Source organism: Neomonachus schauinslandi, chromosome 8 (genome assembly GCF_002201575.2).
Source record: "Neomonachus schauinslandi chromosome 8, ASM220157v2, whole genome shotgun sequence".
Classification (NCBI taxonomy): Eukaryota; Metazoa; Chordata; class Mammalia; order Carnivora; family Phocidae; genus Neomonachus; species Neomonachus schauinslandi.
Window position 1 is genome coordinate 63166204 of NC_058410.1, and position 72089 is coordinate 63238292.

The following is a 72089-nucleotide window of genomic DNA, read 5'->3' on the forward strand; positions in this document are numbered from 1 at the left end:
ATATAGCAAAATTATCAACAATAGCCAAAATATGGAAAGAGCCCAAATGTCCATTGACTGATGAATGGATAAAGAGGTTATGGTATATATAAACATTGGAATATTACTCAGCCATCAGAAAGGGTGAAATCATGCCTTTTGAATGACATGGATGGAGTTAGAGTGTATTATGCTAAGCAAAATAAATCAGTCGGAGAAAGACAAACACCATACGATTTTACTCACATGTGGAATTTAAGAAATGAAACAGATGAACATAGGGGAACAAAAAAAAGAGAGAGGCAAACCATAAAACAGACTCTTACCTGTAGAGAACAAACTGAGGGTTGCTCAGGGGAGGTGGGTGGGGAATGGGTTAAATGGGTGACAGGGATTAAGGAGGGCACGTGATTGAGCACTGGATATTATGTGTAAGTGATGATTCACTAAATTCTACTCCCGAAACTAATATTACTATATGTTAACTAACTGCAATTTAAATAAAAACTTGAAACTACAAAAAAAATCCACACAAATTGATAGGAAATGTTTGATTTCTTAGACTAAGTTGCTATTGTACTTTGCATATAAATTAGAAATATTCTTTCCTATATGTGAAATGCTTATTTTTTTTTAGAGATTTCAAAAAATGAGTTGAGGATAAATAGAGTAGTATGTATTAAACAATTCTTTCTTATGTTTGTCAAAAGAGAAATAATCCACAAGGGTGTAGCAATATCTAGAGAAAGGTTTTGCATGCTGATGGTGGTCATGGAAGTTGTTTAAACAAGGAAGATCTGGGATGCATGTGGACTGAATCAAAAGAGACCTTAGGGAGACCATTTTATTTCATTTTTTATTTTTTAAAGATTTTATGTATTTATTTGAGAAAGAGAGAGATTGTGCACCAGTGGGGGAAGGGGCAAGAGGGAGAGGGAGAAGCAGACTCCCTGCTGAGCAGGGACCCCCCCCAATGTGGGGCTTGATCCCAGGATCCTGAGATCATGACCTGAGCCAAAGGCAGATGCTTAACTGACTGAGCCATGCAGGCACCCAGAGGGGGACCATTTTAGATGCAAGAGAGGGGAGAAGTTCTCTCTCTCTCACACACTCTCTCTCAGTACCATGAAAATGTGCAAAGCAAGGACATGGTTACAATATGCATGAGCTTTGTGCATGAACATTGTACAAATCAAGGACAACCTGTATGTATCTTATTACTCTCCAGTCATGGATTACAAGTTTCAAATGTGAGAGGACTTTTCCTTCCTATGGTGGAGTTGAAATGTACAAGGATATAATTTGAGCCTTCTGGCTTCCAGTAACATCTCTACTGTCGGTGTATTTTTGAGGAATTTTATTTATTGGGGTAGTTGAATTACCATATATTTTTTATTCTAAATATCAATTATAACTTACATTGTTTTGATAACAGCTTTTTGTTCCTTACGGAGGCAGGTGATAATGTATAAAATCCTCACATTGATTATAATTCTTAAAATAGAGGATATACAATAAATGGTATTTAAGATTACTTCTGTCTCTAATACATGATCTGTAAATTTTGCTAAATAGATGCAAATCATGCCATAACTACTACTTTTGCACATATGTAAAAGTGCACAGTTCTTTAATTCAAAGTTTACTGGGATTTCTGGCTTAATTCCCATCCAGATATTCAAAACAGCTTCACTCAGTCTATATAAATACATCTCTGCTCCTAGGAGAGTGCTGAGGACTATTTCAATTGCCCAGGCAGGCTTTCATTGATTCAGTAAAGTAGATGTGTTTCTGCTTTTCTTTGGGGAAGAACTTGGGGAGAAACTAAATCTAAATGGTGTTAGGAGTATTAAAATCCTCTTGGAAAGTGTTAGTATAAAATGTTTAAGTCTTTGAAGTTTCTGATTGATATACCAAACTTCAATGGAAACAGAAACTGGATGAAGAATCTTAATTCAAACTATACTTAACTGAATTTACCTGTGATTTTCCCATTTTGGATTTAAATTTGAATTGTTGCTCTGATGGCCAGTCAGGAGCACTTTGGAAACCTCATTGAACAAAGTATATTCCTCTATGCTCTATGGTTATAGAAACCATCTACAGTGCATAGTTAGAAATCACCTAGTTTCCTGAGGCAACTGTTTCCATCATTCTCCTCTCCTCCCTCCCTGCCCGCACCCCCTATCTGTGTTTATCGGGTACCACATCCTGTTGATCTCACTTCAGAAGCATCCCTTAAATCTTAGTTTAGGCCCTCTTCATATCTCCGATGGGTCATAATAGTTTACATTGACCTGAAGAGATTATTAAAGATTTCTTCCTCTATTGAGCAGAACCAAGCACATTTCTACTACATGACTTTTGTTCTCTAATGATAAGCTCAATTTCCTCTAGGGAGTTCTAGAACATCCTCCACATGCTCAAGAAGAATCTTTCTCAACCTCCTCTGATCATCTCCCCTCACTGGAAAAAATCTCCAGCAGCTCATTTTTGATTATACAATGAAGTCTAAACTCCATTAGTTAGCATAAAGACCATTTATGCTATGCTTTAAAGAACGTTGCTACTGTTCCCCTTCGCTCCAGCCCTTTCCAGACCCAGCACTGCCCAACACACCCTCATCCCACCTATGCTTTAGCCACACCAGCGACTCCCTATTCTTCAAATACACTACACCCATTTGTGCAGTTGAGCATCCACCTGTGGCTTTTCTTCTGTATCTAGTACCCTCCTCCCTGTCACACTGACCTTGTCTGCCTGATGCTTCTCCTCACCCATCAAGGTCCAGTTAAACATCCTCCTCTCTGTAGCTTTCTCATATCCCTCAGGAAAGAGTTGTTGCTCTCATTAGTTCATACATGTTTTCCTTTTGTCACGTTTTGTGACAGTATTTTTGTCCCATGTGTGTCTCTCTCACTTGTGAGCTCCTCAAAGAGTAAGGATGTTGCTTACTTCATTTCTGTATCTCAGGTCTGAGCAGAGCAGCACCTTGGAACATGGTTTATGACTGAAAAAACAAAGGCCTGGAAAACGTCCTGGTCTATGAGGGCTTGGAGTCCAAGACAAGTACTGAAACATATATGCAAAGAGGATTCTGTCAACAGAATAAAGGATAAAGGCTCAAGTAGAAAAGAGTTAAGAATTTGTATGCTATATGTCCACTTGAGTAGTGAATTCATTTATATCTGTTACATCTGTGGCAAATATGTCAAAGGAATGAAAATGAAGGTTAGGGAACAGAAAGTAAAGCCCTAAGGGCATGTCTGTGGCAAGGAACATTCTTTCACTTTCCCTGTGAGGGCAGCTGAAGAAGACAGCTGGAGGGCTCCTCCATTACCAGCTGAGGAAGATATCAAACAAACAGCAGAAGTAGGTGGTTTATCTGTTGATATTATTAAAGGATTTTTCTCTAAACTAGGGGCACTAATATGCTTCTATAATAGTTTTTTTTAAAGATTTATTTATTCATTTGAGAGAAAGCAAGCACGCAGGGGGAGGGGCAGAGGGAGAGGAAGAGAGAGAATCCTGAAGCAGACTCCCTGCTGAACGTGGAGCCCGATGTGTGGCTCCATCCCAGGACCCTGAGATCATAACCTGAGCTGAAATCAAGAGTTGATTGCTTAATTGACTGAGCCACCCAGGTGCCCCTATTAGCAGTTTTTGAGCTGTTGGATTGTCTTCAATTGTCTGTTGGAAGTTACACCAGGCTTTTTGGGTCTGTGCACAACATTTTGAGACAAACCATATCTTTACCAGGATCGCAAGATCTTTGTCTTCTGAGATCTCTGATGTTAGCTGAAATGCTGTTTGAGTGAGTGACTGAATTTGATAGAGTTTAAGGGAGTTAAATGAGATATATGAAAAAGTAAATCTTCCAAAGTCTGTGTAAACTAGGCCAGATGGGGTAAGTATATGTTTTACAGCAGAAGAAATTAAAATGCACATATTTTAAAAATATGAAGGAGTTTGGATAACTCGTAGAAGTTCTACTTTTAGGTTTTTTTTTCTTTTTCTGGTTCTGAGGGTTGAGTTGAGCAGACCTGCATGTACTTCCTTAGCTGTTTTTGCTTGTAACCCAAGACAGAACATACTGAGAACTAGGTTAGAATCCAGAAGCTGTAGAATGTTGCCCTGGTTGCTTGAGCACTAGCATATAACTTAGCCACTGTTGTAGAAACCATTTAACCTTTCTGGCCCTTATGTTCCTTAACTATAAATGAGAACAATAATAGCTGCTCACAATCCCACCCAAGTATCAACTGAGATGTAAGAATGGAAAAGTCATGGATAAATCGGCTGTAGGTGTACTTGACGGAGAATGCGCAATTATAACTGTAGTTCCCATTTTGAAGAAGGAGTCTATTTTCTTCCCCCTCAAACACTACTTTTTAAAAAATCAACAAACAATTTTAAAAATAACTGAAGCCATAACTTCAGGCCATCAATCAAAAATAACCTAAAACAAGCATCATAGAATTGTGGTGGAATGTTTGATATTAGTCTCTAGGGACATATTTGCAAACCCAGTTTGTTGGAAGCTGAATGTCTTGTGTGGAGAGGTTAAATACAAATTCTCCTGAGAGCTGATGAACTACTCTCCCATGAAACAAAACAGCTGACTAAAGCTTTCCATCTGGTTAATTTGTTCTGTGGATACTAACAAAGAAAAAAAAATGCTTTGATGGCTTTCTTGGAGGGATTACATTCCGAATCATTTAATTATAGGAGCTATTACTGAAATAGTGGTAAATATACCATGGTAATATATAACTATATTTTATTAAACATTATATTCTTTAAAAATAAAAGAAGTAGAAGTCTTATAAAATATATAGGTTTGATTTGATACCATCCTTGATTTCTTTTTTTCCTCACTGGGGTATAAGAAAATTGTCAAGACCAAAAAAATATTCCTTTTAAGATGAAACTGAATTATCTAAATCTCTGTCTATTCAGATCCCAATTTTCTGTTTTTAAATTCATCATTAAGTTTGCTTCTACAATTTTGATCACAAAGGAACCACAAGCCTTTCAGTATAAGTTGAATTTTCTACTTCCTGCAAAATTGCTGTTATTTCTGGAAAAGGTGTGTTGGAAGAGAAGATCCAGTTCCTAGGTTGACTTAGGGTCTCCTCAAAGTCTTGTTTGAAGTTCTGATTAAGTGCAGGGTTTGGTAAACATAGGGACAGCACTAAAAGAGACAATTTATCTAAAAGTATTTAGCATAGGGTCAGCACATGGTAGGGGCAGGGTGAATGTTTCTTATATATGAACCCCCCAGGTCAGCCCCATTTCCTACAGATGGAGTCTGTGAGGACACTGCACATCTAATATAAATATTAGAAAGTATTCCCCCGGCCTCCTCTCTATGCTTTTTTGGGAAATTCAACAAATACTCTATGGAACTCCTCAAGGGTAGTAAATATATCAGTTTGTTTTGTTGATCTTCCTTTCATCTGAAGATCACCTTCATCATACTCATTAACTACCATCAGTATGTAAACACTAGTAGCTGTTTTCTGAGGGAAGGGAATCAAGGGAGCTCCCTTGATTCATCTATTTAACATGGTTTCTATCTGCTTCCCCTTGCATCTAATGACAAATACAAGCTTATTTAGCAAGAAGAGTGATCTGCCATTGTAAAAACTAAGTCTACTGAGGAAGGACTGAATCTGGAACGTTGGCCATGCCTCTAACACACACTAATCAGCTGAGTCACGCCCACAGGGGCAGCTGTTTGAGCGCACGAGATCACATGAAAAATATGCTACAGTCTGGGGAATAGACTTCATCAGAGAGGAAATACAGTGTCTTTTGTACCTTTTTTTCTTTCCATTTTTTAGTTCAATATCATGTGTTACAAAGAGATTGTGAATTGTTTGCTGTAAAGCCAAGATGGCTATTTTATTGTCCCAAATGTTTTAAAATAAACTCTAATTTCCCTCCATAATTAGTGACGGGAAAGCTCAATCCTTACTCAATTAATTCATCTTAAGAGGATGACAAACATGTTCAATTTAAGCAGGTTAGGTTAATACCGTGGATTCAGGCACTTTGCCGAGTACTCCAATCATCACAGGATAGTCGATTCATTTGAACCCTATAAAATCTTGAAAACCCAAAAGTACATACTCATAATATAGGAGAATCAACCAAAAAAATACTTTCTATGATTTTCTTTTAAACAAATATGTTTTTAAATATAAGAAATAAACCACCTGTATTCTGATAAAACAGTATTAGAAACTATCCAAGAAAATGAAGAGTATTCTTTATTTGGAAGGTGGCCAATATAAAATGATAGATGTATTCTTTATCTAATAGAGCCTATAAAGTAGTTTTTTAAATCCATGACTTACCTAAATGGCAACTCCAGTTAAACAAATTAGTTAGGAAGAACTTTTAGACATTCAACTAAGAGCAATAAATAAGATTTCACAACCAATCATATAATTCTTTCCTGAGAATAAGCCAAGTCTAACCATACAATATATTGACTTTCATATATCCTGGCATTAATGTGCATTATAGCTTCTGTTGGTTTATGATCTTCAAATTCATAAAACACAATGCTGAAAGAAGAGTTCCTTTTTGAACTTTCTGAAATGAGGACAGCCTGTCAACAAGTTCTATTTCACCTTGGACTTAAAGCTGCAGACATTTCTGAATTTTAAGATATATAAAAGCACATTTGTAAATTGTATTATGAATGTTTAATGAATGCCCTTTGTGTTTCTCTTAGATATTGTTTATATTCTACCTTATACTATAAATGTTCTGGAGGTTTGTTGTATTTCTTACAACCATAATATAAGTTCACTGAGAGCATCCACTGTGTCTTACTCATTTCTGCACTCTATTTGAAGCCTAGTGGTGCCCCGTACTTACTGGGTGACCTTTAAAAATGTCTTGGATAAAACTGATGGTAATAAGCCTGGTGATGGGTATTAAAGAGGGCACATATTGAATGGAGCACTGAGTGTTATACACAAACAATGAATCATGGAACACTACATCAAAAACTAATGATGTAATGTAGGGGGATTAACATAACAATAAAAAAATTAAAAAAACCTGATGGTAATAATTAAAGGATTTCTACGTTATTGAAAGTGATAATGGCTCAAGATCAGGAAAATAAGCTGTAGCACCTCCAGTCTTAGAATCTTCTGCTGTGGGGATGGGGGTGGGGGTGAGGGCGGCGCATCACATGATTCCCCAGTGCCTGGAAGCTCTCTTCAAGTATCTTTTCCTTGATTTCTGGAGTGGAGGCTCCAGATACTCTTTCTTTTTCTCGGAACTAATAGGCCAAATCAAAGGATAACAAGGGTCCTATCTCTTTGCGGTTGTACCAGCAGTTTTGCAGATGATGGTAGACGTGGAGTAGGTATTTGCTGTCTCTTTGGATCTTTTTATTCTGTGTTCAAAAGTAGTGGTTCCTGCAGCTTTTTGACTCCTACTGAGCCTATTGAGGGCTGGGGAGGGGAGGGCTGGACCTTGGAGGGGAGGAGCTCTGCCTGGCCCTTCACAGATGTGGGGAGGGCTCAGTCCCAAGCACTTCTGTGAAGCCCAACAGCCTGTTACTAAGGGCTGGTGCTAATGCACATGCACCCCTTGTCATACGCATGATATTTCTAAGCTATCACCAAATTCTTTAATTAATTATTTTTTTAAAAAGAATATTTATTTGAGAGAGAGTGAGAGTGAGAACAAGAGAGAGAGAGAGAGAGAAGCAGACTCCTTGCTGACCAGAGGGCCTGACGCAAAGCTCGATCCCAGGACCCTGGGATCATGACCTGAGCCAAAGGCGGACGCTTAACTGACTGAGCCTCCCAGGCACACCTATCACCACATTCTTAACTTTCAGTTGATTTTTTGGGACAGATAACAGTACACTTTATAAAACCACTGAGTTACTAGCATCCTAATTTTTGGCATTTTGGCAACACCAAAATACATATATGGTAAAAAAAAAATGGCATTTATATTCCGCCTTGCAAAATAGAATATTGTAAATGATGTCCATAAATGGTGCTTTAGAGCAAATGAGATAATACATATCAAAATATCTTAAAAACAATCATGAGTTATGCAAGTATAAACATTGCTGAGGAGGAAAGTATATAGGAAATAGAGTAATTATAGGTGGAAAATGACAAATTTTAAGAATGTTTACAATTTGTTATCCTAATAGTGTTATAGTATTTGGTATTGGTCAAAACCAATCTTGGCTTCTTAGCAAGTGACATTTCACTTAAATAATACTTAGAGTCAGGGCGTCAGGGTGACTCAGTCATTTAAGCATCCGACTCTTGATTTTGGCTCAGGTCATGATCTCAGGGTCATGAGATTGAGTGCTGTATGGCCAGGCTCAGTTCTGGGCATAGGGCCTGCTTAGGATTCTCTCTCTCTCCCTGCCTCTCTTCCCCCTTCCATGACGCCCCCCATCCACTCACACTATCTCTCAAAAAAGAAAAAGAAAAAGAAAAAGAAACAACAACAACAACAAAACTCCCAAAAGAACAAACTTGGAGTCATTCTTGGAGAAACCACAAGACAGAGTGTAATGAATAGACAGGGAAGATTTATTTTTCACTATTTAGTGAGATTTACTTTTCACTGTCTATATAGCCCTTTGTACCTTTTGAATTTTGTTCCAAATGCATGTGTGGTCTATTTTAAAAATTAAATAAAATCTTAACACAAATCAAAAGACTGAATTTATTTCACCTGACTCTCTTGTTCCTAATCATAGAATATAAGAACTAGAAGAGATAGATGAGTTACTACTCATTTTACAGATATGGAAACTACATTCTGAAGATAGTATCCATTGCTATTTTCCAGAAAGATTAGGAAAAATGGAATATATCTTCCAAATAAAATTTTGTAAGCACTTAATAGAAAATACCCACATTGCTAATCAAAATTAATTTTTTATATATCACACACTACTTTATTACCACATCTGTCATTTGCATGAATTTTAACAAGCTTCTTTTAGATTCGATTACTGCTTTGTAATGAGTGACCTATACAGGACCAGGTTGTTAAATAAACATGAAAGATTTTCTTTAAGATCGGCCAAAATTGGGTGCTAGTTTAGTGACCCACTTAAAGGAATCTTACACTTACCACCATTTTGGTAATTTTTTACAATTTGTTTCTCAGCTCTGCTCTGTATGACCTTGTTTTCTCAAGGAGAAAGAAAGAATTAACTTCCACCCTCCAATAAATTAGTTGCACAACCAGTCTTTCTTCTAATAGTTTACTAAAAAAAAAAAAAAAAAGTCAACCATTAGAACTAGGCGGGGAAGGAGGGAGGAGGGGGACCCCAGAAGAGAGTTTTGGGAAACTCAGGAAAAGGAATCCCCTCTGGGTACAGTCAGATATTTAGAGATAAATCCTCTCAGTGCCACAGTCATTTTGATATTTTTCCTTCCCTGTAAAAGCATGCTTCTGGTCCAATCCCATTTTGACAGAACCACTAACTCTAGGAGCTGGGAGGGATTTTTGAAATTCCTTACTTTGTTCCTCTCATCTAACAAGTGAGAAAAACTGAAGTTCGGGCAGGCACATTGACTGTGTTTTGAAAGCTGACAAAGTGGTTTGTGGAAAAGCTTCCGCAGAGTTCAGATTTCCGGCTGCTAATGGAAGCCATTTCTTATATAGATGGGCAAAAAGCTTGTATGGAGTGACGGCTTTGGTTACTGCTGCGATTTTGTCCCAAGGCGAAAAAAATGAAAGCTCTCCTTATTTGTATCTGGCACTTCAGGTTTGAATTACTGACCAGGTAACCACCTCACATGAGTAAGCAGAGAGGTTCACTCTGTAGCTCAAGCCGAGCTGCCATTAGCTGTGGAAAACAAACCGATTATCCTCAAAAGCAAGTACATGTCCCCTCCAACATTCAAGGCGATTCAATTTCTATTGGGTTTTTATTTATTATAGTTATTATTGGTTTACTCTGGAGTTGGGGAGAAAAATCCAAAACCACATTTGGTTTCATTTTCTGGATCCTCACCTAAAAAAAAATGAGGTAGTGACGTGTGTATGTGTGGTTTGTATATTTGTGTGTATGTGAATCCATGTGGGTATGTGTGCAGTGTGGCTTGTGTTTGGGTTGGGGGATGTAGGGCGGGTGGTGGAAGTTGATGTTAAACTAGTTTTTCTAGTATTTCTGCCTGAAGCTAAATAACCTTCTTCCTGCAAGAATGTGATTTAAAAAGACACAAGGCAGAACTGTATCCTGTACTTTGGTGATAACAATAATCAATAATTTCAAATTACTCTCTTGACAGTTCAGAATTTGTTGGTGATGGAGGGGGTGACCATTTGAGCTGTTGTATGGTGATATTTAAAACCAGCTTTTTTTTTTTTTAAAGATTTTATTTATTTATTTGAGAGAGAGAGAGAGCACAAGAGGGGGTAGCGGGAGAGGGAGAAGCAGACTCCCTGCTGAGCAGGGAGCCTGATGTGGGACTCGATCCCGGGACTCCAGGTTCATAACCTGAGCCGAAGGCAGTCGCTTAACCAACTGAGCCACCCAGGCGCCCAAAACCAGCTTTAATTTAATTTTTATCTGTTCTCAGTCTTAAAGATTTAGGTAAAGTTGGTTCTCAGCATCTATCAAAGGAAAATGACCACAGTCAAAATGCTCACAGCCTCACTGGGCAACTGTGGTTTACACCTACACGATGTGTTGATCCCAGGTTGCTCGTGCTAATTTTGGAGGTAAAGTAAATGGGAACATCTGTTATCATTCCCTTGGAAACCAAATGTTCACAGTATTAGCTGACAAATATTGGTTATGATTCAGCGTTATTTTCATTTTCACCCGAAGCCTCACTCGGTGTGTGAATTTTTAAGGCACGCCAATGTGTCACACACACAGGGGCAGAGACCTCTCCTGCCTGGTTCAGGGCTGTGTCCCTGGCACCTAAAACAGAGCTTGGCTCAAGTATGTGTTGAATGGATGCAGGAAGAAAGAAGTCAGATGTTTGGCCACAGAATCTTAAAGATTTAGGCCAAAGAGCCACTTTCCTCTTGTTTTCTAAATAGAGACCAATCCAGAGTCTTTGGATGACTTGTGTTTGAATCATGCTACTTTCTGTGACCTTCATAATCCAAGCTCATTAACATAGCATTCCAGACCTTTCATAATCTGGCTTTTTCAATTTTAAACGCAACAATATCCAACAGCTCTCTGAACACAGTGTACTTTAGTTCTGTGGGTTTCACAAAGAGCCTTGGAGTGCCAACTTGGGCCATCCACCGTGCTTGGCAGTGAAGGTCAAACAGATCTCCCCTGTGAAAAGCTTCCATCCTGGCGTGGGAGAGACTCACAGAAAATTTCATTACCCATGACCCTTCCACCGGATGAGGAACCTGACTCTTAAGTTCTCACGGCTCTCAGTACTCCTCACATACAGTTGGCCTTAGCGCTAGTTCATCATCTTTCCTGCTCAACAGTAAACTTCAGGCGGGACAGATGCTCTGTTCCCACCGGACTCCTGCTGTCTAGCATCATACCAGCATATGCTGAGTACTCAGTAAATATGGCGGATGGAAGGAATGAGGGCAGAAAGGAGAGACGACATGCAGAGATACTTGGACAAATGCATGGAGTGCTCTGGAAATTTCAGGAAATTTCTAGAAAACTTCAAGTAAAGCTTCTTCTAGAGCTGTGTTGTGAAGGTTGAGTAAAGCTAGCCTCTAGGAAAAGGTGGGGAAAGTTCCTAGGCAGTGAGGAGTCCACACAGCTGTAGAGGTGGTGAGTAGCATGCTGAGGGCTGTGGGCAGCAAGCCAGGGAGCACTTGAAAGACCACACCTGGAGGGCAGCATTTCGACCATAGTTGGACAAGAGAAAAGTCACTTAGAATGCCAGAACTTTACATGTCAGAGCTTTAAATACTCAACTATACATTGCTATGAATATATTTAGCCTACTGTTTTGCTCTTGGTCAACTGAAGAACACGCTTTGTAAAAGCAGGTCTGTGACATACACTGTTAACTAAAAATCTCTGACTTGGCATTTTTGCAAGTCACCTTGATGACTTAAATTTATAAGAAGCCAAGAATGCTTTTTTGAATTAAAAATCATGAGAAAAAAAAATCATATGAGAGCTCTCATTTCCTCAGGTTTCTATACTTGTCATTTAAAGGACTTCTTCTTTTGAAATTATGTGGATAAAACGTTCCCCCCTCTCCACCCGGCTCTCTGATCCTGTTACACTTGCGGAGTCACTTAACTGAAAAGTAACTGGGCAAAGGGGTCTCTCCAGGGTAACCCATTTTCTCCCCACCACTCTAGTGGAAATTGCCAGTGCACGGGCCTCAACTCTGCTCCTCTCGCTGGAGGCAGCCCACTGTAGCCGCTCAGCCCCACGAAGGAGCGCTGCTACTGTGGGAGCCCACGTACTCTTCCCGCCCTGGGCTGGGAGGGGCAGTCTTTGGAAAAAAACCTTTTCCAATTCAGCTTTAATAATAATAAAATTGATAATAAGTCAGTTCACATATGACACCTGTGTCTACTTCGCAATTGTCTTAGAACTCAAAAAGTCGAGATACACGATTAAGTGGAGCTTTCAAATCCACACATATGTTGCAATAAAGGTGGTTTTATTCTTCAGTCTGTTTGTTGTATTGTGTGAATGTGTATGTGGGGAAAGGGGGGGAGAGAGAGAGAGAGACAGTAATACATATACCAGCTTTTATTAACCAGGATGTTGAAAATTAGGATTTTCTGGTTATGCTAGCTTTGTAGTTTAAAACTTAGAAACAAAATGAAGGAATGATTAGCATTATTTCTAAGCTCTTGGTTCAGTCGAAAAACAAACAAAACAATAAATATTCTGATTACTTTGATCAGAATAACTGTTAATTCTTATTTTTAGTGTGTTTGGGAATGTGACTTCACTATTTTCTCTTTAGGTTATAGTTTATAAGGTTTTTGGATTTCAAGTATCAGTTTCCCAGGTGCAATTCTGGTAATGGCATACCTTTATTTCTATTAATCAATTTTTTCAGGTCATTTGGGGTTTAATTGAATAATGTCATAAGTAAAATATCAACATGTGTTTTAATAATGATTTATGGTTGGGGCGCCTGGGTGGCTCAGTTGGTTGTGTCTGCCTAAGGCTCAGGTCATGATCTCAGGGTCCTGGGATGGAGCCCCTGTGGGTTGTGGTGGGGCTCCCTGCCCAGTGGGGAGCGGGGGGGCGAGCCTGCTTCTCCCTTCTCCCCTCTGTGCCTCCCACCCCCCACTTCTGTGCATGCTCACTCTCTCTCATATAAATGAATAAAATCTTTAAAAAAAAGATTTATGGCTTACAAAGCTCTTTCATGTATATTATCTGAAACAGTGATTTTTAAACATTTTAGTTTCAGAATTTATTTAGCATCTAATGAAAGCTATTTACCTCTTCTTAAGAATATATGCATATACATGTGTTCACAGAAGCTTCTCAAACCTGGTGAAGCCAGTGTCCTTGGAACCAGGCTTCACATTAGAGGTTGCCTTCTTGAGCCCAAGGACCAAAATCTAGCCACTGCCTCTGTTTGTATGGCCTGAGACCTAAACATAGCTTTTACATTTTTAAATGATGAAAAAAAACATAAACCCAAAAGAAGAATACAATGTTTTGACATGTGAAATAATAGGAAATTTAAATTTCAGCGTCCATAAGTAAAGTTTTATTGGAACATGGCCACAGTCTTCCATTTATATACAGTCCGTGGCTGCTTTATTTTATTTAAGATTTTATTTTTATTTTAAGTAATCTCTATATTTACTGTCTGGCCCTTTACAAAGAATGTTTACTGATCCCTGATGTAAAGTTTCAAAGTATATTTTGTGTTTTTTAGTTCTATTTTGTTGACTGTTAAATTATGCTTAAGTTGGGGATTTGAAAAGGACTTCTACATGCTGCTTAAAAGAATATGAAATTATTTACGAAATGACTTTTAAAATAGTACTAGAAATCATTAATATGGTGTTTGGAAAAGAATTTAATGACATGGCAAATGGTTCTGATATTGCTTTAATTGTAAAAAAAGAGTATGAAGTGAATAATCAGTGTGATCTCAACCACATAAATACTATTAAAGAGTAGAAAACAAGTTTAGAAGAAAATACACTCAAATGTTAGGCCTCTTGATTGAAGTTATGGATTTTTTAAAACATTTTTACTGTTCAGTACTTTATAGAAATTGTACAACGTATCACTTTGATAGTAAGAGAAATAAAAATATTGAATAAAATTAAGAGTACAGTTGTTTAATTAAAAAAACTCTCAAAGATTAGAATCTTCTGTGATAGTATAACTATAAAAATGTTCAAGAGAACAGATTAATAGAGTGAATGTAATTATAGGATCAGAAATAATTTTTAAAAATTAAATCTTACTTCATTTAGATAGTATGACAGCTTGGTGTCAGATGCTTTTTTTTTTTCCTCCATGCAAATTATACCCACAATCTGCTAAAGAAGTGTTGATCTTTATGTTAAGACACAATTTTCCACAGATTTGAAGCATTGTTAGTTCTATACTGAGAGGCATTTGGTCAAAATTTATGATAGACCATTCCTTGTTCAAAGGAGACTCAGGAAATGGTCATCAACGTAATTCAGATATTCATGCTCTAAAGAAAACTGAACACTTTGACCAGTTTTTCTGTAGGTGCTATACTGGCTGGTCTACTTGATGAATGAATGAGTGAATATATGAATAAATGAATTACCTTTATGTATGACTTTTTGGCTCTGTAGGACAACTATTAATACTCTTTTAAAACATACTAGGAGTAACATGACCATGTTAATTAAATTGTCTTATGAACAGCTGTAAGGAAAAGGAATCATTAAAGGGAACAGGATCAAGCTGGGAGACAGGAACCCCAGAAGCCTATTCCCCACCATCTTCAGGGCTATAATTGTGATTAAATCACAAATAAACCCAGAAAGTGTATTCTTAAATAACATAATGAATCTGATATATCAAAGTGATCTACTGAAAAATAAAACTCCGGATCCATTTGGTGAATATTGCTCTGGCAAAATGAACAAGCAAAGGAGTATCTCAAATCTTTGCTAGTAGCAGCAGAATTGTAACAGAAGAATTTGAGAAAAAATAAAAATAAAATATGACTACTGTTACTATTACTCGAATACAAAATTCTACAAAATAGGTGTTTTTATTCCATCTTTAAGGCAGGGAGGCAAACTCATCTGCCTGAGTTCACAGGGGACTCAACATGGACCAGATTTCAAAGGCTTGACTCTCTTCTCTGTATCACACTATCGCCATTTCATGGACTTATTAGCCTTGTTTATTTATTTTATGAGTTTATGAGTTTAAAACTTTTTTTCTCCTTTCCAGTGTGTTAACAGTCCAACCCAGAAGCAGCATTTGGAGGGTTACATCCAAAATTTCCCTTTTCTCAAACCAGATCTTAAATCTTTCTGTTCCCTGTCTCCACTTCTCATTTTACAGGTCTTTGGAAATGTGCCTATAAAATGTATTCATTCTTTACTGATCCCTGCAACCTGCAAAAGAGTGTGTGAGACACTAGAAAGTCAGCAATAATTGCCACAGTCCTTTAATGGGACAGATAGTCTTATAGGGGATACAGATAAACAAATGAAATTATAATGTGAGGCCAGAAGGCACATCGGTAATGTGAGAATACTCAAAAGTGGTATGAAATGTGGACTTGGGTGGAGGGTGGTCTGTAAGTACTTCTTGGAAGATGCAACACCTGAGTCGATATCTAAAAGATGAGGGTGACTGAGTTCAGTTAGGTCTGTGTACAGAGGGTTCTGCCAAAAAGTGCCTATGGGAGATTGAAAGAAAAGAGGCGTTTGCTCTATTCTTAATTTGCTGAAGGTCATTCGGTATGAGTGAGCAGTAGTTTGTGTGTGTGTGTGTGTGTGCATGCACATCAGTGTCATAGTAAAAATTGGTTTGGAGAAGAATGGAGAGGCTAAGTTATTATCATTGACTAATGATAATAGTAAGTAGCACTTAACACTCTGTGCCAGGCACTGTAGCAAGTAATTTTAATATAACATGTTTATTCCTCATAACAACCCTAAGAAAAAGTTATACCATTATGATCTCCATTTTCTATACAAGGAGGAGACACACAGAGGCTAAGTGACTTCTTCAAGTTCCCAGACCAAGTGAGTGACACACCTGGGACTTGAGCTCCAGCCAACCTAGCACGAGAAGCGTGGTCCTTGGATGAGTATTATCAGCTTCACCTGGAAAGCTTGTTAGACATGTAAAAACTCAGGCATCAACCCATGGGGCGCCTGGATGGCTCAGTTGGTTAAGCGACTGCCTTCGGCTCAGGTCATGATCCTGGAGTCCCGGGATCGAGTCCCGCATCGGGCTCCCTGCTCAGCGGGGGGTTTGCTTCTCCCTCTGACCCTCTTCCCTCTCATGCTCTCTGTCTCTCATTCTCTCTCTCAAATAAATAAATAAAATCTTTAAAAAAAAAAAGAGTGGTCTTAGTGGGAAAGAACCATGAGTTTGGTATCATGGGAGCCCTGGGTAAAGAGTGTCTCAAGGTGGGGAAAGTGGAGAAGAAGGTTAAGTTGATTTGAGACACTGAATAGATGAGAAATGTCTGCTGGGTTTAACAAGACGCTAGTGATTGACAGCCTCCATGAGAGCTGGGGAAACTGGTGAGGATGAAAGCCAGACTGCAATAGATTGAGAAGCCAGGCTCAGGGAAGTAGAGATTAATAGAATGTAGACAAACTTTCGGGAGATTGATCTATGAAGCTGAGGGAGAGGGGAACTGTAGGAGCTCAGTAACGAAGGAGAGGCATTTTAAGACGGGAATTTGAGCATGTTTAAGTGCTGATGGAAGGAGCTAATAAAGAAGGGAAGGTTAAAGATGGTGAGCCCTGAAGGGCAGGGTATGAGTTAATGGGCACTGGTTTAGATCTTCCCTTTTAGGTTCCAATCTACCGAAAGGTAGGTATGGAGATTCGGGAGGATGGTCAGAGAAACAGGAAGGCCTCTCTGTAGTCATCTATTCTACATTCTGGGGTCTTCAGTGGGTTCATTCTATCACCCTTCCATCCTAAGCCTTGTTCTCCACAAAAGGAGCTGTTCTGCTACTTGATTACTCCACTTTTATTTCCATGACCTGCTGTCCAGGACAAATATGGCCATGAATTAACTAAGCACCTGCTTTAAAAATTAACCCTTAAACTAAAATCCTTTCCTTAGCCTTACCTATCTTCAGGTGAGGACAGTTTAGAGAGACAGTTTAGGCGTTCTCGCACCCAAAGCCTTTTAAAGATTTGGGGAATGCACTGGCACCAAGGTATGCTTAAAGTTGAGGTTTCTGGCTTCACAGAAAACAGTGGTTCATCATCAGGATCCCCGAGAATACTCAAGGACACATTTCAGGAATCTATCAAACTCAGATATGTCATTGAAAATCTATTTGCAACAGGCTTTTCTTTTTTTTTTTAGAAGAGGGTCCATTGATTCTGTTAGATCCTTAAGGGTATCTTTAGTCTGTGGAGACAGATAAATGTCCAAGCTGATCATTTCCAGGGTATCAAAACGTAACCAAGAAAAATTATGGAATCAGAGAGGAAAAAGACAATTACAAGAACACGGAAATACATGTTTGTTTAGCCGACATCTGACTCAGACCTCCCCATGTGAACCCAAGGATTTGGTTTTCAATTCTAAAGAAATCATGTTTCCTAGATTGAAAACATAAAAAACAAATCAAAGCTTTTCCAACATGTTCTAGATGAACATTTATTTTCAATATTACAGTAGAAAGTTGCTAGGCTTGCCTAAGGAACCCAAATTAATCCACCTTTATTCAAAGTGTTGTTGGCAAGTATAATAAAAATAAGAGGTAAACTTGTCAGTGAGGTGATGTGACATTAAAACCCAAAATGCTGCTCTTGGTTGGTAGAACAGGCTCAGAACTGGCAACTAATGATAACGTGTGGAAATAAATAGAGCAAGTGTGGAAAACAGACATCGGAGTTTACCTTCCCCATCAAACGGCTTGGATTATGGCTTCAGGCATATATCATAACAAATATGTTAAGAAATACCTTGTATGATACATGTTTGCAGTATTTGTGTTAAATATTAATCTATAGCTTTTGCCAATGAAAATGTTAGAATTTATACATGACGATGTTGTGGATGTGAAACAACAGCTAAAATCACTTGAGGATTTTCTTACATTTTATTTATAAGGATTACACATTTTATTAATGATTCTTTTTAGTTTCCACATTTCTGAAACCCAAACTGACAGCTGAGGATTTGCATTTGGTTTTCAAAGGGCTGACAGACGCCAAAGGGAGTCTGACTGACCGGGTGAGACAGCGTAAACACATGTGGGACGTGTACTGTTTCTGTAGTAATGCTGTTTGCTTCAGGAAGCAGTGCTTTCGATTCCTGTAATAGGTCATATATTTGTGTGGGCCAGACCCACAGGCATTTCAGCTCAATCTCCGAAAACCTCACATTAGGAATGGTCGTTAAGGCTGCGTCTGGAAAGTAGGCAGATTTTTCTCGAAAATAGCAGGAATCTTACTAACTCACTTAAAATCTGTAAATGACTTTGAATTGTGCTCTGGACATATAAACCCAGCCATAAAATAACCACAGTAATAAAGTTAGTCATTCAAATAAATTAAGCCAAATAAATCCCCAGAATCCTGCCACCCCCTTTTTATGGCAACGAAGCTATACCCCCATGTATAAAGACCATTTTCACAACAGAGGCGACAACTCTGAAGAGTTATCTGACCACTGTGTAGCCTCCGCATGCATATTATTGAAATGAGAAATCTGAAAAGCTCAGCTTATAAAATATGACAACTGTTGGCTCAACTGGCTTTTGAAGAGTTTCTAAGAAACTTCAAGACCAAGTAAAAATTTTCTCATAAGCAGTCACTAGAAAGTTTATAAGAATCTCTCATCCTTAAAAAAAAAAAAAATTAAAGCCGAAATACCACATAAAAAAAACACAAAGGAAACATTATGGAAAAGAAAACAAAACTTACTTTTTCTTAAAGCTGTTTTTTCCTGTGATTTAGAGTATGAAAGGAGAATATATGATGATTATTTTTCTCCTCCAACACATTCAAATGTCAACTCCAAAAGCAACAGAAAGGACCACCAGAGCTATCTGAGGGTCCCTCCCAATTGCAGCTTTTTCAGCTTTGTAGAAGGAAATAGGAGGGTGAGTGGGTTTCCTCCAAGTCTTGTGATGTGCACGTAGCTGACTCCTACTGGGCTGAAAAAGCACTCCCTGTCAATTTTTATTTCAAATTGTAACAAATTCTCTGCAGGATATCCTTAAAGGGAAATCCTGCCAAAATTAGTATTTGGAATATCTGGATAAGCTCCAGAAAGTTTAAAATACAAAGTGTATATACAGACAACTCACATACATACTCAAGAAATTTCCACTGCTTAGGCTAAATGAAGGGCATATTTAAATTTTTAAAAATTCCCCAAAGGATGATGTATTTTCTTTTTTTAATTTTTTTTTTTTGTTTGTTTTCTTGTTTTCTAACGACTCTCTGAACCTCTCTTTTAGGATTAGAAATGGTTGCCCTACAGAGCTTTCCTGCTGAACTATCTAGAAAGAGATGAGGCCCCATGTTCTTACCTGCTGAATTTTTGGTTGCTTGAGAGATAAATCCTGGGTTGTGGCCTCTATCACTGCCTTCTTGGGAAATTTGAGAACTTTGAGCCGTGGATTTGACCGAATAACTCCAGGTATTTACCTGCTTCCTGAACCTCACTGTGGACTCACCATTCCCTGCCTTTGCCTATTGCCCTATGAGCTGGTAACGATTGTTATGTCACAGCATGGCTGTGTGACTTCATTTAAACAGAGACTTGTCTGGTCTTTCAAAATCTGTGATTAAAAAATGAAAAGTGGAGTGGGACGCCTGGGTGGCTCAGGCGGTTAAGCATCTGCCTTCGGCTCAGGTCCTGATCCCAGGGACCTGGGATCAAGTCCCGCATCAGGAGGCTGCTTCTCCCTCTGCCCGCCACTCCCCCTGCTTGTGTGCATGTGCGCTCTCTCCCTCTCTCTCTGACAAATAAATAAATCCTTAAAAAAAAATGAAAAGTGGATAGAGATTTCGAGAGTTACATTTAAAGAAATGTTTGAATATTGAACTAATCCACAACAGGAATTCTCCGTGGGTCAATTTGATCCATAAAGCAAATGACGTTTGCTCCTAGAATCTTCTATTTGGGGCTGTTTTTTCGTTTCATAAAGTGGGGATGAGAGAAGAAATGTTCTGCCTTCACCCCATTTATTCCTAGACAAAAACTGTTCTTATTCTAAGTGCTAAAGGAATTATATACAAATATTTTCTGAGATCGAACTCAGGCAGATACAGTAAAAAAAATGTGAGTCAGGGAAATGCAAAGCCAGTCAACTGTGTGCATTGCAATTCCCCTGGATTTGATGATTAAGATATGAAAATGAAAACATGGTGAGCAGCGACAACAAATCGATTCAGTGAAAGGACACAAGCACATTCAACTAGTAATAGATGTTAACCCTCATGATACTACTGCTAGCCAGGCATTATTTTTATCCTTTTCTAGGAGAGGAAGTGGAGTCTTAGAGATATAAAATTGCGTATGTTCCCATCTAAGTAAGGGGCCAGCACCCTCTTTGTTTACTTGTCTGCTTCCGGAGAGGGTAATCTACATTCACTGGTAAAACTTCTGATCCTCCTGCTTCCTCCTCAAACAGCTGCAATAAGTCTTCTTCCCTTTGAACTACTCCACCAAAAAAAGCGTCATTGAGTTCATAAAAGGTCTTAATTAGTACTTTAAAGGGCACTGTCTTTAACCTTACCTGAGACTTCTCATCTCTGGCCATGTTTCTTTCTTTTTGAAATTTGCCCTTGGTTTCACTAAGTTCCATGCTCCTGATTTACTCCTTGTTCTTACCATCCTCAGCCTCCTCTCCCTTTATTCATCTCACCCTTCCCTAGAGCTTCCTCCTCAGTCCAGCAGGCTTCTCTGTACACTCTCCATGGCACTCCTTATGGAAACCACTAGCAAATTTATGACTCCCAGTGGTGTCATAGAGGTTCCAGACCTGTCTCCTGTTCCAGACCTGTCTCCTGTTGTCTGTTGGCCATCTTTTCCCACAGGTTCCCAGGCACCTCAAACTGAAAAGTCCCTACGAAACCACCTCATCTTCTCCTCACTCCAAACCTGCTTAGTCAGCTGGAGTTCCTCTCTCAGGGGATGACACAATCATCCAAGCCATCATCTTAGACCGTCCTCCCTTATTCTCCACCAGCCCCAATCATTGATCCCCTTCCCCAACTTCTCCTGGTTCTACTTTGTTAAATCTCTCTCAAATATGTCATCATCCCTGCATCATCCCTGTGCATCCTCACATTTCTCACTTGGATTACTGTATCAGTCTTAAAACGATTGGTATCTTGGCCTCAGTCTGGTCCCCTCCTCTCATTTCTCTACATTACTGTAAAACAGTATCTTAAAATATCAGTTTATCAAATCATAAAATACATGCTTCTTGCAGAAAACCTGGAGTAAAAATTGAAAAAATAAAATTTAAAATGATTTGCAGTCTAAGAGACAGTCACAACCCAAATCTTAACCCAAATCGCTTCAGAATATTTTGTATGCATGCATAGAACTATACAAGGAAATGTTTATGTAAAGGTACTTATGCAAATGTTTACACAGTATATTTAATTAGAAAACCAAGACCACATTATATATAGTTCTGCATCCTTTTCTACTTAATATACACTGTGAATGATTTTCCAAATCAAACATTTTTAAAGCGGTTGTGAATAAAGGCTGCAATATAATGAAACACATGAAATATATTATGGAATAGTGCTCTTCTCTCTCTCTGATTTTTCTTCAACACCAGAACTTAGAAACCCTGAATGTTTATATTGTATGAATCACAAGGACTTAGATTTCAGTAAGAAAGCAGGAAGGAGAAAAAGTCTATGTAATAGAGTTAAGTTAAAGATACATTTTAGGTGACTAGACAAGCTCAGTAGGAAAGCAATTTAATCGAGTGCTTTTTCTTCTTCACATTGGATGACAAGAAACATAAGAGAAAACCCTTGGGACCTTTGTCTTAGCTTGACTAGTCAGAGTAAGTTGGGCTTTTGTTTGCTTGTTTGTTTGTTGGACTATCATCTGAATAAGCAAGAGTATTTCAGAGCCAAGAAGACCGTCTCCTTTCTGTGTAAGACAGGTCGTCCATGCTCCTCTTTGCCTATGGGCTGGGAAAAAGACTTCTACATATTAAGTCCACATTTTACTTTTCAGATAGGAGAGACATTGATTTCACAAATAATTCATTTTAAAGGATTTTGGTAAGTTGTCAAACTGTCTTTCAGAATGGGTAGTCTTTCTAAAAGACAAATCTAATTACCTTATTTTCCTGGTTAATCTTGAAAAGGCTTCCCTTGTTTTCAGGAAAATGGCTAAACTTTTTCGCTTAGTGTACATATAAGGAATTTCAGGATCTCCCTCTGGTCTCTCCAGCTTCATCTTACCCTACTTCCCAGACCATTTTTCATATTTCTCATACTTAGGGTTTCCCAAATGTCTCATTATTTTGTATTAGTTCATGTTTTAGTACTTCCAGATCTCCTCTTCTCTCCCAGAAACGCCTGCCTGCTCTCCCTTCCCCTATTTCCCTGAGTCTAGTCCTACTTTTCTTTCAGGATTCAGTTCAGGTGGTCATCTCTAGCCTGTTTAGTTCCCTCCCGCTGTGCAAGACAGCTGACTTTCATTTCTTCCCCCACAGCATCCTCTGCTAACTTCTCTCAAAATGCTATATTGAACTATAGTTGTTGATTCTTGCCATCTCCTTGAAAACAAGAGGTATTTTTAAGATTTACATTTGTACTTCTAGTGCATAGCAGTCATACAGGATCCAGATTGTTGAGCCAAGGATTTAAATTCACCATGTCTCCCCTTTTCTTCATCACACGACATAATCCCTTCCTTCCTGCTCTTTAAACACACATCAAGGCTAAGTCTTACTACTAATCACTGAAGGGAAATAGAGGCAAGGCTGGTAAAACAATAAAACACAACACTGGGAACTTATAAAAATTTAATACATGTTCAAAGTAATTATTCCTTCTTGTTTGGTCATGTAAATGGAATAAACACTGTGTTTCTGAAAGCCTGAAAGTCAAGGTTTCTTTTTTTGATGGTTTGGAGTAAGTCTCTCTTGGGTTCTATTTATTTTTTTGTTTAGTACGGTCTTCAAGGTAGAATGACTTGTGTGAATCCTTAGGCCATTTTAATGGCCACTTCAATAGTGGTCCCAGATTTCTGTGGAAAATGTACATCCCAGAGGAGTTTATCTATGTGTGTTTCTTTCATCTCCCGTATACACTGGGGGAAAGGTACTAATCAAAGAAAGCAAACCTTCCACTGACCCCACCCTCTACCCATCTCACATGTTAGTCCTTGATAGAAAAAAGTCCCATTTGGCCCTGGGTTGAGTAGCATTTCTGGGAAAGAATGAACTGTTCCTTCTCAATCTATAGGTTGCACTCTCACTGTTGCACTTTGATCTCATCCTTGGTGCTTTATGGTCTGACTAAAATATATTTTCTAAAATGTTGAAGATGGTTCTATATTCAGGTTAAGCAACTTCTACACTTATTATTCTGATTCAGTATTAGTGTCTTCTCTGAAAATTCACTGTGATTTTGGTAAGATATGCCACGGTTCACTGAATCCTTCTGATGGCCAGAAGTGGGTTTCCCTTGACTCTTCAGAAACACATGGTCTGGAGGCAGAACACACGAACACATTATTCAAATATTTCCATTATATCTGCAACAGTAGGAAGTAGCAGATACGACGGTACAGCTGCACATTTGCTGAAATCCAGCTAACTGAAAATGATTTACTAAAGTGAAATGGTTCACGAATGGCAAACATTCAAGGAATGAGATACTGAGGACTACGGAACTATTTTTGTGTAAGAAAAATACAAGAAAATCTTTGAAAAATGTATAGAATAAGAATTTTAAAATGTAAACACGTTACAAATAACACCTGCACAATGCATTCTAGTAACTGAAATAATGAAAGCTTCAAAGTACCACAAAATTTAATAGAAACAAGCAAATTTATTTTTAATAACATTCTTAAATCTGCCCATCGAGACCATAGTAGATAACCATTTAAGAATTTTTATTTTATTGAAATTAGAATTTTACATACAAAATCAGCTACATAACTTTATTTTCAAAAACAATAAAAACTGTTCTTATTTACTATGGAAAAATATGAACCATTCTGATAAATGAAAAAAATTAATGTGAACAAGATAGAATGGTTTTCTTCTTATTTGCTTGGTTGTCTCTCCTATTTTTATTCCTACAAATTAAGAAAGTCAGAATGATTTTATTTGTTTCAGTGTCTACGGTCTAGTTTGACACAAATGTGGATTACTTTGGTATCTGCTGAAACATAAATGAGAAGGTTCTTAAAGACTGAATAAAACATTAGGCTGGGTGTTCTATATTTTGGAAACTGAATAAACAAAACTAAGTGGAGTTTGTGGTCACAGACGATTTTTCATTTTTCTTCCTTTGCCCATATGAAAATACATTAATAGAAAATTACCAATGGAAAAACACTTTTAAATTTATGTTACATTCCTATCAACTTTAATAATAATGCTCAGTTAGCAATTATATCAATTTCTTTCAGTCAGTATTAATGCTTTGTCTGGAATTAGAGGTAGGCTGATATTTGTATTCAAACATTTTGAACCACAGAGTTTTAAGTGCCATATAAGGAATTATATAAAATAGTACTTTTTTGATACTTGAGATTTAACTATTATATTCAAAATAAATTTCTTTTTGATATATAATAAATTGTTGCTTAAAACTCATGTGCTTGAAATTATTACTCTAAGGAACTATTTGTTACTTTTAACTACCAATAGTCTTTAGAAAACAAGAATACCTATTTTCTTATAAGGATTTTCATTTTTGGAAAAAAATAAAGTTCCAATGACTTCAATGCACTTACGGATCCTCCCATAACAAAGAATTAGGTGCCAGAGTGACTACTGATACAAAAAATATAACATTTAGAAATGCAAACTGGTTAAAGAAAAATACTTGTATTACATTTTTAGTTATTCTAATGTTAAAATGTGACTTATACCTCTTAAGAAGTAATTTTTATTTTTTCTCTTACTTGTTAGCATCTTGTGTTAGAATAGACTACAGCAGTGTATGGGCCCCTCCGGTATTCTTCTGTACCTGTAAAGGCATCCCCCGAAAGACCCAACCACATAAAAGTTCACTCTTGTGGGGGATATGGGAGGCCCTCTATCTGCCAGAAATAAGAGCAAGGGCTTAGGAAAAAAAAAAAAAATGCAAATTTCTGTATTTTAGGTTTGAAGCATTCTCTATTAATTTTAAAATCCACGATTTTTATTTGTGACACCACAGGGTTTTCTTTCCCTTTTTAAAAACACATGACCAGGGCACCTGGGTGGCTCAGTTGGTTAAGCAACTGTCTTCGGCTCAGGTCATGATCCTGGAGTCCTGGGATCGAGTCCCGCATCGGGCTCCCTGCTCAGCGGGGAGTCTGCTTCTCCCTCTGACCCTCCCCCCTCTCATGCTCTCTCTATCTCATTCTCTCTCTCAAATAAATAAATAAAATCTTAAAAAAAAAAAACAAAAAACACATGACCACATTTTAAGGTTCTGCCTAATATGTATATAACTGTAAGAATGTCACTTGAAATCTAACAACACAACAAATGAGTCCTTTTCTAGAGATGAAAGATTTCATAAAATTTATTCTTCATTCAGCATCTGAAAATAAACCTGAAATAGTAATTTTTAGAATTATAATGTGAAAAAGAAGTCTTCCATGGTTGAATCCAATTTACAAAAATTTCACATTTTTCTAAGATTTACACTGAATACAACACTACTGTTTAAACTGAACTGTGTGGGTGTGTGTATGTGTGTGTTATTGGGGGAAACTGAGGATTGTGAAGTGAATATTTTTTGGTAACCACTCACTTTAAACTTTGGGAAAAATGTTTACTATATGACAAAAGTAAATTAAGATCATTACTCTTCTGTCACAGATGATTTCCTGGACATGAGAACAAGGTCTTTAATGGATGAAGAAAGTTCTTGAAGCTCTTTACGAGTAGTATTGGTGATATCTTCTTGTTCTTTGTCTAATTCATCACTCGAGGGATCATCTCCCTGTCCAGTCTTCTTATTTTGACTAACTAAATGCTTTACAACTAAACCTTGATACTTTACCAAAAGAGTATGCTGATCCTGTGAAAAGAGAACAGAAGAAAAGTTAACAAACAGGATTTAATTTTCTGTAGAACAAGCTGGATTTGTTCAACCAATACACAGTGAAGGTCTTCATCTTTACAAATCACTGGCCATGTAAGTAGAAAGCTGAATCCAGCAAGGTCTTTGCTGGCAAGGAGTTTACAGGTGAGGGGTGATAAAACACGAATACAGATCATTTTAATGTAAACTGACTTAGCTAAGTTCTATCACCAGAGATTAAATCAAAGTGATATGGAAGTTCAAAGAAGCCAGATTCCTTTTAGCTGAGAAATTTCCAGGAAGAATTTGTGCAGGGTAAGACTTTTGGAACTGGTCCTTGAAGGACAGGTTAAATTTGCATAAACTGAAACGGAAGACTTCTTTTTACCAATAGATCTTCTAGAATCCCAAAAGATTCTTGATTTATGCTGAGTTTTTAAAAATCAATCTTCAGATTCACTGTTCACATTCTCAGAACAGGAAGTCATATTAATATGTTTTGTGTCTTATTGTTCATGATGATTCACATCTATCCATTCAAAATATGCAGAATCTAAAAGCTTTAAAAGTTTCAAATGCATGGAAAATGTAATACCTCTGGAATTTTACTATTAAGAAAAGCAATGATCTGTGGGACACATCTTCCAGGTGCATGGAGCATGCTGTGGGTTGAGAACTGAAACAGAAGGACTGCTGTGAGGTGCAGAATAAGAGCAGGGTCTTCTGTGACTTTTAGCTGTTCAGCCAGTGCTTGTCGATGCTGGAACAGTATCTGCCTAAACAAAAATAAAATCACAAAAACACATTCTCATATTTTAACAAGCTCTCACCAATTTTAGTTCTTCCCTTCGGTAATCATTTTTAGCTTCTCTAGTTTAATTATCTAGCTCCATAAACATCTTAAGGGACATTTTAAATATGAAATATAGACACACTTAACCCTAAATGCTGTGGATAAACTAATATGCTAGAAAATGACAGAGAAAACTACATAGCAGGGATCCTCAAAGTGTACTTTTTATTTTGAGTTGTTGGGAATCAAACAGAAGTGTACTGATATAGGTAAGATTTCCTATAAAGAAGGTCTCAAAGCTAGTATGAAGTTCCCAGGCTTGATCAACTATGGGATTAGGGAACCTTGCTACCTTATCGATACCAGTCAGAGAGGACCACGTATACACTGAATATGCTCAAAGGTATGCAGCCATTTGGATACAAGTGTTCTCTGTGCAAGATTCAGGTAGTCAAATTCCAACTTCGGATATGAAATATCACACATCTAAGAATTTATTAATAATATAGATTAATTCAATGTTACCTTTCCCTTTTTTTGTCTCCCCTTTTCACCATAATATCGCAAGCTTCTGCTGCAGAATCCAGACAAGAAAGGAAGTCTTCTATGCTCTGAAATGGTATTTAATGCCACCATTTACTTTTATTAACAGGTTGCCTAAAAAATATAGCCACTCAGTAGTTTTATAATTTTACACCCGAAATATAATTTTTAAAAAGGTCATTTTGTTATTAAACTTGAAATTGTGATTTAGGATAAAATGTTCCTGGTCTGTTCTCCCCCTTCACCTCCCAAAGAGATTTAGTTTACACTTATTCTGATAAAAATCTACTCAAAGATCACAAATTCTAGCCCCATTATCTAAACAGAATCAAACTTTACTTACCTTTTCATTCAGAGAGCTATGGAGTTTTGTGAGAGCTACTTTGGTTTCTTCTGATAATTTACTTAAAATTTTTTTTCTTACCTGTAAGGGGAAAAAACTCTTTTGGGATTGTGACTTTGACATGTGGTAGATATAAGATCAAACAAAAGAAAACAAAGTATATTTACTACTATAATAGAGTACTGAATGGAATTGATCTTTGTTTTTGAATTTTAGCTTTCAAACTAGGGACAAAAATATGCTAAAAACATTCTAAAATCGGAGAGCTAGCCAATAGCCAGTCAGCCAATCAGGCTAGATATAGCCCTACCCCTCCCTTCTGGCCCAGCAGCAAAGAGGAAGATGGGGTGGAGAGAAAACCATTCATCTTGTGGGGAAAAGAGAATTTGGGGTAAGAGGCTACTCCCGCTCTCTTCCATCGGGGTAGGAAGAGTGTTCTTCCCTAATGCCAGATGAGGGGGTTCCCACTCATAAGTTCCAGAATGCCTATAAACTAGAGAACTTGCTCCACGGATGGCTGCTTGTTATACTATATGGTGGGTGGAATCTTTTCGGCACCCCTCTCCACATAGATGTGTCTCGTGAAATATGATGGCATTCTTGACCAGAGTCTGATGGCCTTACCAAGTGTGAAATTTCTGGTGGATGCCTAGTGGAATAGTTTGGCTGGCAGGTCCTGCAAGTTACAGTGAGTCTTGGCAGACCAGGGAAACCTACTGACTCCCTGTCACATGCCACACCAGTTCTTCTGTAGCCCCTGAAGGGCACGGGATGGGACCCCATGTGTTTCCCACAGCAGAGGTTAGCACAGAGGCAGGATATATGGAACTGTCCAGGCAGTTGGAGATTCACTGCTTGAGCTGAAGACGGGAAGGCGGACAGTACTTTGCTGGGGTAGGAGGGAGAAATAAATGTATCTCTGTTTGGAGGTTTAGGGGAGGTCCTTGCTACAGGGGTTGTCACATGCTAAAAAAACAGGCCCCAAAACAACCTACACCACCGATGGGGCAAGAGACACATCATGAGGCCACAGCACTGGACCTAGATCATAACCAGTGATATGCAGTCACTCCTATGAAACACTCTTGCCTCCTTCATTTTTCCTAAATCTCCAACGTTAAGTGGATCTACAGGGATAGAGAAGAAGAGGAGGAGGAGGAGTGTTAGGGACAGATCACACCTTTCCTTCTTGAAGTAACTGGGAGCCATTGCTCTACCTTACATTTTGAGACAGGAAGAAATGAACTTTGACTTTAGTTTGAGATTAGCATTTTAACAAATAAACTGCAATTCATCTAAACATTGAAATGAGATGGCGTCACTACATGAAAATGACTACGAAGTTATGGAATCTGGCCAGAAAACAGTCAAGGGATCGGCAACTCAGCAGGAAAAGGGGATGTGACATAACAATAATTAGGAAAAAATAAAAGTGTTGATTCCAAAGTAATTAAGCATTATTACTTTCAACAGACTGGTTATATCACCAATTTAAACTAAAAATCTGATGGATTTTTTTTCCCTAAAACCCTTTCCTATATTTTACTTTCCTTGAGACTACTTCTGATGTGAGAAAATAAAATATGCTTTTATTTCAAAACATAATACATCAAGAAGGCAAGACAATCACTATCATACTTCACTTGTAATGGCTGCAGGATCATCTACTGCCATCATTAAATCCGAAGCTAAGAAGTTGAAAATGAGGTTAGTGATGTCAGTACATATTGTCTTCAGCAAGTGCTTTGTAAGAGCAGCCTGTGTATCATCTGGAAAATAAAGGTGCTTTATTAAAATGAATGTCCAGGAACAATGATGAAAATCAATGAAAAAACAGTCTTAAGTATACCTGTAAAGAACTTCAGCCCCTTTTCAAACAGCCGAATATTATTGTATAGGTTTGAAACCTCTTCTTGCAAGTCCTTGATTGTGCGCTTTCTACCAGTTCCAGAGGCAGAAGAAGTTGAAGACATGAACACTGAACGTACCACCTCGATATAAGTTTTATTAAGAGGTCTGTGCACAAGATAAATATATTTAGTTTATTAAAACACACTGGATTTATGCATATAAGAAATTTTGCTTCTATGGAAGTAAGCCTTAAGAAAATACCTCTATATTTTTTAAACAAGATTAATTTGGGGAATAGTTCACAAGCATTTGTCCTCTAATCCTAGGACTTATAACTTAAATGCATTATTTTTCTCAGTTTTAAAGTACTCAAAATTATTGCACTAATGACAGTAAGGATAGCAGTAATAAAAGCTTCAATTCAAATTCAGTCCGAAGTAATTTTTAAAAGTTCATTTGGAGAATAGGACATAAATCTGTTCCCTATTCATAGGAATAATAAATTCTCAATTTCTAAAGTTCTATAAAAGATTTTAAAACTTTTTATGCTCAACAACTTCAGAAGAGATTATTTTAAGTAATGGCAAATGGTTAGTAGTAACTATCTTCTTACATATGAAAAATATGATTATGTACTGTATTCATGCACAAAAAATATTCAGTGAAATGAAAAAAAATCTCATTACAAAAGCTGTATTTCTAAATTCAAAGCTAGATGCACTGGGCTCCTGGATTGCATTTATAGACGCTTACACAATGGAACTAACTTGAGGGAAAATCATGTTAGTAACGGTCAAGTTATACACAATTTCTTTTACTTCTGTATAAAAATAAATTTAGCTTGGCTCAATTACAAGCTAGTGCTGTCTAAATTTGTTCTCTGAACACAGTTTGTTACTTTCTTTCTCCCTAAAAGTGCACTGTTTATCCTCTGTCAAATCTAGATAGAAAATGGTCTTTTCTTTCTTTTAGATATTACTTTTTTATGCTATGTCAGAGAGCAGCCAGTGACTGGCGCTGGTGTTTTTCTCCCACCTAGGACTGAAACATCAGTGACCGAGGATGCCTCCGCACTCTCGCCTTTTATTTCCCACACTGCCTCGCCCAAAGCACTTACACGTCTGAACAGAACAGCAAACAGCAAACAAAATCTGGAATTTGGTGGCTAGATTAAATTCTAAGCTTTGAAAAGAAACGACTTAAAAGCTATGCTTTCCATGATGTTGGTGAAAATTTTATTTAATAACTCATTGAATTTCTATCATAAAACAGAAAAAATATGTTTTTATACTTACTTTATTAAGTGCTCAGCAAGTTCAGAAATAAATTCCTCAGGGGCATCTTGTACGTGTTTTCTTAAAACATCTTCAATCTCATCCTGGAACATAAAAGTGATCTCTGGCTTCTTCTTTCCTATAGCAGAAATGCACAATAGGAAAAAACAACAAGAACATAAAGCAACCTAAAAGCAAACAAGGTTCATTAACATATTTAATGGTAATTAACTTACCATTAAGATGGTAATTCATTCAGACATTGCCAGTGTCAGATAGCAATAACCAATGAAAACAATTTTAAAAATAGGACACATAGTGGCATTTCTTTTGAGTAATAATTTTCTAACTTTATTTAATGACTGTTCTAATGTCAATCAGAAAATAATAAAGATGATTTTCCCCCTGATCTAACTTGGATGATGCAAATAGTGGAAAATCAAAATAATCAACTGGATGGAAAAAAAATCTTTTAAGAAAAAGGTAACTTCTCTTTGTTGAACAATGTATACTGAGCAGAATTTCCTTCTTTATAAAAATGAATAGTTACTAAAAATCAAATCATCCTTATAATTTACAGAAGATCTTCAGGAAAAGCCTTTATAATCATGTGAACGGCAACTCCAGTAGAATTAAGCTAAAAATTATCTTTTGGGAAAGGCAAAGATGAAAAAAAAAACCTCATAATTTTACACTCATCATTTATTTTTCTTCTTACAAAAATAATTCCATGCCAGGAAAAATTTGTACGCAGCTACTGTAATGGAAATAATCGTTAAGTGTGGAAATGTCATGCCTCCTCACCGACTTGGATAAGCACGGGTTGCAAAGAAAGCTAACAATATTTCCATTATTAATATTGTAAAATATAAAAGTGATTATTTCCAGCTAGATTTGATTATTGTAAAACCTTAGACATAAAAATAAAAAAACAGTAAAATAAATAAATTAAAAAATAGCTCAAAAATCGGTAAGTAAGTTGACATCACGGCTTTAGAACCGATGGGCACGTTAGAACAGATCCAATATCCTTTCTTTTTGAGATCTGCTATCCATTCCTGGACTTTCACATCACATAGTTTCTGCTTTCTCTGTTTGCTTCCTGCATGCATTTTATAAGTTATTAAATTATATTTCCATCTAGTAGTAATCTTTCACACTGAGTTGATGCTGTGTTTTAGCTGGGAACCTAATTACATCCCCCATTTCAGAGATTATAACACAACCCCCTTTCAAAGGCACTGAAATTATATCCTTTTAGGTAGAATGGTTTTACTACCTTTATAGCCCTTCTCCATAATCTGTGCACAAAAGGAGTATCACATGCCTCATTTAACAATTACTTAAAGCTACAGATATTAGAGAAGTATTTTATGAAATGCCCCTTCTCTCCCACCCCTAGTACATCTGGGGAATAGAGAAATTCATTTATCAATGAAAAATTAAAACCCACAGAGGACAGTCTTAATACTACTTAAAATAAGAACAGGGCTAGTAGTTTCTATGAAGATCATTTTAATTAATATTGTTTTATGCATGTTGAGAACAGTAGCTATTTTGACCTGTCTTTATTATTATTCTTTACCTAAAGTAAAGAATACGTTCAAGATAGATCTGAAGCAATGATGCTATCACTAGTACTAGCACATTAATGGCCAAAGCCATGTTACTTGATACCTACACCTCCCAGCTCGAGCCCATACACAACGAGCTCTGTGGAAGAGGTAAAATAAAAATTTCAAATGATCATCATTTCAAGTTTTCTTCTCTTTTTACTGGGGAAAAAGAAAACGGAGGTATCATAGATTCATTTAGTAAATTTATTTAAAACACAATTTATAAAAGAATCATAATTTTATTTAGAAAAACTAACATCTCTTGCTGACTTAACAGTACCAAATGCGAACAAGTCTCCAAAAAAGAAGATGCATATGCTTAATTCTCCCCCTTAGATAGAAGCAACCAACCAATTAGATGTTACCATAAAACTTAAATATGCATAAGCTCAATGTTTCCTACTTGAATATGCAGAAACCCACTTTTAATAAAATATTGTAATTTGTTTTGTAGGGCAGTGGGAAACCATAAAAATGACTATGCAAGTTGAAACTGTGCAAGGTGTTCTTAACAAAACAATGGGAAAACTTATGACTATTCTGTGATTTTTTTTTTTTTTAAAGATTTTATTTATTTGACAGAGTACAAGCAGAGGGAGAAAGAGGGAGAAGCAGGTTCCCTACTGAGCAAGGAGCCCGATATGGGACTCGATCCCAGGACCCTGGGATCATGACCTGGGCCGAAGGCAGCCGCTTAACCGACTGAGCCACCCAGGCGTCCCTATTCTGTGATTTTTTAAAAAATGTCTGTGAAAACATTAAGAGCTCTTACTGTTGGTTATAAATGTAAAGGGAAATGAAAAAGAAAACTAATACTTAAAATTTAGTATACTGTAATTTAGCTCATCAGAAACACTGGGCAACAAAGTATTTTATTTCTTTGTAAAAAATTTATCAAAAATAGTCTGAACAGCCCTTGCCTTCTTCTCAGGCTGTAACTTACAATACAGAGCAAGCATCTTTTCTATGCCTTGGCAAGTTGTCATTCTCCTTTTTTAACTCTGGATCAGCTCACAGCATTTTATCCTTTGCCCTTTCAATGTTGTGAAACATCTCTGGGAATTCCTTTAATATGAAGTTTTCTGCCAACTACACATCCTCTAGGACATTTTCATCCTCTCCGTCACAACCACTTTCCCCATTTGGTCAGTAAGTGCCTCTGCCAAGCTCCTGTGGCTGCATACCTAGTCTCCTGAACAGTGGCAATGCCAACATTCCCACAGTCAGCTAGTTCTTCCTGAACACCATTTATTCTTGATTCATATTTTACTTCCAGTGTTATCACTTTTCATTTCTTGGCTGCATTTTCATCTTTGTTGGCCAGTTCCCTTTTGATTATCCATTTTGCAAAATGTCAGGGATTCATCACTGGGAGACAAGGAGGCAACATAACTACATGGTTTGTTGTCTGGGCATAAAGTGAAGAAGAGACGCACAGGGATCAATCACTGACAGACTTTGAAACAAGTGATGTGATTGTCATAGCTCATGATGCACATATATTATTTATGTGCTGATCAATGGCCTGAGGAGCCAGCAGCACTGCCTGTACTTTATACAAGTACTCATCGTTAATACACCCTGGTAACTAGAATATGAACCGTGTTGATGGGGGGCTGGTGTCATCAACTAAGCCATGGTAACTGAAATTCGTGTGCAAAACTGTGCAAAGCAAGGACTTCTTGCAGAAGCATATACATCTAATGGTCTACATCTTAAGAAAATGTTTGCAAAATGACACATTCTCAAAGGAAAAGTAAATTAAAGCTACACACCAGTGTGAGATGACTCATCATCACTATCCTCTTCTTTTCTTCCTTTCTTCTTGATTTTTTTAATTTTGTACTCCCTGGCATTACCACCACCACCTCCTCTCACACTTCCACTGCCCTCTGGTGGGAAATGACATTAGTTAGTATTAGCTAACTGGAGATTTTTAGAAAATGATGACACTATATTGTCATATTTAACTTTACAGCAGAACAATAAAAGCCAAATAATTAAACTTTTAAAAGCTGCTATTTAAGGTGGGAGCTTTTTTTATTACAACAGAAGTTTTGTAATTCAGTCAATAAAAACTAAATAAAATGTGAAACCTCTTGAATTTGAGCAAGTCACGTAGATAGCTTACCTGCTCTAAAGGCAGGCTCTTCCACAGTCTCTTCTTCCTTCACTAAGGATACCTCTTTTCTATAGCTTTGTCTGACTTTGTCTTGGCCAAACCCGTTCCTTTACTGCTTCTTCTACCTTCCCCAGAAGAAATGTGCCCTCATTTGCTCATCTCTGTTACTACAGCCTCATTAATATCCCCTATTACAGTACTTCACAAGTTTAATTACCCTTGGTTTTGTCCTTTTGGTTGAAAGATTATGTTTATAGGAGACATCCTGAGTCTCCCACCACCCAACGAGACAATGAACTTCTTGAAAACAGGGAGCATGTCTCACTAATGTTTGTAACCTTGGGGTTAAAGCGATGCTTGACACATTAAAAGGAGCTCTATAAATGCTGACCATGAATATTAAGTTGGATGAGTAGAAAAATATAGTTATCAATCACCTATTGGCTAAAGAAAGACGAAAAAAATACAAATTATGAGACAAACTAAAACACTGTAAATAAAAGTAATGTTGTTGAGATATTTCTCTGCTTTACATATTTACATTTAAAGTATCGATTCAACAAAATAGAATACTTATCTAATAATAGGATTGAAACACCGAAAAATATTGAAAATGTATTTCTTCATAAAAGATTAATTTTCCATAAAGTAAAATGACACACAAACTACAGATTTTTTTAAGTTCTAAGTACAATTCCTTTAAATTTCATCATGTCCTATAATTGTAAGTTCTAATAATTTATTTTCCCTTGCTTTTATGATAGAAAAAACAATTCTCTGGGTGATAGACATTGGGGAGGGTATGTGCTATGGTGAGCGCTGTGAATTGTGTAAGACTGTTGAATCACAGACCTGTACCTCTGAAACAAGTAATACATTGTATGTTTAAAAAAAAAAAAAGAAGATAGCAGGAATGAAGGGGGGAAAATTGGAGGGGGAGACGAACCATGAGAGACTATGGACTCTGAGAAACAAACTGAGGGTTCTAGAGGGGAGGGGGGTGGGGGGATGGGTCAGCCTGGTGATGGGTATTAAAGAGGGCATGTATTGAATGGAGCACTGGGTGTTATATGCAAACAATGAATCGTGGAACACTACCTCAAAAACTAATGATATAATGTATGGTGATTAACATAACATGATAAAAAAAGATAACCTTGGAAATAAAAAAAAAAGAAAAATACAATTCTCTCAAAATCATACATTTGGCAATAAATTTCTCAGAGGGAAGACATTTAAATCTGACATTATTCCATGCACTATATCTAAACTATTATGATATGACAGTACTATCCTTGAGATGATGACCAGATGACTCTGAATTTTTAGAAGGCAATAAAACAGACTAGCTATTCTGACATAAGTGCAACCAACGGATTAAGGTGAATTTATAAGCATATCTTCAAATAATATGATAAAATATGCATGGCTGTGAATACTACCATGATTTATTAGAGTATGGTTTTCCCAGAAAAATACAGAGAAATTTCAAAGTATCAAAATTGAAAGATATTTTAGAAAAAGGTTTTTGAAGAGGAAAGAAACAATCTCAAAGAAAACAGAGTGAATTCCCACAACAAAAATGAAGTTTTTATAACACATTTTCAATATAGGTATATTAATGAAACATGTTGAATATCTAGTTTCTTTAACTCTGATGTAGGACTAATAAAATCGTTCCTACTATAAAAAGTATGGAAAACACATGTTAATTTCCAAATGCAAGTTACTAGTATACCAGTGCTACCTAGAATAATTTCCAGTGATTCTTAATTAAAAAAACAAACAAACAAAAAAACAGAAATGAGATCTCCTTGGGAAATTCATTCATTCAATAAATAATTTATAGAACATCTAAAATACACCAACAAGTGCTCTAAGGACTAGGGAAGCAATAAACGAGATGGACAAGGTTTCCAAACAAAAAAACACAAGACAGTGATAAAAGCGATACAAAAAAGACTGGAAGATAATATGATGGAGAGTGACCATGTCTACCATTCCAGGTGGTGAGGGAGGCCTCTCTGAGGAACTGACATTTAAACTTGAGCTCTGAATTAGAAGAAGAAATCTGTTACCTGAAGTTCGAGAGAGAACATTCAGGGAGAGGGAATAGCTAAGGCAAAGGCTCTCAGGTAAACACAAACTTGCCAAATCTGAGAATCAAAAAAAAAAAGGCTACTGGGCTGGAACATAGACGGTGAGGGGGCAAACAATGGGACATGGGCCAGGTCATGAAATTAACTTAGTTCTCACAAAATAAAAAAAGAATAAGTAACCACTAATATTTCCATTTTCATAATAAATTTAATTCATTAAGAAAAGATTTGACTAATATTAACAGTTGAAGATAAATCCCCTTCAAAGGGCCTAATAAATGTAGAGTTCACTGCAACAAATAAAACTCATCTTTGAATCTTCTTGGTTAATAATAATTTATTACCTGTTGCTTTTCTCCTTCGTTCATCTTTTTTATCCTTTTTACTTGTATTAATGCTTTCTAAAATGGAGACCTGTTTCAGATCATCTTCAGTGATTAAATGAACAGGATTATTTTTCATTTCCTGAAATAAAACATGTTTTTGGTAAGCAAAAATATATGGCATTACAGAAAACATAAAATAAAAGTTATTTACATACTCAATTATTATTACTCATCCTAATTATTCTTGTTCGATCTCTTTGCTAAGAAGGACTATAGAGCCAGGTCCAACAGTTGCCACTCTGAAACTATTTCTCCTTGCCAAAGATCAGTCTCTTCCCTTGTTGTTCTTAACTTTTTGATTCTGTGATCAAATAATGAAAAATCCTATCTGGTCCCTGAAAAACTGATCACACATCAGATGCAACCTCTTCAGCTGATTTGGCTTCTTTTAACCACTGCTTACTAGGTGACCTTGCTCTTCTTTTTTTTGAGGCTTCCAAGTCCAGTGCCACTTGGCTAACTGAGATTAACAAAATCTCCATCCCTCACCCTAACAGAACGACCATGTAGGATGAGTTGGCGCACTTAAATCATATAAACTGTTTTTCCTCTGGACTCGTTCCTGATCTCTGCTTTTTAAAAATTTATGTTTTTAAAAAAAACATAAAAAATTATGTTTTCTGAACTATTTCCATGTTCAGAAACTGTTTTTTCAACATGGGACAGGGTTCTAAATCTGTACTGACAAAAGCACATTTTCATGTTAAAAATGGCATTTCCTTTTTGGTTTCCTGAAGAAAAATGTTTAGAATGTTGACAGTTCAAACAACAGAATCAATTTTTTTCCCTCAAATTATTTTTGTAGTTGCAGGGAGGAGCACAAAGAAATAAAAAATTGATGACCATGTTTTTATTTTAGTGTAAATAAATAATGTAGCCATTTAATGACTTGGAGCTAATATGTGCTAGACATTTTGTATACATCCATCCTTTATTTAAATTTATCTTTAGAAAGGAGGCATCATCACCCTTTCTTTGAAGATGTGGAAACTGGAGATCTATTTGTCCAAAGTCAAAGAGAGTAAAAAAGTTGAGACTGGAACTCAGGTGTACTGGTATCAATCCTATGTATTTTTACTCTTCTCTGCCGCCTGGCAGGCAAGACATAGAAAATTATCTCTCTCTTTTTTTAAACTATTAAAGAGCTTAAAAGGAATAGAGAGGAATACAAATTACTTACATACTTAATAAGCTCTCACGGATTTATTAACACTCTAAGATAAATGTGCTTGTTCCACCTATCCGTGAGCAGGCTTTATAAGTAGATGGGGCTGCTAACTAGAAATATGAATTAAATTTAGGTCATTAAAGCAGGCCTGGCAGGACCTCTGCTTCTAGACACTTTGACAGCACTTGTTCTGAGGAGCTAATCAATTTCTGATAGTAACAATTTCTTTCCTCAGTAAGTTATCCCATTTCTGCATCCCAAATAGGTAAAATTAATAAGGCTCTACCTGATTTAGTAAATATATAGTGTAGTGATTGATTGATATACTGTATATTTATGCCTATAATCCACAGATACCATTTTTGTGGATTTTAATGTTGGACTAATACCTTTAGGTGACTTAACTGTGAAGTGTATAATTTCATTTATATGATTTCAATTTATAAAATCAGCTCCCTAAGTTCTAACTTATATGTCCTGATGGGAGTGAAGAAGGGGAAAAACAAATCAAGAAGAAAAAGACAGGAATGATGCATTAAAGGAAAATGATGCATGAAACACAGTGTTCACTTTTGGGTATATGCTGCATACTCCATTTTTCAAAAGATGTCAGATGATTCCAATGTGAAAATCCTGTTAAGATTAGTAAGGGAAAGGAAATCTGGCACACCTTTTCAGCTTTCTGGTGCATCAGTTCACTGAAGTGTTCTGTGCAGTTATTTATGAATTTTTCGCTGACTACAACAGTGTCGCTAAAGACTACAGCTGAAGCTTGCTTGCTGAATGCTCTCATCACCTGTTGAAGCAACATGGCAGCATCTTCAACTGATAAAGAACTGGGTAACAGAGGCTAGAATCAGAAACAAAATGAAAACAAGTATAAATACAGTATCATAGAGACAAACCATTTTTTACACATATATGCCCTCCCTAGGTGATCTCATTAAGTCCAGTGGCCTTCAGAACCATCTCTATGCTGATAACCTCCCAAATTATATTTCTGCTCTCATCATCACTCTGAGCTCTGGAGTCATATGCCCACTGCCTCCCTAACATCTCTGCTCTTATGCCTAATAGGCATCTCAAATTCCACATGTCCAGAACAACACTGATTGCAGCCTCCTACCCCCCCAACACCTAGGTCCCACCCACCCTTCTCCATTGTTCCCCCATCTCAATTAATGGTACTGTTCTCCATGCAGTTGATCAGGACCCAAACCTACATGTCACACTCAATTCCTCTCATAAACCCACAAACAAACCGCCATCAAGTCCTGACAACTTTACCTCCAAAATAGATTTCTTAGCTCTTTGGACTATCTGAAATTACCGTTTTCATTAACTATCTCCACCTAGGAAACTTGTGTGGGCACCACATTCCCAGCAAGTAAAATGGTTCCTGGCACACAGATGGTACTTAAAATTTGTTGAATGAGTAAATGAACACCAAAATCTGGAACCTCTGGAAACTTGTGTATCCAAAACAAGTAATTTTCTACCTTGCCCTGACTAGTAAATAATGGAATGGCCTCTTGTTTCTTTCTCTTCACCTACACTTATCTCTTTGGCATAATAAAGGCAGGTCAATACTGAACACTGAAGTAAAACACTACCAGGGCTAAAGCAGCTCATGTTAATACATGAGCAGAGGTTAATGAATGGATAAGGGATACACAAATACTATATAATGCCTGATGCCAGTAAAGTTGTAAATGCTTGGATAAGATTGTGACAAATCTCATCAATTTCAATGGCAGGCCTGAAAAGAATGTTACATTGTTTGCTTATTTGTTTGGAGATTTATGGAATTCTGGATGTTGACTATCCATATATAAAAGGTCATTCTACCTCAAAAGCTATAAAATCTCTAAGCATAATTAAGATTGTTTTTGCTATAACACTGACCACTAGAATTTGGCTACAAAGCCAAGACTACCTTTATGTATCCTAATACTTAAAATGACCACATACTAGTGAATATCAGTGGTCATTGGTTTAAAGAAAAATTGACAAGAAGAAGATAAAACATACTGCAATATCAACCCATGTTCCAGAGCTGATGGCTTCCTCTACTGATGCTTCCACCTGATCCACAAGTCCTTGACCAACACAAGCTGCTTTCAAAAACAAGAGCTGTGTAGTCTTATATCTTTTCTTTATGTAGCTCACAGCATCTGGGATTCCAAGTCTGGATAAAGCATCAAATTCTAGAAATACATCACAAATAGAAATGGAATAGAATACATTGGAACAGAATTGTCAATCATTCATATCTTTTAGAAGTCTTAGAAAAATGAAGTTCTACCAACACCTATTCTTTGTGAATGCACTTTTTTTGTTTTGTTTTGTTTTAAAGAATAAAGCAGAGAAATGTACCACAGCCTATTTCCTGTTAGGCGGCTCGGCTGGCTACCTTCCCAAATTTTTATTACTAAACATAGCTGTAGAAAAATTAGTTCAAATGCTTCCTCAATCCCAGCTATGTCACACCCTCCTTAATTGAGGGGTCAAAGGGAAACATGAGAACTATAGATCAAAAAAGGAGAAACAGGAGTTAAGGAGAATATAATAATTTATAAGTAAAGAAACAAAATCTGGAATTTATTTTGCTTATTACAGTTAACTAAAGGTATCAGACAAGACAACTCAAGACAAAGTAATTCCCTAGTCTAATTTAAACTAGACTTAGCATATAAACTAGACTTAGCATATAAACAAAAGTGAAAAAAAAAAAAGACTTAAATTTACAGCCATTAAAGTTACTGGAGAGAACTATTGTATGCTCTGCCCCCAAATAATCATATTTAAGAAAATTAATTATAACGAAGTTCTAATCCAAGTCCATGGCTGAAGAAACTGAAAAGTACATTACAGAAAGCCAAGAAAACATAAGCGAAACCCAGTATTCTAGCATAGATTTAAACTGTTTGAACATTAATATCTTATGGGTTTATTACTGAGAAAGCAACTGATCTCTTACATGATTTGACCTGGGTTATGAAACTGATCAAACTAAGTGAGCTCATGTACATACATAATATATGTGATACACATATGCATATATATTTGCTAATTGTTTTAATGATTAAATTCAGTCAATCTACTTTATCCAAATGACAGAACCTCAGAAACAGAAGTTAGAATAGCTGCAGGTTTTCTGAAGAAGTGGATGACTAATAAAAATGCACATTGTAAAGCTGATAGCCAAAATAAAGTATTTGAAGAAAATGTATCTGAATAACTGGGCAACTTCATAAAATATAAGCTATAATAAATAAAATTACTTTTCATGACTTAAAATATACCTGAAGTTGTAATAGTATCATATCACTGGAAGACTGGTAACAATCAATACCAGATTTTGGCCTTTCTACATTACAACTGTTCAATAACTATGAAATTAAACTCAGTTGCAAAACCAACAAAAATCTGTAATTTGGCTACTTTTACACTCAAAGAGAACCATTAAAAGCTGCTGTCAATAGCAGAGCATGTGTGTACTCCCAGCACTAATACAATACTTTCTAAGAATGTGTGCAGTATTAGAAAAAAGTTTTAGTTTCAAAGACAAAAAGAAATAGTTACCTAGATAGCCATTCTGCCTGAAAAAGGAATCCACCCAAGTACTCTGTGTTCTGGAGTAAATGTCAGGGACAAACACTGCCTTATCCTGTCTCCCACCAACCACAGTGCCTCGTAAACGTCCACTATTAACGAGTTCCTCAAGCACAGCTTAAAACCAAACCAAACACATACAAATAAATTAGAGCAGGTATAAATGTCAAAAAGTAAAATACTATTTCACAATTTAGTTATTCTTACCCTTTAAAAAAGCAATTTAAAGTTTAAATTGAATAAATGAAAATGTTATATTTTAGACAAAACTTTCCTGCCATTTATGAGAATATTCAGGTCACAAATTTAGGAAATTCTGGCAACTAGCTAAAAGTGCTGAACCTGTAACTGGTTAACATTAACATTTAATATTTTAGTTAGAGTAATTTGGGGGAAAAAAACCTTGCCATTATTTATTTTATGATATGTTTGAAAGTGGATGACTAAACACTTGGAGAATAGATAATATGCAATCAGTAAGTGTTTCCAAGTTCAAGTTTCTCATATTTAGAAAACTTAAGACACCTGGATCACATTAGAGTCAATTGTGTGAAATAAAGCCATGAAAAATTTTAAAAGTTATTATATTTCTACTGTTTTTTTATGTTATTACATTTCTACTGTTTAAATTGCAGCACATGAAAGAGAAGTATAATGCTGTGGTAAGAGGATGGATCTGGATCTAGACACCTTTATGTCCAAATCTCAACTCTGTCACCTACTTGCTGACAAAAACTGGGCAAGTCATTTTACTTATGCTTCCACTTTCTCAGCCATGAAATAAGGATAATAGTAAGTGTCTCCAAGAATTGTGGTATTCAAGTAAATTGCTCAGAACAGTAGCTGGCATATAATAAGCACTCAGCAAATGTTAACTAAATATCACCACCACCACCAGCATCATCATTAATCACTATCATCATCATCAAAAGACTGATGCCAGTCTGAGAACTGGATAGTACTGCCGTTAACATAAAATATATGCTTTATATTTAAACCATAACATTTAACTAAACATTTTATTGTTTAAATATCAAAATCCCCTGAAAAAGACAAAGCAGATAGGAAGGAGTTATTTCTAAGCAAATCAGAAAGCACAGTCAAAAGATGACTGGCAAAGAAACATTTATGAAAATTAGTCTTTATCAGAAATAAAAATTAGCTTGCAAGATTTCGCTGCTGAGTAAATTAGGATACGTTAGAAAAGTCTAGATTTTTCAACAGACTGCAACACATAATTTTAAATTTTGTGGCTGTACAACATAAATCCATGCTAAATTAAGATAAAAGTTATCAAGTTATCAATTACTTGAAGAACTTTACATGAAATCCCACCAATCTCCAATTAGTAGGTTCCAATATATGTTACATTTTTAATTTTAAATTAAACAAAAAATCCAAATTTAACTGCATATTTTGAAAAATACAGTGAATTAAAATGAACTTTTGGTTTTATACATGAATTTCTTTTCCAGCCTTCATTTTAATTCTATTTGCACAGATATCTGAGCCAAAAGATTAAGTCATTGTTTTTATTTATTTATTTTTAAAAGATTTTATTTATTTATTTGAGAGAGAGAGAGAGCACAAGAGGGGGAAGGGTCAGAGGGAGAAGCAGATAACCTGCCGAGCAGGGAGCCCGATGTGCGACTCAATCCCAGGACTCGGGGATCATGACCTGAGCCGAAGGCAGTCGCTTAACCAACTGAGCCACCCAGGCGCCCTAAGTCATTGTTTTTAAAAATTATTCCAGCAAGACTTTAAAAAACCCCGGGGCACCTGGGTGGCTCAGTCGTTAAGCGTCTGCCTTCGGCTCAGGTCATGATCCCAGGGTCCTGGGATCGAGCCCCGATTCGGGCTCCCTGCTCGGCGGGAGGCCTGCTTCTCCCTCTCCCACTCCCCCTGCTTGTGTTCCCTCTCTCGCTGTGTCTCTCTCTGTCAAATAAATAAATAAAATCTTTAAAAAAAAAAAAAGACTTTAAAAAACCCCTCAAAACCTGGTAAGAGCTTCACAAACACACACATAACATAGGTTATGAACCAAGATTATTTTGGAGATATTACAATGCTGTTTGAATGCTAAAAACATATTTTTACTAGTATTATCCTCTTCGTAAAATTTTATTTCTTAAAATATTTTATTTATTTATTTATTAATTAAGTAAGCTCTATGCTCAATGTGGGGCTTGAACTCATGACCCTGAAATCAAGAGTCGCATGCTCCACTGACTGAGCCAGGCTGGCACCTCTAAAAATTTTTTAGACAAACACTGTTTACTTTCATGTTAGAAAATGTAGCAAGACTCTGTAAGAAACAAAGTGAAAATTATTCTTTAATCCTACAATTTTAAATCTCTCTCTATAAATATATATGCATAGCGGTATTTTACACACACATACAGTTTGTTTTTCATTCTACTCCTTTGGGGGTAGCCAACACTAAATGTTTGGTGGATATAACAGATAGATATATACATGAAAATTGGTATAGGGAAACCTTTCAACTAGAAATATTTTAGTTATGTAAGTTTTAAGGTTAAAAGAAGTCAAAACATGAAAAATTAGTAAGTTTCACATTAATAGTCTATTCAGCAGCTAATTAAGTGACATATAATTTAAAGCAAACTCACAGTAAAGCAGCTGCTCTTGAAATCCATATTTTGAAATGAGAGAATTTACTGCTGTAGGCCTTTATGGAAAGAAATAAAAAGATCTTACTCATTCTAGAATTACACATATTTATGAATTATAAAAATAACTAGGATAACTAGTTTACGAAAAACACCATTTAAAAGAAAAAAAAAATGAAGGCAAAAATAATACCAGATTTTACATCCTTAATCAGAATTACACTACTGAAATTCCAGGGGAATTGATTTGTATCCACAATCCAGGAACAATTCACTTTCTCACCAATTTCCACCTCAGATTTAATGATACCTGATCTGCTTTTATTTTATGTTCGTTTTTCTTCATTCTATTCTTTCTCTCTGGGAGGCTCTTTCTCCACCTAAGAAGAGTCAAGTGAATGTTATCTGATTCTGTTTTTGAAGAAAAGTGAAATCACACATGTAGTGAAAGGAATCTGGAATGATATACTCCCAGATTAGGTAGATGACTGGGAGGGATCCACTTAAAATGCTCCTTTTTGTTTAGCACTATTTTCTGTAATGACTGTGTTTCTTAAAAAAAAAAAAAGCTCTAATGAGGTATAATTTACATACAATTCAAGCATCTTAATAAATTTATAAAGTTGAGGAACCATCACTATAGCTCTCAAGTCTAGAATGTTTCCATTACCTAAAAAATTCCTTCACAGATGTTTGTAGTTAATTCCTGCTTCCATCCCTTGTCCTAGAGAACCACTGATCTGCTTTCTGCCTCTATAAATTTGCCTTTCTAGAAATTTCATATAAATAGAATCAATATATGTCTCTTATGTCTGGCTTTTTTCACTTAGCATCATTTTGAGGTTCATGCATGATGAAGCATGAATCAGTATTTACTCCTTTCTATTGCTGAATAGCATTTCACTGTATGGAGATACCACATTTTTTATTCATTCATCACTTGATGAACATTTGGACTGTTTCCAGTTTGGGGCTATTATAAATAATGCTGCATGAACATTTGTGTACATGTCTTTGTGTGGACATATCTCTTTATCCCTTTTGGGTAGATCCCTGTGAATGCTTTTCTTTTATAATTATCTTTTTTTTTTTAAGGGAAATTATAAAGAAAACACAGACTTTCTTCTTATGACTATATATTTTTTCCCTATTCATTTTAAGCCAATTATGCCTGTTTTCTGGTTTGGGTTTAGTCTATGTTTCTATTTTTATGCATATACCTAAGAGACTTTTAAATTATTCCAAGTACTCAATTCTCTGTTGATTATTTAAGATGTTATGAATTTTCTCTATGACAAACTTGGGAGAGCAGAAACATTTGTCTGAATATGAATTGATATTTAAAACACCTGTGTTTGGGAATTTTGGCTAAATTATTATTTTCAATTAGCAATAATCGCGCCTCGGACAAACCTCATTGGCTACGATACTGCCATTGCGCAAATTATTATTTTTATCAAATTCTAATGTAGATTGTTTTTTTATTAAATTAATTTATCCTAGTGTTTCAGCTAAATTATCTAGAGCCTCCAAACCAATAAGGTCCATTTAAGTGCTTGGTGAAGTTTGCTCTCTGTTTATCTTATAATTATTACAATCTTCTCAAGTTCTATTTTTTGTTTTCTGTTCCCTTCTACCTGAACACATTTTTGAAGGACTTTATCTTAAAATTTCTGCGTGCATAACTTAATTTGGGTTTTCAGTAAATATTTAATTGAACTGCACAAAATTTATAGCTTTTTTTTTGTATAATAAAACTTAGCTGTTGAATTTTTATTTCAATTTGGAATACAATGTAGTTTAGTATACCTATACATCTCACTGTTCTATTTCCTGATCTTCTTTTTGGCTACCTATAACAACAATATAAACCCTTTTAAAATCAGAGATGCAGGTGTTTTCTCTGAAGTTAGACCAGAAAAGTGGGGGCCGGGGGGTTCCTTATATTTAAGAGACAAATATGATGATATGGTACATTAAATGAAACTATCTGGGAGTCACACAGCCTAGCAACATCTTTTGAGGCTCAGAATTTGTTTTGCCCTCATGCTTTTTTTTTTTTTTTTTTTTTACAGTATTGCTATTTTATGCTAAATTAGGTTCTGAGCATATGCATAATACCTCTACACAGAGAAACTGAGGGCTACTGTGAGTCAGAAAAAAATATTATTTGCCGAACCTGATGATAACTACACTCACCACAACAGTCAAAGAAAAAAAACTGTCAATAGAAAAACATACTTTGTTTTTATTTTTTGACCAAGTAATAAAAATACAAAAAATACAAAATATAGTACAAAAAGTACAAAAAAAATACAAATAAAAATACAAAAAAGGTACAAAACTGAATCCCCCTTCATTCTTATCTCTCAGTTACCCAGTTCTCCCAGAAACAACAACTGCTAACCAGTTTCTTGTGTTAGGAGGGCGCAGGCTGTCAGAGCCGATGTGGAGAAAGGAGGGCATCCACATGGGAAAGAGAGCTGCAGCAGCAACGGGAAACCAGTTACATAAAGGGGAATCATTCAGATAAGTAAATTTAACTGACCCTTGAACAACGTGGATTTGAATTGCACGGGTCCACTTTACATGAGTTTTTTTTAATGATTTATTTATTCGTTTGAGAGAAAGAGTGAAAGAGCACATGAGCACAGGCTAGAGGGGCAGAGGGAGAGGGAGAGAAAGTCCAAGCTGACTCGTGCCAAGCGTGGAGCCTGACACGGGGCTCAGTCTCAGGACCCTGAGATCACGACCTGAGCTGAAACCAAGAGTAGGATGCTTAACCAACTGTGCCACTTAGGCCCCCCATACGTAGATATTTAAAAAATATATATAGTACAGCACTGTAAATGTATTTTCTCTTTCTTATGATAATCTTGGTTTTTTTTTTAAAGATTTATTTATTTGAGAGACAGAGAGAGAGCACAAGTGGGGAGGATGAGCAGAGGGAGAGGGAGAAGCAGACTCCCTGCTGAGAGGGAGCCCAGCACGGGACTGGATCCCAGGACCCCAGGATCATGACCTGAACAGACGCTTAACTGACTGAGCCACCCAGGCACCCCATCTTTCTTATGATATTCTTAATATTTTCTTTTCTCTAGCTTACTTCATTTTAAGGAAATGGTATAGAATTCATATAACATGCAAAAGATGCGTGTTACTCGATTATTTGTCACTGGTAAGGCTTCTGGTAAACGGTAGGCTGTTAGTAGTAAAGTTTTGCTGGAGTCAAAAGTTATTTTCAGATTTTCAACTGCGGTGTGGGGGTTGGTGCCCCAACCTCTGTGTTGTTCAAGGGTCAACAGTATATTCAGGATAATGGGAACTAGGTTTCTCAGGGTCAGAGAAGGGAGCTGCAAATATGGAAAAGGAGAAAACTAGGACAAAACTAACTGGGCGCTTGGATGGGAACTGGAAGTATCAAGTGTGAACTCATGGTTTTTGATAAACATAAAAATACAAAAATATGGCTAAAAAGAGGGGTGGATACACATGTGTCTGTGTATCCCCTAACTTGTCTGCTGAGAGGCTTGGGAGCAGTGATGACCAAACAGCAATAAGCAATTTAGTGTCCAGATCTTGGTTTCTAAATAGTATACTCGACTAAAAAGAACCAGGCAGGGTTCCTTGGGGAAATGGCTGATTCCAGGTTTGGGAGAAGAAAAGTATGAACTGAGCTTACAACTTCTTGTACCAGAAAGAAGAGAAGTGCTCCAAGAATGATGGGGTCATATTGAAAGGACACAGAAACCAGCCTGAAGGGTGGGCCAATAGCTAAATCAGAGCCAATTTAAAAATATCTAAATAATGATAATAATAGATTTTAATCCAATGGATAAAATAGAGAGCCATGAGTCCATACTGATTTAAATAAATGAATAAACTGAAAGTTTGATAAAAAACAGGGTAACTTATAAGATCTCAAATTGCCCTCCCCACAAATACTTAATTATAAAGGAAAAACAAGTAGCTTTATGACAAGCCTAACAGATACCTCCTTATTAAGAAGTTATAATGCACACCATCAGTAACTAGAAAATCTAAACTGTATACCCCTGCTAGGATTCAATGACAAGAACACAGAATCACTTTGGTTACATTCCTGTCAAAGATGCATAACCTGAACATCAGCATGAAAAAACAGCAGACAAGCAAAATTGGACATTTTACAAAATAACTGGCCTGTGGTATTCAAAAGTGTCAAGGTCATGAAAGTAAAAAAAGACCAAGTAAGTGTTCCAGATTGAAGGTGACTGAGGAGACATGACAATTAAATGCAATATGTGATTCTGAACTGGGCCCTTTTACAGTAAAGGACATTACTGGAAAACTGGTAAAACATGAATGAGATCTGAGGACTAGATGGCAGGAATACATCAATGTCAATATTTTGACGTTTGTATTATAGTTATGTGATTATATAGGACAATGCCCTTGTTTGTAGGACACAGACTAATGTATCTGTGGTGATGGGATACTATGTTAGGAACTTCCTCTCAAATGGACAGAAAAAAAAGGTTCTCTTGCAATTTTTCTTTAATTGTGAGATGACTTAAAAAAAAAAAAAAAAGGAAAAAAAATGGTTGCACTAACTAGCAAGCTTTCTCCTCTAACCTAGTCTTTTGTACCAGTGCCTTGCATGTATTAGGTGCTCAATAAATGCTTCTGATTTGCTGAATGACAAAAAGAAACTGCTGTGGCTACCATGTAAAACAATGTTCCAGAAGGTAGTAAGAGTAAAAGAAGGGAGACTGGTTAGAAAGCTACTAAAATAGTCTAGTTAAAAATGGACTGAAGTGGGGTGAATGGTCATGCCACACACAGATTACATAAATATTTAGAATACAGAATTCAAAAGCCTTTGTGTTCTGAAAAAGGGGGTAGTGAAAGAAAGGATGTTGTAAAGGATGACTCCCAGGACTCTGGCAAAACCAATTGGATTAATAACATTTACTAGTAAAATGGAAACACAAGTGGAAGAATAAATTCAGGTGGGGTAGGGTGGGGTAGCTCAGGGACAGTGAGTTATTTTAAATATGTTGAATTAGAGGGACTTGTAAAACATTTCAGTAGAGATGCTGTGTGGGCAATAGGATTCTGAAATTTAAAAGAAAGGTAAAGTCACCTAGGAAGACAGTGCCAGACTAAGAAGAAAAGATGGCCTGAAAGAAAACTGTAAAGGCTAGGGAAAGGAGGAAAAGCCGGAAAAGGTGACTTATAAGGTACAGCCAAAGGAGGTAAAAAGAAAGCAGTAAAATGTGATGTTTAAAAAAAAAAAAAAAAAAAAAAGGAACGAGAACATTTCAAGAAGGAAGATGTAACTGGAGTTAAATGCTGCTGCTGCCAAGTCAAGTAAAACAAGGTCAGAAAGTATCCATTAGAGTTCATGATACTGACATCATTACCTTGTAAGCTGGTAGAAGCCAGATGGGTGAGTTGAGAAGTGACAGAAGGTAGGAAAACTAAGACAGTAAATGCAGACATCAACTCTTGAGATGGTTTACTTTAAGGAAAGGGACGAACAAGGTGGCAGATAGAGTGGAATATGGGGTTGAGAGAGGTTTGATTGTTTTAAAATGGGAGAAATCTGGACCCAAAAACCACTGAGATAAAGTTAATGACACAGGAGAGAAGGGATAATTAAGAATGTAGGTTTTCTTAATTCCATATTGGAGTGTCACTCAGGCTCCAAACACTTCAGAAATTCTTACTTTAGAAAAAGTTCAAGTGATTTTGAAATGAATATTGTTATTGATTAGAATTGTAGAATGTCATTTGGTAAAAAGGGTTCTAAAATCATCTAGTCCCATCTGAGGCTCAAAGGAGTTAGGTGACTGGCTTATCTGCTGCAGCTCACATGGTTATTGTGTGATAGAGCTAGGGCCTGAGGACTTCTGACTTTAAATTGCATGCTCCTTCCATGATCCCAGGATGACTTTCTAAACTGATTTGAGTGTTCTGTAGACCTGCATCTGGAGTCATGAGGGTGATTAACATGGGGAGTGGAAAGAGATGTGGGTTGGAGAGAGTCTGGCTACATTCTAGGGCTCTGGAATCCCCATTCTCGTTTCACAGAAGCTACCAACCCTTCTATATGTCTAAAAAATTAGGGTCCTGCATGAGATTTTAATTAAAAAAAAAAGAAAGAAAGAGAAGAAAAAAGCTGATAGAAAAATAAAAAGCAAACCATGATCAAAGATATGTAAAAATATACATATTTTAAAACAGGCTTTAAAAAAAATGAAACAGGCTTACCGGGTAATAGCACTGAACAGTCCACGGATGCGTGCTTTATGTCGAGCTACAAAAGCTTTAGTAAATATGACTCCTCTGTTATCAAGATCAATCTGTCCATTAATAATTCTACCTAGTCGCTGAGTTAGTGCCTGGGGTAAAGATGCAAATTTTTATTAATTTGAAAGAATAAAATTATATGTATATAATTGTATAGTCTTAATAAAGTCATGCTGCTCGCTGATGTTGTATTATCCATATGATTGAGAAATTTCAACAAGCACAAATTCATAGGATATATAAGCTAATATGAAGATTTAGGGTCTAGGAAACTTCATAATCTCAGAGCAGAATCAAGAATTGAGTGAGTATATAGCTGATATGCTAAAAGGCTTTGCTACTTGCTAAGAAGGGCTACTTCTAATGTAAAATAAAAGTGACTGATTAACCAATTTTCTAGATAGAGGCAGCCTGAAACATACAGGCAGCCAAGACATATACATGTCTTGAAGAAGACCCTATCTGGAGCTTCGAGCACTGAGTAAAATAAATGTTATTCCAAGATTCTGAAACCTAGGGAAACATAAGACCTAAAAAGTTCTCTTCTCTGATGCAAATATTAACAAGTTTATTGGTGCCCAGAGATCTCTACTGGCAGACAGCATGATTTCCTGGAAATCCCAAGAGAGTATTTCCCCACAGCTATATTATGACTGGGTTAGGTACATCTGAAATGAGTCTGGACATATTTCACATCCTAAGATGAGTTAAAACTACTCAAGGCAGCCTGGCTGATACTTTTCTGATATAGAAAAACGTATTTCAAAAAACTTCTTAATGAGCTTTTAGAATACTGCCTGTGATATTCAGAAAAACTAGAACTGAAAAATGTTAAGAAAACATACATATTTACAAAATGTATCAATGGCACAGTTTTATAAGAAATCATTTGGGTCTGTTCTGATACTTTTAAAAAATGTTTTAAAAGTACGTTTTTTGACCTTCTGTGATTAAAATACATTTGCTCACTTAAAATAGAACTAAGGCTCCTGAAATGCACATAAAATGGGTCTATATTCAAATGGTATTTTAGATGTAATAATAGGAAATCACTCTCAAAATGGGTGAGTAAATCTGTTTGTATTATAAATTAATCTCATGCAATTATGGTTCGGTAAATTTTTGTAAGCTGAATTTTCTTAAGGTGATATACACCTAAAAAGAGATTTGGCTTTTCTCTTATTTATTCCAATAAATACAAAACAAAATCATCATTTACTGAGTACTTCCACTGTGCCAGACATCTCACTAGCTACACCATATATATAACCTTATTAAAGTCTATGAAAAAGATAATTATTCCCATTTCAAAGATACGTAAATCGAAGCACAAAAGAGTTGAAATAATTTTCCTAACACTGAATAACTAAACAGTGGCATAAATGAATTCAAATCAAAGTCTGTTTAACTCCAAAGCCTGTGCACTTTCCACTGCACAAAAGAAATGTCTATAATTCTAAAATGTCAAACTATTTTAAGAACAAAGAAATAATCATTTCTAAATGATCTAATCAGAGCCATCAATGTACAGGAAGTATCCCCAAAATATACTGCTACAACATCAACAGTCAAATACTTGCAAAAAAATTAATGGTAAGGAAATCTAGTTTTTTTTCTTCCAATTAAAATTCTTTATTTATCTGAAAAGACGTTATACTATTAAGAGAAAGTACCTGTGTCAGAAAGTTTCCAGGAAGATCATAGGTTTTACACAGCTCTGATATGGTGACCTGACCACTTTCTTGCAATTTATCATTTACCTCTTCTGCTAACCGATCCAAATAGTTCCTAAGAGTTTAAAAAAAAAAAAATTAGGAGTAATGATTTTCCTCTTTTATGTTTAATTTCTGTGCAATAATATATGCCAACAAAATAATGAATAGGGTATGTTTAGGTAAACACGATTCATGACTCATATTCTGAAAATTATTTTTTTTCTTATCAATGCAACTAAATATAAGGTCAACCAAATGATAAATGCTCAGATTTTTTTTTAACAATGTAAATTCCTGCAGTCGTTTTTCATTAACAGTTTTGGAAGCAATTTGCTTTCAGAATTAAGATCATACAGGAAAGACTGTAAAAATTATGTTTTGTGCTGCTTTAAAATAATAGGCAAAAAAATTTAAAGTTTTTATTATTTCCAAGTACTCCATCCCATTAAGCACTTACTTTTTAAGTACAATGATCTCAACGATGAAAATCAGCATATGAGAGTTCTAAACAAAATGCCAAACTGGTCACAATTGTTCTAAATTTAAACATTAAAAAAAAAGTGTTCTTAAATACTGTACTTACTCATCTATCAGTTGTCCCAACACTAGCTGCACATGTTTTTCTGATTTTACAATGTCACCAATTCTACTTTCAATATGAGTCAGATCCACATTAATTACCTGGAAAATACATAAAATTCTATTAGTGATAAGTTCATATTGTTTCTTGAGTTTGAAGTTACATATTAGAACTACCTTTTTAAAAACTTACTTTCTCTTAGATGAATTTCAAATTAATTTGAAATATTGTGAAAAGTCTCAAATAAAAAATTAGAAGCTTATTGCTTATTAACTTTCATTTCTGAACAACTACATTTTCACTTGCTAGGAAAGTTTGCATTAAGAAGCTACATTTTCATACAACAGGCACAATTTACACAAGATTTTCTAACTTCTTGTAATATAGTGTACCTTGCTAATGATATGCACACTTATATGTTCTAAAAATATCTTCTACTTTAAAAAATTTCCCTATTCCTTCCATATACTAAAAGCATATACAGTTATTTTTCTCTCCAAATTACATAAACCCTGTAATTACATAAAATGACAACTATGAGTTTATTTGGTAAAGAATAAGTAAATAACTGAGAAAGAAGAATTTATTAAATCAAGTCAATATATCAGAACTTATTAAATTGATTAAATGTATTAGTGAGGACTATAAAACTATTTCTTCACAAACATTATACAAAATAAGATACCAGTATTAGTGAATACTTAAGTCATAGTACCAAAAAATTGAGAAAGGAAAAAATTTTATAAATTTAAAATTTACCTGTTGCAGATCAACAATGTTTACTCGACCTTTAAAGAAAAGACATTTATTGATTTCATATTTACATGTAAGTACACACAAGCCAAAAACTGTAAATATCGACAGATTTACATTTTGGGCAGTCGAAGTCCTCCTTCTACAAAGGACATAAAGCCACAATAATTAATGTTTTCAAATACAAACCATTAGCAGAATAATTCTTTATACTGAAGGCACAGGCAATAATTTACTTTTGAAGTTTCATTAGGTCACATCAGGCCAATAATGAACATCAACTGATTCACAAGTTGGCCGGACCTATTGATTTAAGATTTACCTCCCTTCACAATTTACCTACTGTGACCAAAGAGATACAACTAAATTCAGATGAACTTTTTAAATTTTTGAAATGAGAAGATTTCCACCTATTGGCAAAAGAAAATCTGTCAAGTATTCCAAATTGTACCTAATATTTTCTTAGCATTATGCAGGAAGATGAACCAACACCAAGGGTGTATCTGATAACATCTAATGAAGAGGTATTTTCATAGTTGCTTCTATGTTAATCAAATAGTGTTCAAATTTGCTCAGTAGTTTGTTCACATTTTAAAAAGACAAAGAAAAACAAAAACTTCATGTACCTGTAATAGCATTTCCTACATTATAATAGGTGTAGCACCATATTGTTTCCTAATTTGCAAATACTTAAAGGTAAGTTTTTAAAGAGTGTGGTAGTATAGCCCTATCAACAATCTATAATCCTTTAAAATCTCTGTTCTCCTTTCATAATTACCACCTGATGATAGATAGCTAAGTACCCTCCCGAGTCATGCACTAAATTCATGGACTGTGAACAGAAAGAGTTGATTACATTGCAGCCATCAAAAGGAATGAAATCACGCCATTTGCGACGACATGGATGGAACTGGAGGGTATTATGCTGAGCGAAATAAGTCAATCAGAGAAAGACATGTATCATATGATCTCATTGATATGAGGAATTATTAATCTCAGGAAACAAACTGAGGGTTGCTGAGTGGTAGGGGGTGGGAGGGATGGGGTGGCTGGGTGATAGACATTGGGGAGGGTATGTGCTATGGTGAGCGCTGTGAATTGTGTAAGACTGTTGAATCACAGACCTGTGCCTCTGAAACAAATAATACATTACATGTTAAAAAAAAGAAGAAGATAGTAGGAAGGGAAAAATGAAGGGGGGGAATCGGAGGGGAAGACGAACCACGAGAGACTATGAACTCTGAGAAACAAACTGAGGGTTCCAGAGGGGAGGGGGCGGGGGGATGGGTTAGCCTGGTGATGGGTATTAAAGAGGGCATGTTCTGCATGGAGCACTGGGTGTTATACGCAAACAATGACTCAGGGAACACTATATCAAGAACTAACGATGTAATGTATGGTGATTAACATAACATAATAAAATAAAAAATAAAGAGAGTTCTGTACATTTAATTCTGCTTATGAATTAAATCTTCTGAATTTAAAAAAAAGAAACAGTTGATTAATTCACATATAGAACATATAACTCATAATAATAAAAGATGCTATTTTGTAAGGTGACAATATTCGACTTCTTTTAAATTATATGACCACCTTTACCCGAAGCTATTAAAAATATTAAGGCTGATTTTTATATTAACAGTTGAGAAGGGTGTCCTATACCCTCCAAATAATTTACTATTTATGTTTTAAGTTGTTTTTTCCCTTCCAAATAACCAGAGAAAAAAAATAAGGAATACTTACCACCTCGGACATGTAGCTCATCTCTCATTTCTTTACTAATTTGAGCTGGTGTAATATATTCCTTCCCATCAAGTGTGTGAACTACTTCTAGCTGTTTTTGAGCAATCAATTTATTCACAATCTCAATGCAGTTCCGCTCTGACAACCTGAGAGACACAAGAAGTTTTAAAAATGAACTTGGTACATTTGTGCTTAACAAAATTAACAACGTATGAAAATGGGCTTTTTAAAAAAAGTTTGGGTGAAGAGTCCCTAGGTTCTATATTACAAAATCTGTATCTCTTATTAGTGTAACCATATTGATTCAATAAGTTAAAAAAAAAAAAACCCTCTTGGGAGCAAGCAGGTTTACGTAAGCTTAAATCATGTACCTAATTGGTACAAATCATTCTATTACAGAATTTCAAGTCTGCTCTCCCCTCTGGGCCTTTTTCTACTCTTCAAATCTGAATAGAAAAGTGAGGACATGTAATTTAGGTAGGAAAAAACCCTGCCCTTTTACTTCAATTTCTAGTTTAAGTTCGATAAAAAACCAAACAAACCAGAATTTTCTTTTAAATTAAGTGTGTGATTGCTTCACTACTACTGTTGGTCGATAGGCAGGAGATATGGCCTAGGAAAACCATGACTGCAACTGTTATCCAAGCACTTAAGCATTTGCCCTAGTTTGCTCTCAGTGCTACAAAATACAGTATTAAGGAATAAAGGTCTTCAAGCCCCAGAAGGCACAAAAACATCAAAGGTAATAGATAGTCAACGAATAGAAAAGGATTCTATTAACATTGTATATGTGTTCTGTAACATTAAAAAGCAGAGCTAGGATGCCCAGGACACATCCCCCCAAGGTTTCTGGGTTTGCAAGAAATGCCAGTGTCCAGGAGTCCTTAAAAGTGACAGATGGGACCATGGGTCTGGCCTAGCACAATTCTTCCGGTGCACACAAAGGCAAAATGTTTAAAGAGTCAACATAGCATTTTCTAAGTACTGTATTTTGGCGTTAGCCTCTCCTTTCCAGCTTATTCTAGGTCAGGAAATGTATAATAGTTAATAATGCCATAGGGACTTGACGGGTAAATAAGGACCAGAGGGACCCTCTCATGACAGCTAGATGTCACCAGTCTCGGCCATCAAGAAGGCGGGGCACGCCAGCTCTTGGCTGGGGCATGGCTCGGGGGGTTCCGGGCCGTAGTAGCTTTCGGGCTTCACCGCCGAGAACTGTACTTGGAACTGCAATCCAGGTTATGGGAGGAAGGAGAAGGCAGAAACGGTGACACAGAGGGGGAAGTGCGGGGTCCAGAGCCAGGAATCCCCGGCCTCAGATCACGGCGTGGCTGCCCTGGGGCTATTTTGGACTCCGCAACGGAGAGGGAGGGTCGGCACCTCTGTGTGGCCTCGGCGAACTGCGCCCGCTGGAAGTCAGCCGCCAACCGCCTGATCTCCTCCCAGGCATCCGCCATCACGGCCCTACTCGCCGAGCCGCCGAAGAACTGCAGACACGTCAGCCTAAATGCAGCGGGAGCCGAGGCGGAACGGGCCGCGCGGAGGGACAAGAGACTCCTTCCCCGATGCAGATACCGAACGCTTGCGCCCCGCTCCGGCAGGGGCGTGCCGGAAGAGCCGTAGCCCCGCCCACTTCGCGTGGGCGGGGCGTCCTCCCTGTTGTGAAGCCGCAGGGTTTTGCTGGAAGCCAGGTGGCGAGGTTCCCGCAAAAGGGTGGGATGCAGGAGGAGTCAAGTTAGAAAAGTGCTACTTTCGGTCTTTGTATTGTAACTAATGTTTCAGGGCACTGATAATCAGATTAACGAATTTTCTTTTTCTTCTGCCCTTCATTTGTTTTTTGGGGAGAGAGTGGGGAGGAGATGTGCCTGTGCCTGCAATTAGTAATATCTCTTCTTCCCTAGTTATTAACAAGGAGCAGTCCATTGGGTATCATGCTAATTTTTACGTGGGCACAGGGCACAGAGTACCTTTTGGGAGACAAGTGGGACACAGTACTGAAGGTAGGTACTCTATTTTTTTGCACAAAGATGACTAATTCGGGTACCAAAAAGGCTGGGCATTGCTTTCATGGTGTTCTAGATTTAGACTGTTATTCTTTCCTATTTCTCCTCTGGGGAAGATTGGCTCCATCAAGCAATGAAGAAATAGAAACATACGATAATGCGTATATATGGCTACGGATGAAATGGAGGAGGCAAAAGACACGTTTATTTTGCTTTCCCCTGCATTGATATCAGTAAAAGTTAGGTATTTACTCTGGAGTAAATTTCTTGTCCCCTTTTACTTTTATACCTAACTTTTCACTTTAAAAGAAAAATTTTCATTCCTTTTAACTGCATGCGCTATAGAGTTGGTGAAGGGGAATTGTTCCAGTTCTTTTCCAATCTCAGTCTCTTATTTGGGGTGACTCAAATCCAATGCCACAAAGGTACTTGTCCAGTAAAGTTCCCAACTTTATTTAAAATGCAGAGAACACAGTCACAAAACCTGTTACTAAGTACTGCCACCAAACAGCCACACTGTTTGGCAAAGTGATTGCCAGCCAAGAGGTAGAAGAGCAGAAGTCAAGAAGGTAGCTTGGAAGAGGGTAGATGGTGTGGTTCCAAAGGGTATCAAGCTTCAGAACAACCAGAAACATTCATTCATATAACAAAGACTTATTGATTCTCTATCCGATACCATGGAGTACATTGGTTGGTAAGGCAGGCATGATCTTGCCATAAACAACTTATAAATCTAATAAAGCAGATTTTTTAAAAGATTTTATTTATTTATTTGAGAGAGAGAATGAGTGAGAGAGAGCGAGCACATGGGGGGGGGCAGGGTCAGAGGGAGAAGCAGACTCCCTGCTGAGCAGGGAGCCCGATGTGGGACTCCATCCTGGGACTCCAGGATCATGACCTGAGCCGAAGGCAGTCAATAAAGCAGATTTTTTAAAAAAGTACTTAGTATAAAGTATAAATGCAGTAGGAAAAGTATAGTGTACCGTGTGACCACTTGGCATTCAAACTTCTTCCTTACAAATAAGCCTCTATGAGCCCGGATTCTACTTTTTGGCAGCATCAACTACTGCACACCACATGTGAAGTAGTGGCCTAGATACACCAAGCCTTTTCAGGACTCCATATCTTTCTGGAATGCCTGTCCTATTCCTCACAGCACCACGCTCTTATTTATTTTGTAACTTATTCTTCCGTGACATCCCAGATTAAATAAAACTCTTCAACGAAACCTTTTTAAATTCCTACGATTAGGGGCACCTGGGTGGCTCAGTTGTTAAGCGGCTGCCTTCGGCTCAGGTCATGATCCCAGGGTCCTGGGATCAAGCCCCACATCGGGCTCCCTGCTCAGTGAGAAGCCTGCTTTTCCCTCTCCCCCTCCCCCTGCTTGTGATCCCTCTCTCACTATGTCTCCCTCTGTCAATAAATAAATAAAATCTTTAAAAAAAAATAAATTCCTACCATTATTCTGTATGCAGTGTCCCCACAATTCTTTATTCAGGTGTCTATAATAGCAAGCAAAACCGTATTGCAGTTTTTATTTACTACATCTCTAAATAGTCTGAGCTCCTCAATGCTCCATAGCATGAGTATGACAACTGGTACATAGTGCCTGATATATTTCATATATATTAAATAAATAAGTCAGTGTAAATGTTTTGGTGCAGCATTTTACTTTGGTATAATAATAACATTTACATTTATTCTTTTTTTTTTTTAAGATTTTATTTATCTGAGAGAGAGAGAGTGGGCAAGAGAGAGCAGGAGCAAGGGGAGGGGCAGAGGAAGAGGGAGAAGCAGACTCTTTGCTGAGCAGGGAGCTTGATGTGGGGCTCAATCCCAGGACTCCAGGATCATGATCTAAGCTGAAAGCAGACACTTAACTGACTGAGTTACCTAGGTGTCCCCATTTACATTTATTCTTAAAAGGCAATAATTCCTAAAAAAGGAATATTTCATGACTGTGTTTTCTAGAGACTAGACTAAAATGGTAGCCACAAGCAAGATGAAGCTATTTAAATTTTAATTAAAATTAAATAAAATGATACCAACAGTGAACAAGTGGAATTTGAAATTGAAAACACAATGTAGTTTACATTAGCACCCCCCCAAATGAAATACTTAGGCATAAATTTAGCAAAATATCTACAAGATCTATATGAGGAAAACTACAAACTTAGATGAATGAAATCAAAGAAGAACTAAATAAATGGGAAGGTATTCCATGTTCATGGATAGGAAAACCAAGGGGAAAAAGTCTCATATTGTCAAGATGTGAGTGCTCAACTTGATCTATGATTCAATGCAATCTCAATCAAAATCCCAAAAAATTATTTGGTGGATATCAACAGACTTATTGTAAAGTTTATATAAAGAGGCAAAATATCCAGAATAGCCAACACAGTATTGAAGGAGAGCAAAGTTGGAGGACTGACATGACCTGACTTTAAGACTTACTATGAAGCTACCCTAATCAAGACAATGTGGTATTGATGAGAGAATAGACAAATACGTCAATGGAACAGAATAGAGGGACCAGAAATAGACCCACATAAATATAGTTGACTAATACTTGACAAAGGAACAAAGGCGATGCAATGGAGAAAAGATAATTTTTCAACCAATAATGCTAGAATAATGGGACATTCACACACACACAGATGAATCTAGATGCACAACTTACAGCTTTTATAAAAATTACATTTGGATTGGGCGCCTGGGTGGCTCAGTTGGTTAAGCGACTGCTTTCGGCTCAGGTCATGACCCTGGAGTCCCGCATCGGGCTCCCTGCTCGGCAGGGAGTCTGCTTCTCCCTCTGACCCTAACCCCTCTCATGTGCTCTCTCTCATTCTCTCTCTCTGAAATAAATAAATAAAATCTTTAAAAAAAATTACATTTGGATCACAGATCTAAATGTAAAATGCAACTATAAAGCCCCTAGAAGATAACTAGAGAAAATTTAGATGACTTTGGGTATATCAATGACTTTTTAGATACAATACCAAAGATATAACACATGAAAGCAAGAATTGATAAGCTGGACTTGATTAAAATTAAAAACTCTTCAAAAGTCAAAGTCAAAAGAACAGAAGACAAGACACAGACTGGGAGAAAATATTTGCAAAAGATATATCTGATAAAGGACTGTTATCGAAATATATGAAGTCTTAAAACTCAACAGTAAGCAAGCAAGGAACCAATTAAAAAATGGGCCAAAGACCTTAACAGACACCTCACCAAAAAAGGTATACAGGCAGCAAAACAACATATAAAAAGATGCTCTGCATCATGTCATTAAAGAAATGCAAACTGAAATGAGATACCATTACACAACTACCAGAATGACCAAAATCCAGAATACTGGCAATGCCAAATGCTGATGAGGACGTGAAGCAACAGGAACTCTCATTTGTTGCTGGTGGGAATGCAAAAAGGTATAGCCACTTTGAAAGGCAGTTTGGTGCTTCCTTACAAAACTAAAAATACTCTTACTCTATAATCTAGCAATTGTACTCTTTACTATTTACCCAAAGGAGTTGAAACCTTATATCCACACCAAAACCTACACACAGATATTTAAGGCATTTTGATTCATAATTGCCAAAACTTGGAAGCAGCTAAGATTTCCTTCAGTAGGTGAATGGATAAATGAACTGTGATACATCCAGACAACGGAATATTATTTGGCACTAAAATGAAATGAGCTATCAAGTCCTGAAAAGACAGAGAAACCTTAAATGCACACTACTAAGTGAAAGAAGCCAATCTGAAAAGGCTACATACTGTATGATTCCAACTCTATGACATTATGGCAAAGGCAAAATTTTGGAGACAGTGAAAAGACCAGTGTTTGCCAGGGGTTAGGGAAGGTGGAGGGATGAACAGGCAGAGCACTGAGGATTTTTAGGGCAGGGAAAATACTCTGTATGATATTATAATGATGGACCTGTCTTACTATGCGCACGTCCACACCAATAGGATGTAGGACACCAAGAGTGAGCCAATGTAAACAATGAATTTTGAGTGATTGTGATGTGTTAATATAAGTTCATAAATTGTAAGAAATGTACAATCCCTCTCTGGTGCGGGACTTTGATAACGGAGAGGCTATGTGTGGGTGCAGAGATTATATGGGAAATCTCTATACCATCCTTTTAATTTTTCTATGAACCTAAAACTGACCTTAAAAAATAGTGTTTAAAATATTAAATAAAATTTAAAAGTTAGTCCTTCAGTCACAATAGCCACCTTTCAAAGGTGCAATAGCCGTATGTGGCTCATAGCTATCTTATGGGAAAGTATAGAAAACCATTCTCACCTTCACCAGAAGTTCTATGGGACAACTTTGATTTAGACCTTTGATAAAGGCACACGTTTGTTCATTCTGAGATCCTAAGACTCAAAACAACTACCTACACCAAGCAACCATATATCTTAACTGCAGTATCGGTTATTTTGAAGGGGGAATAACAATTTGAATGGGGACCGTTTCAAAGTTGGCTAACATTGTGATACAGAGTAGGGGAGCTTTAATTAATCTAATGTATGAATAGGATAATGGTAAACAGTACAAGTGGCCACTGAATAAGAGATGAGAGATTCCTTTTAAGAACAAGCTTTATGTAGACTTGGAAAACAGAGCTTCAGTTCTCTAAAAAAAACTTTCTAACAGCTTGTGTCTACAAATGTAAGTCAAATTTTGACATGTGGGAAGGACTCATGGTCTTTTCAACTATGCTAGGTACATGATTGTGACACCATCCTCAGATTAATTTTAAATCCAAAGGCTAAAAAAATATTCTAACATTTGTAATGTGGATTGACAGTTTCTTTGATGATATAAGATGTGATACTGTAAAGTCCTTCCAAGATAAGCTTTTCTTTTAATAAAATTTGAAGCATTTCCACCTGTTTACTAGAAAATAAGGAAATTTGAAGTAATTTCTCCAACTCACCTAGGAAAAATAAACCTAAACAACTGCAAAATGTGTATTGTCAAACAAGTCATTGCAGAGAAATTACAAAGACATTGTGTTAATTACATCACTGATAATTATCTTATTGTAGTTAGGGACTTAACAATTACCTTAATACCACCACCAAAAATGGCAGTAAAATCTTATACATAAAAAGCATCAATGCCTTAGGAAACAACTTAGGTGGAAGAAAAGCAAAATGGTCGGAAAAAAGATGAAATTGAAGAACTAGGAATAAAGGAAGCAAGAAGGTATAGGGGATGGAATAGTTAATACCTCTACAGAGTCAAAAATAATGAAAATAAATGCAAGCCCATTAGCTAGTAGAGCAAAGAGGTTATGACTTTTAAGAGAAGAATTTTTTTTCTGCTATGATAGCAATGGAAGTCAGATTGCAGGATACCTCATGAGCAAATGTGAATAATTGGAGCAAGAACAAAGAGAGAGCTGATCAGATGTTGAATGAATAGAAGATAAGTCAGTGAAAAGAGAGATTATGATGATGCTGAAGAGGTAGGCAGCAATCACTCAAGAATCAGAGAATCACAGCATTTTAGGGCAGGAAAGACTCTTCAGATCATTCATGCTAATATCCACCCACAGTAATAATTTCTCTGCAAGGCCCTGGCAGATTATGTACTTTTTGCTTGACCACTTAAAGTGATGAAGTATTCCCTTTTTTGCAAAGTACGTTAATCCATTTTGGGACAGATCTAATAGTTAGCAATTCCTTCCTTATGCTAAAGCAAGATCTGTTTCTTTGTAGCTTCCATATTCTTCCCTTGGGTCCACAGAATGACTCTAATGTATCTTTCCCATGACAACCCTCCAGATATTCAACATGTCCCTCCTGTTTTCATTCTCCAAGTTAAGCATCTCAGATCCTTCGATTATATCTCCTGACAGAATTTCCAGACCTCTAGATATCCTGGCCCCCCTCTCTTATTGAACTCTAGTTTGCCAATATCTACTTTAGAAAGTGATGCCCAGAGGAATTTAGTATTTTGCACATAGTCTGACTAGAGCAGATAACAGTGAGATTAATTTCCCTAGATGTTAGAATTCTGTTAATTGGACTCTTGGCTTAAATAGAGCTGGTAAGGCACTGTATCTGACTAAATTGCTATCAAACTAGGTTTAGTCAACTCTGTACCTGAAAAAATTAATTTCACCTTGTTAGCATTGATTCATTGATTCATTCATTATTTCAACAAATAGTATTTGAGGTGCCTTGAGGATGCCAAGAAGAATAAACTGTTCTAACCAATTGAGATTATTTCAGAAATTAAGTATCATTCAACATTGTTCTTTCTGCCATCACTTGTCATCTATAAATTTTTAAAATATAATTAAGTTTCTATTTAAGTTAATAACGAAATTGATTAAGAGAGAAACAAGGATATATGCTGTGATAAGCTGATGACACTGGTATGTTAGGATCCTAGATTCAAAAAATTTTAGAGCTAGAGGGGACTTTAGGGACATCTAAAAGTCTGATTCATTTATTTTATAAAGTAGAGTTAACATGTACCTTTGTGTGTGATTGTCTTAAATACCATATTTCTCCTTTTGTTTAAGGGGAAAGTGATGGAATGACAGCTTTTATGGAATAAAAAATAAAAATTTTATGGAATTCCAGAATTCAGATTTATCAGTCTTAGAGGGAGCAAATTTTTCAAGACTTACTCTTAAAGAACTCATGCTGTTTCATAATAATCACTGTTTTCTTTATCAAAATCCTACAAAAAGCCATCTGTTTGCAAACTTATTTTAGAATATTTTTTGCTTTCCTATATTTTTCTTTTTCTTCTCATTCCAAGATGAGGTTTAAAATTCTTTTTTGATATTTGTAGGTTTCATTGGGGGATGAGAGAGCAAATTTCTGCTCATTGTGACTTTTCATCTTTATCAGTAAAGCAATAACAGGAATCCCTTCTGGTTCACATCAGTTTATCATTGGTACATAATTTTTGCAGCCTGATCTGTGGAGTCAAACGCATGTAAATACTTTATAAGCTATAAAATTATCTATATATTTATGCCCCCCATTACTCCTCACTACTGTTGTGACTATATTGTCAGGATTTCATTTTAGAGCTATATTTTTTGTGAAAATTGTTCTGCAAATATATATATTTATTCCCCAAACACGAAGTATTCTTTTGTTTCCAAGGGAACAAATTCTATATGAGTTTTGTACCCCCCCCCAACCAGTTTCTTCACAGTGCTGTATTTAGAGCCAGAATTATTAGCTCCAGGCATCACTTGCTTTCCTGTGTACACTTTTCCAGAGTATAACTGCCAGGCAAAATGACAAAAAAGCAAACTCGCAAAGAAACAAGTTAGTGTTCTTGTCAGTGCTCGGGCGTTGTTCTCAAAGGAGCTGAAATTCTTCTATTTTATCAACAAAATGTGATGTTAAGGAATGTATTGGCAGTTTGTGTCACGGCTAAGGCAGCGGTGTGTAGAATGGAACGTAGAGTTAATAGTCACAGGCACACTTTCTAAAGAAATATATAGTATCTATGTTTCCTGCCAAACAAGGAAAAAGTCACACTAGCTCAAATCTTCAGGAATGACTTGTGTCTTTCTTCTTCTTCTTCTTGGTACGTTGACCACTTTCGCCCACTTTGCCCACCTCTAACACCTCACCTCTGGCAACCAACTAATCTGTTCTCTGTATCTGAGTTTGTTTTATTTTAGATTCCACATTTAAGTGAAATCATAGAGGTTTTGTCTTTCTCTGTTTGGTGTCTTTCTTCTTTGTCTCTTGCTCCTTCTCCTCTCTTGATTTTCTCCTCTTCCTCTTCTTCCTCCATGTGTTAGTCATTAATTGCACCAACAAGATGATATGCTGTAAAGAAATTGAGGACTTGTAGCAGATGCCTCATTATAGGGGTGGCACAGACCCCCTGAAAGATGTGTAACATCTGGAAGTTGTTAAGGGACACAGCTGGCATCCCTCATCTCCACCTTTTAAAATTCCATTCTGAGGAGATTGTTTCTGAAAGTAAGTTCTGGTCAAGCTCCAGAAAGTGCCAAGATCAACGAGGGTAGTTGGCATCTATCCTAGTTCATGTGCAAGGTAAAAATGTCTTCAGATACACAGATGTGCACGGTCTATGTTATGACAAATCTTTAAGGCAATTCTTATGTTCTCTTAATTTATTTCTTTGAATCTTAAAATCTGTGTTCATATTTTAAGCAGATTGAGTTTGTTTATGAGAGAGATATTATTGCTGATACCTGTTATTCATCATAGTAATTACATTCCCATGTAATTTTTACATGGATTAAACACTTAATGTCTTGCTTACATCTGTTTGACCATAGCAGTTCCAACTGATTTCATTTGGTCAGCAAATACACGGCACATAAGCTCGCAGTCTTCCTTTTAGTACCCATGGTAGGCCACTAATCAATTATGGCATTTGTCTTGCAAAGCCTGGAAATGCCTGAGAATCCTTCTCAAACAGTGTTCCAGCCAACTGCTAACAATATATCAGAGTTGGCACGTGCTATGAAATATATTCCCCATTCTAGAGCAAGGCCATGCCTCTGAGAAATATCCCAATGTAAAAAGACCTCTGGGCAGTGGTATCAGAAATATAAAGATCACCCAGGGAGTATGTCAATACCTCTCTGAATGGGGAATTGCACCAGGAGAATCAGATACAGATTTGGGAGCCAGGAGAAAAGATAATTCTGGTTTGGACTTAGAGTAAATGTAGACTGGAAACAAAAAGAGAAAACATACTTTGGGGCTGTATCTATAAATCTATAAATAGTCTGTGTGGTCGTCACTCAGATTCTTGAGCAGTTTTTTTGTATTTCACAGTGGTGCTTAATTGTGATATCATAGATGTTTCTGGGACTAATGATCCAAAGTAGTGAAAGGGGACACATTTGTTTTCGGTTTTGTTTTACCACAGTATAGAGGAAGGAGCTTCTACAAAGAGGGAGTTCATTCTTTTCCTAGTGGTTCTCACTGTTTGGTCTCAGGAAACTTTTGTGGCCTTCAACATTCCGAGGATCTCTCAAACAGCTTTTGTATATGGGTTCTATCTATTAATATTTACTGTGTTAAAATTAAAACTGAAATAAACTAAAATAGTTGTTGAAAATGACTACAGTAAAATGACTGTTAACAAAAATAATACTTTTTTTGTAAAATTAATATGTAGAACAAAAAATTTAGTGAGGGGGTGGCATTGTTTTACATTTTTCCAAATCTTTTTAACATTTGGCTTGTTAAAAGAAAATTCAGAGAACTTTATTTGATATGAGTATTTTATTGAGCAAGAAACAAACTATTCATAAGCAGGGAGACTTCAAAACTAAATGTGGTGGAAGGGTGGCTTTCAGTGGTTACAGCTCAGTTTATAAAGCATGAATGAGGAAGTGCATTGTTTTCTGTTGTGATTTGTTACTAGAAATTCACATTCTTTTTAGGGTAGTAGCACTCTATATACTGATTTGTTTGCCTGTCTGCTTACTTGATTGGCTAGGAAGCTATAAAGTCATGCTGAGAGGAAGAAAGCATAGTTTTATTTAAGGTCAGAATCAGCATTTCTGGGAATCAGGACAATTTTAAACTTTGGTTGCATGACTATAAATGTTTGGTGTTTGGGTATGTTCAGACTATGTCCTTCATTTTGAGGCTTAATAGAAGCTTCTTAATTCAATTTGTTATGATTTCCCATATCACGTAGTCTCTGGAAAACTTCACTGCATACTCATGAAAAAACATGTGTGAAAAAGACAAATAATATTTGACTTAATACCATTTTGAAAATAATTTTGACCTCACAGACCCCTTGAAAGATTTTAGGGACACCAGAGATTCCTGACTGATCCTTTCAGGACTGATGATTCAACCCTTTCTGTGATGACTGCTGACCTGATGTAGAATGAATGTATAAAGTCTCTTGCTAGGGCTGTTCCTTGGCATTTCATCATTTAAAAGTAGCAGACCTGTGGAAACAACATAATCAACTGAGATAATCCATTCAACTAAAGGTTTATTAAAGAGATTTTCATAACTTTTACAATATTTACATTCATAATTTAGAGAAAGTATACCCCCCAATATAAGTAAACATAGAAAGTCAAGATCTGGGGAAAAACAATGCAAGCATTTAGCCATATATCTCTATAAAGTTGGCTCATTCATTTATTTAATACATATTTATTGAACACCTATACTGGGCATAGGGGATGCATGAAGGACCTTCATTTGTTATTACCTTCATTTGAGCTTACATTCTAGTTGTATGACTTGCACCCCAAATATGGCTTTTAAGCAAACCAAAACCAAAATCAAAATAAACACATATGTCAATTACAGGATTAACATTGGCCAAAAAGTGAAGAGGGACCCTCAGGGGAAGCAAAGATTTTTGAAGATGTACTATAGTAAATAGTTTTCCTACAGTAAATGTCACAATGGACTTTGTGAAGCTCTTTATTATAGCCTCCACTGATGAAAGCTGAGGACATGAGAACAAAATGGAGCTGAGAGTATCACAGAAACTTCTTTCTGTGAAACAAACATTATCATCCATTTGTTGTCCATCTTAGAAGATGGTGACTCTAAAATGAAATTACTTTTCTTTTTTATATCTGCATTTTCATAGTACAAGCCTCTACTGGTCCATTAGAGCTGTGGTACTACCTCCTAGAACTTAGTCCCAAAGTTCCACCTTACAGCAAGAGGGCCAAGAAATGTCGAGAAACACAGGCTGTTTGATGGGAAGTAAATGTTTGATACAGCTGGTACTTTGAAGGAATATTTCTTTAGATGGAAGGTTTTTTGTTTTTGTTTTTTCCAGAATGGGAAAGACGGTCGTGTTACAGAGTGAATTGTGTTTCCCTCAAATTTATATGTGGAAGTCCTAAGCCCAGCACCTCAGAATGTGACTGTTTTTGGAGATAGGGTCCTTAAAGAGGTAACTAAGGTACAATGAGGTCATTAGGGTAGGCCTTAATCCAGTATGACTGGAGTCCTCATAAGGAAGAAAATTAGGACACAGAAATGTATGGAGGGAAAATCATGTGAGGAGAGAGAGCAGACAGCCATCTACAAGCCAAGGAGAGAGGCCTCGGAAACCAAGCCTGCCCCCACCTTGATCTCAGATTTCTAGCTTCTGGAATTGTGGGAAAATAAATTTCTGTTTTTGAGACTACCCAATCTGTGGTACTTTGTTCTATCAGCCCTAGCAAACTAACGGTGTGAGTGTATGATGAGGGGAAGGAACCATTGAAGGGAAAGTAATCAAAGATGAGAGAAAGGGAGGAGGCAGCAGAAGGGTGGGAATCAGGGGGAGAAAATCCCGTGTGGCAGAAAAGTATGAGATAAAATCACAGATAGATTGTGTGGTCATTTGAAAAATAGCATCAAAAGATATCCATGTCAATTTCCTGGAATTGATGAATATTACTTTATTTTTTAAAAAGGTTTATTTATTTATTTGAGAGAGAGAGAGAGAGAAAGCCCACCTGTGTGGGGAGGGGTAGAGGGAAAGAATCTCAAGCAGACTCCCCACTGAGCTCGGAGATCAGACCATGACCCTGAGATCACGACCTGAGCCAAAACCAAGAGTCAGAGTCTCAACCAATTGAGCCACCCAGGCGCCCATATGAATATTACTTTATATGACAAAAGATGTGATAAAGTTAGGTCTCTTGAGAGGAAAAGTTTATCTTGGATTACTTGAGTGGGCCTTAACCATAAACATGTGTGTCCTTGTAAGAGAGAGGCACACAGAAAGGGAGAAGGTAATGTGATGTAACCTCAAGCTGAGGAACGCCTGTAGCCACCGGAAGTGGGATGAGGAAAGGAGAGAATATATTTCTGGTGTTTAAGCCACCAAATTTGTGGTAATTTCTTACAGCAGTCACAGAAAACTAATAAAAGATGGACTAAGCTTGGATATCACAAAGGAAATTTCTTCCTTTTAGACATGAAATACAAAAGTAGAGTTGTTTATACACTAATTATCTTGGAGGTGGTGAAGAAGTTGATGTAATTAAGACTATCCATTTTGCAAGTACTAATGCCTCACAAACTTATTTAATTTTTTTATTTGGTAGAAACCCCAGAGTTTAGTCTGAACCCCAAAGATAATAGAAAGCATTGAGATTTAAAAAAATTTTTTGCCAACAACCTTTTATCAAAAAATAGTAAAGTTTCTTATTTTACTTCATGAAGTATTTCGTTATAATTAAAAAAAATCAGACAGGAAACAAAGGGTCAGTAATGAAAAACCCGACTCCTCAAGATAGGCATGTTTTACAAGTAAAGTTAGAAATTTCCAATTGCTTTTCCTGAGGTCAAAACAACATTCATAACAAGTTTGCTTTACTTTAAAATTCTGTAACAGTACAATGTTCTAGATTGTGATATACTGCAACATAACAAAATCTAATGGATTTTCCTCATGAAAATCTGTAAAATTGCTTTGATTGAACACTGCTTCAGAACCTGGTAAATACATTGTTTATCCAAAATCTTGTGTGTGTTATCATGCTTATTCTGGCAGGTGGGTGGGGGAAATTTGGGTGAATGTTTGTTGTTAGCAGAAGGATGAATTAGTTTTGCAGTATGAGTTGGCATCCCATAAAATCCATTCACAAAATAGTTGCTTACTGGAGTTTTTCATCATTATGGCTGAGAAAGAGGCACATCTGTGCTCCTTGCAATATGAGACATTCATCTTTTGAGCAAATGATACACACTAGAATCGATTGGGATATAAGAGAAAAAAGATTCAGTACATAGTCCTACTTGAGACCTTGATTCCAACACTAGAGACAGAATTGAGATTCAGCCCTATAGCTACACCATGAAAAGCCGCATAACCATATGGAGGCTTCACACATTTCACTTCTGTCTATGATGGCTTTCTTTTGAGTAATTTCGTAGAGAAAACAACATGAAAAAGAAACATGTTGGGGCACCTGGGTGGCTCAGTCATTAAGCGTCTGCCTTCGGCTCAGGTCATGATCCTGGGGTCCTGGGATCATGCCTGCTTCTCCCCTTCCATCTGCTCCTCCCCTGCTCATGCTCAATCTCTCCCTCTCAAACAAATAAATAAAATCTTTTTAAAAAAAGAAACATGCTTAGAAGTCCTTAAAGTATTACTAATTATTTGTTTAGCTTGGTTTCAGAAATCTGATATGTTGCTATCTTAAACATATATGAAATTCTCAAACACCAGCAACCTGTCTTATAAGTTACCTTGGTATAGGGACATTGTCTTTCATTTTTGTACTCACATATTTATATAGCACAGTGCCTCAAAATGAAATATTAAATTGTCACATTATACATTGATTATTACAGTAGTTGCTTACCTGTTTTGCCAATTTCAGTTTACATTTCTACAACATATTTATATTAAAAACATAATTATTTTAAAAGCATGGCTCATGCCACACATGCTTTTAAAAATACTTAATGGCTCTGCATTGGTCAAAGCAAGGAAGTACAGACTCCTAAAAACCTCCTGAAATAACCCTATACACTCTGTCCCTAATTTACTGCCCCAGCTGTATCCTAATCTTCCTCAGCACCCTTAATGAAGGCTGGTATCCAGCCACATGCCACACTGTTGTCCTTCTCAAAATCCACAGGATTCCTGCAGAGCTCTGAATATTTGCACCTAATAGTTGGTCTTTCTGAAAGGCCCTTTCCTCTCTTCTTTATCCCTGGCCATGTAATTTTCTCCCTCCTGTGCTCTAATAGCCTTTATCTGCTCTCCTCTTGAATAATAGAAGGACCTTAGAAAACTTTAATTTTTTCCACTTAGATAATTTTAAAACTTTATTCCATTATTTTGTTCTCCAAATTAGTCGAAGGCATAACATTTTTTTTTTCCCTCTGAGTTTCATCTTCCATCTACTCCTTCTTTCTTGGTTCAAATTCCTTCATTATGAGATAGATCCATTAATAATACTCTGGCAAATAGCCATCAGTAGTAAAACTATCATAGTCTTTATTTGTTCATCAGCAAATCCCATTTGATCTTCAAAGTGGCTGCAGAATCTGACCACTTTTACAACGTTTCCCACCATCATCCTAGTCCTCTTCAAATGGGTGTTGGGAACATCTTGCTACCTGACAATCCTGCTTCTACTCTTGTCCTCCCAGTAAATATTGCTAATTACCTCCCAAAGATCCATTCTCTCCTCTTTTGTTAAAAATCATATCCTATTATATTGGAGTG

General features: G+C 36.6%; 1 protein-coding gene and 1 pseudogene across 1 annotated transcript; both read right to left on the reverse strand.

The window, feature by feature from the left end:
• Positions 1 to 25686: 25686 nt before the first annotated feature.
• On the reverse strand, positions 25687 to 57397 carry UFL1 (UFM1 specific ligase 1). Its single transcript, XM_021693073.1, has 19 exons — positions 57267 to 57397; positions 55887 to 56032; positions 54150 to 54178; positions 53394 to 53491; positions 52769 to 52883; positions 51057 to 51187; positions 44802 to 44860; positions 42142 to 42288; positions 40588 to 40763; positions 39227 to 39406; positions 37347 to 37467; positions 34557 to 34673; positions 31187 to 31304; positions 29890 to 30056; positions 29679 to 29809; positions 28041 to 28121; positions 27680 to 27765; positions 26957 to 27137; positions 25687 to 26358 (listed from the first exon to the last, which is right to left on the reverse strand). Exons 1-19 carry the CDS (start codon positions 57341 to 57343, stop codon positions 26140 to 26142), a joined length of 2379 nt encoding a protein of 792 aa, XP_021548748.1. The 5' UTR covers positions 57344 to 57397; the 3' UTR covers positions 25687 to 26139.
• On the reverse strand, positions 46126 to 46248 carry LOC123325677 (annotated as a pseudogene).
• Positions 57398 to 72089: the final 14692 nt, after the last annotated feature.

Bases quoted from the DNA above. Each gene is read 5' to 3' on its own strand.
- UFL1 (XM_021693073.1), bottom strand. From the start codon at position 57,343: ATGGCGGATGCCTGGGAGGAGATCAGGCGGTTGGCGGCTGACTTCCAG. The intron at 44,861-51,056 runs GTAAGCCTGTTT...CTTTCCATAAAG, and splicing joins CTGTTCAGTGCTATTACCCG to GCCTACAGCAGTAAATTCTC. The intron at 27,766-28,040 runs GTAAGTAAAGTT...ATACCATTTCAG, and splicing joins ATAGCTCTCTGAATGAAAAG to AGCATAGAAGACTTCCTTTC.